General features: G+C 39.4%; 2 long non-coding RNA genes across 2 annotated transcripts; both read right to left on the bottom strand.

The window, feature by feature from the left end:
- Positions 1 to 26853: 26853 nt before the first annotated feature.
- On the bottom strand, positions 26854 to 39216 carry LOC309671615. The gene is made up of 3 exons (XR_014269166.1): positions 39151 to 39216; positions 36002 to 36117; positions 26854 to 27208 (listed from the first exon to the last, which is right to left on the bottom strand). It is a non-coding gene; the product is annotated as an uncharacterized lncRNA (long non-coding RNA).
- Positions 39217 to 39320: 104 nt separating this feature from the next.
- LOC309671614 lies at positions 39321 to 51023 on the bottom strand. The gene is made up of 3 exons (XR_014269165.1): positions 50999 to 51023; positions 46390 to 46448; positions 39321 to 39419 (listed from the first exon to the last, which is right to left on the bottom strand). It is a non-coding gene; the product is annotated as an uncharacterized lncRNA (long non-coding RNA).
- Positions 51024 to 55167: the final 4144 nt, after the last annotated feature.

Here is a 55167-nt window from a genome sequence, read left to right on the forward strand (position 1 = left end):
ACTTCTGTTGTACTGAATAAACATGGAGCTCACTGATATTTTATGAGTGATGAGAGTGTTCTAGTGGACCTCATTATTCACAAAATATCGATAAACCAAACATTTATTCAGTTCAGCAAACCAGAAGGAAAACTGAACTATGAATTTAAATGAGACGAAAATAAAAGGCTATAAAATAATGTGTAGAAACTGCACATAATCGAGAAGAATAATCTCAGCTTTATTCCTTTAAAGATGAGATTATTTAATGTTATATTGAACTTCCATTGATTTAAATATTACCCGAGTATGTAAAGTCACCCATGCTCCAGGTTCAGCCGAGGCTCTTCGCTCCCGCTTACATTCCTCATTTCCTGCCAACATATGTGATCGGTCATTTGCAATATCAGACTGTTTCACATGGTTTTCTAGATACATCGTGTATTTACCTGTTTGATTTCAGACATAAAATTGGTTTATCATCAACTCCCAAGTTTTCAGAGACACTGAAGTGTTTAGAAGCACAAGTCCTCTGCTGAACGTTATCAAATACCAGTTCCTCATATTTTTGTAGGTCCTTTCTGTTACCATCGCACATACTTATGTACAGCAAGAGGGCCCTTAAGAAAACAGATTTGTCTCAAAGGAATCGAAATAATCCTGTATCTCTTGTCTGACCAACCACTATGCAGTTCAAAATGTATGACATCATACGAACCTGCATACAGAAAGGCTGGAGAAGATCAACTTGAAAAAAAAGTTCGGATGGAAAGATAATTATTTACCCTCAGATGGCAAATTTCCTACTTACTATTGCAACACGTTTTGGTAAAGAGCTCAGGATGCCTACATACACTTTAAAAAAATTTTTGCGCGGAACATTGACACTTACCAATTTCTTCTTCCCCCCTCTTGATTTGTATTTTCAATACTTTAAAAGGGAAGAAGAACTGCAAGGCTTCGGGGTCGAGTCTGAGCGCTGAGTCTGGCGGAACTTTTGATCTGCCCTTCTCTCGGTGCTCCTGACCCGTTTGCCTGCCGATGGCGGGTAGTAATACTTTTGCTTCCCACAGTTGCTGGGTATGCCCACTTCGCCATCGCCGTCCAAGTCCTACCTGCTTTAGTAATAACGCTAATGAAGCTCTCCATCTTCGATGCTGTTACAGGGCTAAAAACCCAGTCTTCAAATGCCTTTCAGTCTGATGAGAAGTGGCTTGCTGCTGGTTTGAAAAAAGAAAAGGTCCTTTCACTAGCAAGTAGGAGAGGAATGGACCAATGTCTCTTTTGCAACCCACAGACTGAAGTTGCCTCAATTACATTTTGCTCTTGTTGTCTTTTACCAATATTGCAAAACCCTGTATCGTTTATGGTTTAGATATTTCCAAAATATTGATGTTTCTACCTACGTATAACAAATCGGGTGGTTTGGATTTTTTTAAAATTTTGCAATTTTAGTTTGACCTAGTCTAACTATAGCTTAGGAGAAGAAGACCTGGGATCTCTAATATCCTTAAGACTATTTTTTTCTGATTTTCTTTATACTTATGGTGGGGATTGAGTCTCTTCTGTGTGCTTAAGCTGTGTCTTCGTCTGTTCACACATAATTCAGTCTTATGGCTCTGGTCACATTGCTATAAAGCTATCCTTTAATGTATTAAGGATATGAATCATCATGTTTAAGAAAACCCAAAAGAAGAAGAAATCATTTAATAATAAAACAACAATATCAACAAAATAACATCAAATGACTTCGTAATGCTTCAGCAGCCCCATCTCTCCACTATCAATATAACAAGATAAAGGAAAATTGGAGTCATGAATTATTCTGTTTTTCAAATACGTCCTATGAAAAACCAACCCTGGAACCTGTTTATAAGTTAAAAAGAAAATAAATTAGATTGTAACACATTAATGTGTATTACATTTTTCAGTCAGATCAAGAGCAAGAAAGAGAGAACTGATTTTTATTTTTTTTTCTATATGTATCAAACATTCCTTATAGATTTTTCTCTAGATGCTTACCTGATAAATCCTTTCATGCACAGTTCTGCAGATGTAAGAATAACTACAGACCTGGAAAGTATGGGCCATATGGAAAAAATAAATACAATTTGGTTTTTAGCTTACATTTAGGTGAATGGGCGCACAAGAGATATAAAGTTTGCGGCCTCAGTTTAAATAAGAAAAATACAGGCATACGTGAAATGCGCTTCACAAGAGAGACCAGGAATACCAGCGAGCATCCTATACTGTTATGAGAAGAAAGTGAAAGAAAATATTGGGCCAGTACTTGAGAAAATTGTCAGCAAGCAATACCAATGAAAGCTGATTATTTAACCTTCAGTTCCCACTAAGAAAGGATCTAGTTAGCACAGCTGCTATTGATTATAAGAAGAAAGGTCTCGAGCCTGTAATTAGAAAGAAACGAGTTGCAGAAAATGTAAGTTGGGTGCTGTCAAACTCCCTGGGCCCCATCGGCTTCATCCGAGGGTGCTGGGAGCTTTTCAGGACCTGACTGGGTTATGCAATCTTGATGCAGTGCTTTGAGCAGGAGGTGGGACAGGAGACCTCCTGAGGTCCCCTCCCAGCCCAGGGTATCCTAGATCCTGGCCAGCGCCCGTGGTTTTATTGTGCCCCCTTTGGAGAACTGGAATGGTACGACTGAACAGAGCCTATAGAGTAGCTAAAAAGAAAGAAATGGCTAAAAGAAAGGGTCTAGAAGGTAAGATTGAATAAATCAAGGATGTTAGGTCTAGTAAAAAGGGCAGTCTCAGATGCTCTCTCACTTAAGACTTGCTGCTTCTAACAGTGCAGCCACACCAAAATTTGCAATCGACATGTTACTCAGAAAGACAATGGGAAAAAAACTCACCCTCTTCTTCATCTCCTGAAAGATATTTCATTAAAACAAAAAAGGAAAAAAAAAAAAAAAAACCACAAAGAACCCTCCCCCCAAAAAAAAACCCTAACCAAGCAAGCACATTTAATATGTCAGTGCAATACCTGAGAATGCTCTGCTGCTTTTTTCTACTCATTGTCACATTCTGTAAATTCTCCAAACTTTGACATGTCTCTTCGTTTCTTAACAATTTGTGTATTAATTTCTTATCTAAATGTTTATTCCATGTGTGTTCTAAAACAAGGATTTATTATATTGCTTGGAATAAAATGTACGCTCTCTTGATTATCCACAAAACTCCTTTTCATTTATTTCAGTGAGAGACAGTATACTATGTTAAAGGGCTCTTTGGGTCTTGAGGAGCAAGGGATGACGTTCTCGTAGAGGGAAGTCAAGTGATTCAAGGAGCAACGTTTGACGGCCATAAATACTCCTGAGCAGCCAGCTCCGCAGCCAGGCCATGAGGAAACTACCCAATGATGGATTTGGGGACCAGGCAGGGAAAGGAACAACAGATGGGCAGCAGCATCGGTGGGATCACTGGAGACCGTGACCTCCCTTTTTTTCACCGTCGGATGATCACGCGATCTTAAGGACGTTAAGACGGAGACGTTATTAAGCTAAAGGTCTGCAAGCATTTCTAGCTGTCCTGTGGCCAGTAAAAGAGTCTCCGTGGCTCTTCCCATTTCAGAGCGCGGTACGAAGGGGGCTGATGGAGTCGATCCAGTTCTACTCACAAGTTAAAACTAAAATATTGTGAGCCATCATTCAAATTAATTTGCCTTCATAAGATAATCCTCTTGAACACAAGATGGTTGAGTTTCTGCAGTCGCCACTGAAGCCGGGTGAAAATGATAATTCTCTGAGAAATGCTGTGTATTATCAGTTTGGTGTCGAATTGGGCTCTTTACTCAGCCTATAAAATTACACTGCTGGAAAGTAACCGTAAGTGTTTCTGATTGAAAGCTAGAATTAAAAAGTGACAGGAACATAGCTGCAAATGCGCTAGCATGACAAAGTTAAAGTGATGGTTGACATCTTGGGTTTACCAATACCTAAGAGAGTGACTTAAAAAAAAGGGGGGAGCTAAACCAGCTGAAATAAATGGGTTGACAAGAAGAATAGGTGCTCCTTCCATGAAGGAACAGAATGTGAAGGCTAGGTTTTGTCTTTTTTCTTTTTTTTCTTTTTTTTTTTTTCCATAAGTGTCTAGTGTATGTGTCATAAGTTATAGAAAATAGTGCAAGGGGATTTTATATTCCCCCATATGATGACGGTCTAGACCCTGGCAAGCTCTCAGTGGAAGGCAAAGATTAAGTTAAATTTTTGCAAGACTCTCAGGATTTGACCGAGACCCCTTAATATGCTCAGTTTGCTGTTAGAATTAATTGCTGGTAACCTTGAATCTCTTATGTACTGATTAGTCTTTTCTACTAGACTGTCAGCTTTACTGCAGCCTCAAAGTGGAAGCTTTACGCTCTATTTTCTGTTCCTTTTTCTTTAATATGGCCTTATATTAAATAATAGACTGCTGTTTGTGTAAATGTCTACCTCAACATTAAAAAAAAAAAAAAAATCTCTTAAAATGAGAAACCTTACCGTAGAAAAGGTTTTGCTGGTCAAAGAGGACACCTAGACTCTATGTGAATGGCATGTAAAGAGTGGGATTCAGTGTCTGACTCTTAGGAAATAAGAGAAACGAAGAGCTACTTACTTAGGGCCACTGTGGTGAAACATACTCGCCCTGCCGACTTACAGCATTACATATGTAAGTGCTCATGAATAAGTGATGTTCCTGTGTGCAAGGCTGGTGCTCCACTTTAATCTTCGGTTAGAGTTCTCGTCTTGTTCTGAGCCTCCACAGAGAGAGGCATTTAAATTCCAGAGACTGGAAAGCCACCCTAAGGTCGCTTAAAACAGCAGCTCTGCTCAAACATGCATACAGAGACTGGGTTTGTGGCTGTATGTATAGGCGTATTGCACAGATTGCGTATGTATACGTGTGTGATGGATGTATACACATACTTAAACCCCCACCCCTAAGTTGGTATGTATGAATTTCTGTACATAAGCCATAATCAATCCCACTAAAAAATAAATTTAGGTAATTCTGGAAGATGTCTGCTGAGGCTTTTCTGGTTCTGCCTGAGTACAAGCAGAATGCTGAGAGCTCATATGGATTATACGTACAAATGGCATCGAACACATTGTGTTATTTTTGCTTATAGTCGTATACAATTGATTTCATTCTGCAGATTGTGGGGGAAAATGGTGCATAATTGTATTCAGCTGTATAAAATGATTGTCATTTGACAATTCATTTGACAGTCTAGAGATCACTGCAGAATTATGTGGCAGTGGGTGTAAATTTAAATATTAAGATTTTTTTTAAAAGGCTTGCCCTGCTTCTCGATAATCGCGGGTACTGAATGCAAAACAATATATACAACTGAAATAGTATAGGGATATATGTTACATTGCTTAATGCTGAACCCACGCTAAGAAAGAAATCTGAGCATCAGTCATCTGGTACCAGGTTCACACTGCGTTTTGAAGAAACAGTGAATAGGCCATTGGATGTAACACTAGAGGAACTGTATGCAGAACAAGAAGTAAAAAAAAAATCACATCAAGACTCAAAGACAAAAGAGCGTTTGGATAAAAATATAAGATTATTGGAGGAGAAGATAAATGAGAATGGTTAGAGAAATAGGTATCTGTCATCGGTATTTCTTTGGCACATATTATGCAGAAAGTTTCAAACTAATACTGTTCTTAAAAAGACAGAGAGAAAACTTCAGGCACTGGCGTCTGTTTCTTCGTAGTTCCTCTAGTCTCCTGTTTAATTTACACACCTAGGGATTTTTTTGTTTGTTTGTTTTATTTGTTTATTTGTTTTATATGTGTTTGCATTGGGATGGATAGTGTTATATTTAGACCACTAAGAAGGAATGAAGATCATATAAAGGCCGCATTAAAAAAATGACCTATGAAAATGAGAAAGAAATACTCATCTTTTTCCAAGATATTATCACCCAGAACAATGATTAATGTAATTAAGCAATGGAAAAATTGGGCAGATGTCGGGAAGTCTTCCACAGTGTGAGAAAAACCAGTGTCTGAATAATTGCTTTTGACAGATGTGCTACAAGGACCGACTCATAGCATCGTATGATGGTTTAGGTTGGAAGGGACCTTAAAGATCATCTAGTTCCAACCCCTCTGCCATGGGCAGGGACACCTCCCGCTAGACCAGGTTGCTCAAAGCCCCATCCAGCCTGGCCTTCAACACCTCCAGGGATGGGGCATCCACAGCTCCTCTGGGCAACCTGTTCCACTGTCTCACCACCCTCAGAGTGAAAAAATTCTTCCTGATATCTAATTTAAATCTCCCCTCTTCAAGCTTGAAGCCATTTCCCCTCATTCTGTCAGTACATGCCCTTGTAAGATGTCCCTCCCCATCTTTCTTGTAGGCCCCCTCTAGGTACTGGAAGGCTGCCATAAGCTCTCCCCGGAGCCTTCTCTTTTCCAGGTTGAACAACCGCAACTCTCTCAGCCTGTCCTCACTGGAGAGGTGCTCCAGCCCTCGGATCATCCTCATGGCCCGCCTCTGGACTGACTTCCAACAGGTCCATTTCCTTCTTACGTTGGGGGCTCCAGAGCTGGATGCAGTTCTCCAGGGGGAGTCTCACTGGAGTGGAGTAGAGGGGGAGACTCACCTCCCTCAACCTGTTGGCCACGCTTCTTTTAATGCAGCCCAGGATACGTTTGGCCTTCCTGGGCCAGATCTTCAAAACTATTTGTCATCTTCTCTTGCAATTTTTTACCAAAAGAAGAAAAACGATAAGGCTGAAGTGGGAATTTTATATGTGGTTTTTTTGAGGTTATGAGGAAAGTTACCAAAGGCCTCAATTTAAAGATTTCAGAGCTGTGAACAAGAAATGAAATGTTACAAGATTTATGAGGGGTTGGAGTTCAGTGAATGTGTGTCTCAAGAAATGACTTGCATTTTAATGAAGTGTATTACACTTGAGAGGCAATAGCTTGGTTATCCTTTCTGAACAATGACTTTGACTGCGTGCCACTGTCAAAGAGAGCTCATTATACCAAAGAAGTTATAATTCAGTTCTATAGATGGATATGATGGCCTCCAATTCATGGTATGCTTCTAAAGGCAGTGGGACCAGCAGTGAGGGGCATCCAAAATGGTAATTACTTGTGGGAAATGGCTTCATGGTTTCAGCTTTCAATTCAAAGGGCTTTTTTCAAGAACTTTCAACTCGGACTGTAACCTAAACCTCAAGGCTACCCTACAACTTTGCACAGCGGCTAAAAAAAATTAAGTCTGTCGTATCATACAGATTGAGAGAAAGCTTTTAACACGTATTGCGTCTAAAGCAGCAGTCGGTAATTTATACTATCTTTGTAAATATTGTGGGTTTGTTTACATGTTTTTCCCGGCTTGTAGAATTTCTGACTGCTTTCTTCACTTGGTTGTTTCAGCAGTGAATGTTGCTTTGCTAAACTTTAGTCTTAAAATCAAGTTAATGCTTTTGTTCTGGTTTTGTTTGTTGTGTTTTTTTTTTTTTATTATTATTTTTAAAGGGAATTCCTCTAAAAAATATTTTTCCCTCCGTTGATGCTGTTGTCAGCCAGGAGACTGTGCTTGCTTGAATTTTTTTTTCTCTTTGTGCTCTGATTGATCACCAACTGTTTCTGCTTTCTGAGTAGACACCTACAGCTGCATCATATATAAAAATATGAAGAAGGGTAAGATCTTCCCATTGACACCTCTGTTTCATGTGCATATATGTTTCCAAAGAAGAACTGTCCTGCGAGCCTCAGGCTAGCAAACAAATTTATCACAGCCATATTCCCTGTAAAATAATACTGCAGCAAAAGAGTATGTTTAAGATTAAATGAAACACTGCTTGAAATTTTGATACATATTCATAGTTCTGAGGTTTTGTTTATTCATTCAGATTTATTCTTTTTATAGCAACATCCTGCCGGGACTTTTTTACCTCCTACATCAAGGAGTTAAATGAAAATCCTACAACCACAGAACAAAACCAGGCTTAGTTCATATGTTAATGAGTCAGGATAATTGCAGCTTTCCCTAGGTAATCTCAGTGTCAATTATTCATGAACCATTGACAGCAGACATGACATTTCCAACTGACAGCTTTCAGTCGTTTTGTTTACAAGTATGAAATGCTTAAGTATGAAACGTTAGATAGGAGTTAAGAATTGTGATTTTTTATTTTTTTCAGGAACGACAGAAAAATAGGAAAAGAAAAAAAAAATGGAGATACAGTGGATTTTCCTGTTACAGTACAGAAGAGGAGCCAACTTTCACAGCGTTGTTGGAATGAAGCTATTGCTCAAGTATTAGGATCCATTGAGCTCCAAAATCTGCGCTGAGCACAGGTAACAATATTCTGTCCCATCCTGGCACATAGATAGTGCTATGTCATTATAAGGGGAAGGAACCTTGCTTTGCTTCCCGTCCCCTCAGTGCTTGTTCCCACCGAAGGCTCTAGCGCATGTCACATATAACGCATGTCTGGAGAGCACCACCAGGCTCCCTGCTTCAGTTCTGTCCTTTGCTCCATACCCCTTTGTACTTCCAAAAAAAAAAAGCCTAACAACAATATCTTCTCGACTTTCCCTTTTGTGAAGCTGGACTCCCCTAAATTAAAAAGCTGCGTAGAAGTGAAATGCAAACTTTGCAACCTGCAATATATAGGTTCTCTCGCTAAAAGTTAAATATTACCCACTACAAGTTAAATCGCTGTGTATCTTTAACTGCCTTTGAAACAGTCTTATTTTATGACTGCTGTTCTTATATCTGTGAAGACATTAGAATATTTTCCAATACTAGCACCTTAATTGAAATTAATTGACAATAATACAATAGGGAACAAGTTTTTAAAGGCATTTAAGTGCCTAAAGATGCAGATAGGTACTTAGTGAGGTTTTTCAAAAGATTCTACGCACCTGACTCCCATTATGAAAAAGTTTCGGAGTCTCAGTCCATTAATAAGCTATTTTAGTTTTTCAGCCTTCATACTAATTTTGAGATAATGACTATTTAAGAAAATGCTCACCCAGGCTGAGCATTTACATTTTTTTTCTAACCAAGTTATTTTTCATTTAAATATGTCTATTTCTTAGCATAGCATTACAGAGATTTTTGAATTCTTTTTTTTTTTTTTTTTTTTTAAATCAAAGGACTGGCAAGGCATAGTGGAAGAACTGGGTTTTAATAACGATTAGGGTCCCTTAAGTAATTAAAAAGTGGTTGATTTTCAGGGTGCATCAAAACTCAGTATGTACAATACCTCCTTTCCAGAAATCCAGTCTCAAATAAAAGGCAGCGCCCAAGATATAGACCCAATACTCCATACTCTTTAAGCCCATCTCCCCATATTAACTCTAATCTTGCAGCTTGCACTCATTCACCCAGCTAATCCTTCATGGTTCACAGACTCTGCTGGTCCATATTAACACTGGTCCCTCTGGACTCTATCTGCTTCAAAAATTGCAAGATGTGTTACTCTTCTACTTCATTATTTAATTGACAATGTTCAATTGTCAGTTTGAAAAGAGATACATGGAATTTACCAAAAGCAATGCTATTTTAATATGGTTGATTAGTATAGTGAACTTGTCCATGTTCATACAATCTTGTATAGTATGTTCCTTTGTTGGTCCTTAAAAAATGTCTTATTTTTCACGTCTTTCTTTTTTTATAATTCAAAGTAGATAGATTTGGTGTTCTGTTTTATGGGGGAGTTCTTAGCATAATTACTTACATGAAAGCACCCTTTTTGTTTTTTACTAGACAGTAAGTTGCAGACAGCAACAGATTTTAAAAAATGTTTAAATTTATGTCTTTAAATTAAAATAATTCAGAGGGACTATACTGTAAAATACTCTAAAAACTTCTATCCCAAAACCCGAGACACACTTCTTTCTTTTAACCGTCTCTATTTTTATATGAACCCATTTATGAACCAAATACATAATGAAACCATATATGAAACAAATACAGGCTGGGCCAAGAATGGATTGGGAGCAGCCCTGAGGAGAGGGACTTGGAGATATTGGTTGATGAGAAACTCAACATGAGCCAGCAATGTGCTCTTGCAGCCCAGATGACCAACCGTATCCTGGGCTGCATCAAAAGAAGCATTGCCAGCAGGGCGAGGGAGGGGATTCTGCCCCTCTGCTCTCGTGAGACCTCACCTGGAAAATTGTGTCCAGCTCTGCAGCCCTCAAAATAAGAAGGACATGGACCTGTTGGAGCAGGTCCAGAGGAGGGCTACGAAGATGATCAGAGGGCTGGAGCACCTCTCCTGTGAGGACAGGCTGAGAGAGTTGGGGTTGTTCAACCTGGAGAAGAGAAGACATGGGGGAGAGCTTATAGCAGCCTTCCACTATCTGAAGGGGGCCTACAAGAAGGCTGGAGAGGGACTTTTTACAAGGGCACATAATGATAGGACGAGGGGGAATGGCTACAAACTGGAAGAGGGTAGATTTAGATTAAATGCCAGGAAGAAATTTTTCACTCTGAGGGTGGTGAGGCACTGGCACAGGTTTCCCAGAGGAGCTGTGGATGCCCCATCCCTGGAGGTGTTGAAGGCCAGGCTGGATGGGCCTTTGAGCAACCTGGTCTAGTGGGAGGTGTTCCTGCCTATGGCAGGGGTGTTGGGACTGTATGATCTTTAAGGTCCCTTCCAACCCAAACCATTCTATGATTCTATGATTTGTATTATTTAGCAAACATGGATGCACTGCAGGACTTACTCGTGTCCTGCAATGTGCACCCAAAAGTCCCTCTTGTGTCAATGGAACACGCAGCAGGAAAATCAAAACTGATCCATTGTACATACAGATTAAATACATATCCCTCAGCACCTTCTTACTTTTTTTACATGTATATGGAGGTGTTTGTAGTCTCAGCTTTCATGCTGATTTGCTTTTTGAAGGTAGAAGGGGAAAGAGGAGGGGGAGGGTCCTCATGTGGGTTTTGCAGGTTTTTAAATTGTGTCTCAAGCTGTTGTTGCACTGTTGTGCAACTTAAAATACCGTTGCCGGGTACATGAAAACGGCGATTTTATGAAATCTCAATTAAAATGCCAAGGGAAATAATGTTCCATCTTCGAAAACTCAAAATATATTAATGTTGATAAAACGAACTGTTTTCCTTGACTTCTGGTATTGATTGAGTGACTTCTAAACCACTTGATAGTCTAAAAGTATTTCAAATAAAAGGCAAACATGACCTTTTGCCATGATTATGTTCCCCAGACAGCTATTCCTGTTTGCATGCACAGACAAGCAGCTACTGTACTGACTTTTAAAGATGTTCCATAGATACTGCAAAAAATAGGTAAAAATTCCTATTCTAAAGTAGATAATAACATTAAAAGCATCCCAAAGGACAAGTGAGCAACAAAATTTTTACTTGGAAAAGTTTCATCTCTTAGCAAAACTAAGTAGTATGAAAAGTAGTCCAAAGGAAACGGTTTATTTTATTTCGTGTTCTGAGCAAACCATCTGTGTTTAATTCTGCCATATAACCATATAAATATCTCCCATCACCTTTCCAAAACTGGGACGAAAGTTGGCCTTTTTTCACAAGATCCCCCATTTTTTAAATAAACTGCACAGTGGAAATGCTCATAGCCAATAGCAAATGATGTAAACTGTTCAAGAAGCACTTGCCTAAGAGTTTTTCCAATTCCTCTTTAACTATTATGAAATACTAGTGCATAATAGGTAACTCCCTTTTGTTAGATTACTGTCCAGTCGCGCGTCTATGTTCTATTACTGATGACTATGATGTTGGGATGAACAAGGAGCTCCTGGACATGATCAAAAGTAAAAAGGAGGCCTATAGGGAACGAAACAGGGGCGGGTAGCCTGGGGTGAATACAGAGGAATCATTTGAGCAGCCAGGGATCAGGTTAGACAAGCTAAAGCCCATATAGAACTAAATTAGGCCAGGGACATTAAGACAAACAAAAAATCCTTCTTTAAGTATGCCAGTGAGAAAAGAAAGACTAGGGAAGATGTGGGCCCCCTCCGGAAGGAAACGCAAGAACTGGTTACCCGGGACAGAGACAGAGCTGTGGTACTCAATGACTTTTTTGCCTCAGTCTTCACTGGCAAGGACTGCAGCCGCACTGCCCATGACGCAGAATGCAAAGGAGAGGACTGGGAAAATGAAGAACCACCCATTGTAGGTGAAGATCAAGTGCGAGACCACCCAAGGAACCTGAAGGTGCACAAGACCATGGGACCTGATGAGATACATCCGCGGGTCCTGAGGGAACTGGCAGATGAAGTCACTAAGCCACTAGCCGTCATATTTGAGATGTCGTGGCAGTCTGGTGAGGTTCCTTCCAAGTGGAAAAGGGGAAACATAACCCCTATTTTCAAAAAGGGAAATAAGGAAGACCCAGAGAACTACAGGCCAGTCAGTCTCACCTCTGTGCCTGGCAAGATCATGGAGCAGATCCTCCTGGAAACTCTGCTGAGGCCCGTAGAAAACAAGGAGGTGATTGGTGACAGCCAGCATGGCTTCACCAAGGGCAAGTCATGCCTGACAAATTTGGTGGCCTTCTACGAAGGGGTTACAGCAGCAGTGGACAAGGGAAAAGCAACTGATGTCATCTACCTGGACTTGTGCAAAGCGAAGCATTTGACACCATCCCACACAATATCCTGGTCTCTGAATTGGAGAGACATGGATTCGACAAATGGACCACTCGGTGGATAAAGAATTGGCTGGACGGCCACACTCAAAGAGTTGTGGTCAACGGCTCGATGTCTAAGTGGAGACCAGTGACGAGTGGCGTTCCTCAGGGGTCGGTACTGGGACTGGAGCTGTTCAACATCTTTGTCGGCGACATGGACAGTGGGGTCGAGTGCACCCTCAGCAAGTTTGCTGATGATACCAAGCTGTGTGGCGAGGTAGCCATGCTGGAGGGGAGGGAAGCCATCCTGGACAGGCTGGAGAGGTGGGCCCATGCCAACCTCATGCAGTTCAACAAGGCCAAGTGCAAGGACCTACATCTGGGTTGGGGCAATCCCAAGCACAAATACAGGCTCGGCGGGAAATGGCTGGAGAGCAGCCTGAGGAGAAGGACCTGGGGGTGCTGATTGACAAGAAGTTCAACATGAGCCAGCAATGTGCTCTTGCAGCCCAGAAGGCCAAACCTATCCTTGGCTGCATCAGAAGTGTGGCCAGCAGGTCGAGGGAGGTGATTCTGCCCCTCTACTCCACTCTCGTGAGACCCCACCTGGAGTACCGCATCCAGCTCTGGAGTCCCCAACATAAGAAGGACATGGACCTGTTGGAAGTCAGTCCAGAGGAGGGCCACGAGGATGATCCGAGGGCTGGAGCACCTCTCCAGTGAGGACAGGCTGAGAGAGTTGGGGCTGTTCAGACACCTCATTGAGGCCTTCCAGTACCTAAAGGGGGCCTACAGGAAAGCTGGGGAAGGACTTTTTAGTAGGGCATGTAGTGACAGGACGAAGGGGAATGGCTTTAAACTAGAAGAGGGCACATTTATCCTAAACATTAGGATGGTATTTTCCACTGTGAGGGTGGTGAGACAGTGGAACACATTGCCCAGAGAGGTTGTTGAGGCCCCATCCCTGGAGGTGTTCAAGGCCAGGCTGGACGTGGCCTTGGGCAACCTGGTCTAGTGGGAGGTGTCCCTGCCTATGGCAGGGGGGTTGGAACTCGATGATCTTCGAGGTCCCTTCAAACCTAAACCATTCTATGATTCTATGACAACCTGTTGCTAAATTTCAGCACCACAGAAGAGTTCTAAAGCTGACTTTCTGTTTCAGTCTTTACCATTTATTTTAGAGTGTCATTAAGGAGATTGAGCTTTGCACAAGACCCTGTGCTCATCTCCATGGATAAAACACTTATGGTACACACACAGTCCTCCTCAAACTTGTCCATAGTTCAAACAAAGGTATTGAAATAGATATATGAGGCTTCTGAGATATTCTTTGCTAACACATTTTTCTCATGCTCTCCAAAAAAGAGGTCAGGTTATTGTTATTGACTGAGTAAATTATTGTACAGACTTTGTTGTTAAAGTGTCCAGAAGAAAGGTTGAAGTTTATCTCCCATCCTCTTAAATAAAAAGGAAAAAAAAGTAAACCTAATATTAATTTTGAAAAGGAAAAATGTGTTTTGCAAATCAAAATTATTAATTTGTCATTCTCTTGGAAAAAGCTCTAATCGATCAGAGTAAAATTTAAGCTAAACAAACCCGAGAAATCTACAAAAAGCTAAGCTAGAATAACGTTTCAAAATAACCATTTTGTATTATTTTTTATAACAACAGTAAATGACTGGCTTGATCTTAAAAGGTAGCTTTGTTTTTTAACATTAGCAAATATTGATGTTGTAGAAAATTGCAAATCAGTTTGAAAAACGTTGACACTGCTCGAGTGACATTTTCTGTTTACTAGTATGAGCTGAAAAATAGCTCTTCTGTTATGGAAGTCTGAAGTCAGTTTTAAACTGGTAGGTTTCATCTTTGCGTCTAAATATAATGGTGTTGAGCACTTTGCAAAATCAGAACACCTTTCATCGAGTCGGCTGTGAAAGGTTTTCTATGAGCTGTCGTTTGCAAATCAGTGCCTTTTGGGGCAGTCCTAGCCTAGTCATGCACTGGTGCGTAAAGCTGAAGAACGTTTTCAGGTGTTCTGTGCTTCTATGGAGATGAGTAGCAGATAAATTGCTTTTATACAGTGGTAACTGCTCAAGAACAAATTTTAAGGATCCCCCTAAGCAAAGCGATGAACATTACAAATGTTCTTTAACCCTCCCCCTTAAGGAACACACTTGAGAAGGAAGAGCAGAGGTGGGAAAGGGATATCCACACAGTCTGGGCACGGAGCATCAGCAGTAGCTGGGAGCTGTTTCTTGGCATTTACACCATCCTGAATATGTATGTGCAGACAGACCCAGAATCACTTTCCTCTCCATCCCTTTTAAGGAAACACACCCTCATTTCAAGTGGGTTTTCACTTTTTGTGTTAGAAGAATGAAACTGTGCTATCATTTGTGAATATCACCTTTAGCCTCTGCTTGTGTTGGCTCTGTATCAGATGCCAGATCTGACACTGAGGATACGTGTACCTACGTTAACTTTACACCACTAGTATCGGCACTTAATATTGTGATTGAGACCAAAGCAGAAATTCCTTATTAGATGAAGGGGACCACGGTTGGAAGGGTGGGATCAGGCTACGCAAACGACAGACAGTATGCTAGCAATGTTACCGGGTTTAACCACAGGTGAGGGATGATGCGCAGACTTGGCGTGGGCTTGGCAAGGCAGGCTGCAATCCATTATATATATATGTGTATGGTAAACGCATGCCAGAATCCAGCATCCTTCAAGTCTGGGTACGAGCCTGACTGCCAACGAGTCCATGCAGGAAAGCGCTTTTCTTTGGAAGAGGAGGCTGTAGGGACAGCCCCATCCATCTTATACATGGGTCAGGTAAAAGACCCCACCGAGGCTGTCAGTGCGCTTAGATTCATGAATCAATCAGATTTTTATCTGTCTTTTCTATTAAAGCTCCTATTTCAGCAAAACACTTAACCACTCTGAAGTGTCTTGTTCTAGTCCGTTCCTGTTGAGCAAATCATTTGTTCATGTTTAACGTATATTTTTGTGACACTTTACCTCCAGTAGGAAATAGGGCTACAGTGAAGATGTATTTATCTGCTTAGCCTTAGGGCTTATCTCTGAAGTGACAATGAAAGTAAGTGAGGAAGTGCAACACCTCAGTTATTCCATATCAATTCCCTACGTGAGCTTTAAAGTGGGCAATAACCCTTTCCGGGTGAGCGTTAGTGCTGCGTACCTGTTCCACCGCGCTGTCCGCTCACCCTGCGGGTCGCCGCTCGTGTTCTGCGGTAAAGAAATATCCTCCACCTTGTGTCTGCAGAGCACCGCTCATCATCACCTAAGGTTTTGAATCAATTCTACAAATACAGCATTTATACTGCAGCACGCAGCAATTACATATTTTATTGTATATTAATTATATGTTACGTTACGCTATTATAGATTAAAATTATGTCAGAATCATAAAAATTTAGAAGGAAACAGCAAGATAGCTTTTAAAATTCAAATTTGATTAGTGCAAATATATTCTTACCTATTATTTCCTTTTGCAATTTCAGGGGGTTGTAAGATGTTTGAAAAACAAGACCCAACAAAATTATACTACTTCTGCCCAATATATAGTTATAAATGACAGTGAACCAATGCCTAATTTTTCCAAACTAACCAATCTTTTTTAATGATTCATAAAATAGCAGCTCTCTACTAACTAATATATGGCTCGAAGTTGTTCAATGAATGTTGTGCGTGTGCTTACCCTCATGGATAGCTTGGAACCGGCTGCCGTTGTGCATCAGCTATTTGAAGCGACTTAGATGCGTTTGATTCCTTGGTTGGAAGTGGAAATGCAGAACGTGCTTTCTGTGAGTACCTGCGCCCGAAGGAATTTGATGTTTTCTGATTTTCTTTCTTTCACCGAATTCACCCATGTCCTGGTTTGAGTGACACAGGACTAATTTGTCTTCTAATACTTGGGAAGACTGCCCTTTTAGAAGACTCTCGTGTCTGAATTTATGAAAATATTTACTTTACAGCCAGCTATGGTGTGCGGGTTTCAAGGTCTCAGCGTTTTGGAGCCAGCCAGGCGCAGGGACGAGGAGGAGCGAGACCCGGGCACTTGACCCACGCTGGCCAACAGGATTGTTTCATGCCATCAACGGCACATTCACTTTAAATCAGAAAGTTTGCTGGGGAGTTCTCTCTCTCCCGTGATGGCAGCCATCCTGAGAACTCCCTGCCCCGGTGCCGGAGCCCCGAGCCCTTCCCTCCCCCCCCGAAGCCGCAGCGCTGGCAGTGCCCCACATTGGCTGTCACTGCTGGGAGCGCACTGATAGATATGGCTGAGTATAATCTTTGCATATTCTGTATGGGTATCGGGATCAATATTGGTTCTTTAGTGCTATTAGTTAATTATCTAATCTTTAGTGCTATTAGTTAATTATCTAATCTTACTCTATTAAACCCGTTTATACTTCAACTCCCGTGTTTCCTTGTTTTTCCCGATTCCCTTTCCTGGGTGGGGAGGGGTCATCGGGTGATCGAATGATCGTCTAAATGACAATAAATTGTTATGGGTCTCTCAAACCCTAACAACCCATGTGTTTATACCAGGCAAAAGAAAGCTCAAATCACCGCCCCGGTTGCTGTCACCCGTATGAAGGCAGCACTGCTGGGTCCAGAAATGGCAGCTCACAGTGTAAGCCTACCTGTTTCTGAGCTTTACTGTTCCACAGCTAGATTTCCAATAAGATTGAGATTTCTGCGAATACAATGTGCTGTTCAGAAGAACTATTAAAAAAAAAAAGCAAAAGCAAAATGTACTTTACTGATCCTGTTAAATCAATGACAAAACTCCCATTCATTTCAGGAATAAATTGTTAACCCACAGTGACCCCACAATAGCTCTAATTGTCTGCAAGCTGAAAGATTTTCTAATATGCTACTTTAAGCCTACCACATCAGGTCCTAATGTCCCACTATAAATAAAAAACACATTTTAAAGCCCATAATTATATGTTTATTCAGATTTCAGTAATAGGTCAAGGAAATTTATCTGCATTCTACAAAGCCTCTGCATTATGTGCACTGTAAAATGTCAGAAAATTTAAGGAGTTCTTACTTATTATGTCTTTTGGTTGCTTTTAGATACACATGATAAATATTTAAATAATATTTAAATACTATTACAGAAAACCAAACTCATTAAAAAAAAAGAAGTCAGCAAAATTGCAAAGGAAATTGGATTTCTCATAGCAACATCTACAAGAAAACTAGGCTTAAGCAATCGTTTGCATCTCAAATAAAAAGTGAATTTATGGATTGGCTTTAATTCTAGGCTTTTAAAATTCCTTATTCTTTCCATTTTTATTTCATTACATGATACCACAGAGTTGCAACACATCGCTTTTTTTTCCTTGCGTCTCACTTTGCCATTTCACTTCCCTTCCTTTATCCTGTTGACTTTCTTGCATATTATTATCACATCTCCTCCTTCTTTTGTTTTTCCTTTCCTTTTCCTCAGTGCTATTTTCGCTCTTTGTTTTAGCAGATAAATTATTTACACCTGCAAAGTAGTCCTTCCCTGGTAAATCTCACTCATGGTACAATGTTATAAACTCTTTCCAGTAATTTTCCGGGTTATGCTTGTTCTCATTTATGTATAGGCACCTTTGCAGCTCATCTTTATGATCACCTAAGTCTGCGCTGTATGTTGAGAAATGCAGGGAAATCAGTAAGCCTGATGACAACTCCGTATGTTAGTTCCCCTGTACTTTTGCTGTCAGGAGCTCACATTAAAGAACCATTATTTTTTAAAAGTGGTAATTACTGAGTGGTGAGTACAGAAAAACAAAACAGTTGTTGTGAATTGCTTAGTTAATTATACTTTGAAATGAAATTCTAAGCTTTTTGCACTATAAACATTTTATTTCTTTGCCAGTGAAAAGCAGATCATTTTAGAGGTAGTAGAGATTGCAGCTTTGCCTCTGTCCTGGGCGGCAGCGCGATGGCTATCGAAACGCAGGCCGGTGTCCAGCAGGGCATTCCCACCCACGCTTTCTGCTTCTGACACTTGCTGCTCCGTCCTTCTCTCTTCCCACGGCTGCACTGGTGGAGCTACGTGGGGAGATGGACCGCAGGCCTGATCTGCATCTGTGGGGAACAAGAATATATTTTCAGTCTCAGCATCTTACCAGTGGAGCTCAAGGTGAAGAAACCTGACTGGTGGTGCTGGCAAAGCATAGGAATGGGCACGTGTACCTGAGGACAGGGGAGAGGAACTGGCAAGACTCTAAGCGGATGCCCACCATTATGTCAGTTTAGGATGATCATAAAGCCTCAGCATGAGGAGCAATGACAGGTTAGGAAGCCATACAAAAGCAGTATGACAATGGTATGGTTTGTGTACACATAGAAAGTATCTTAACGCGTGCTTCGTACAGCCAGCAGTGTTCAGAAAGGGACAAAACTGAGCAGCTGGAGCAGGAGGTTCGTCGTGCAACTACCTGTGCATCCTCTCGCTGCGTGGCCACGAGGGAGTAAACCACCCTCACGCCAACAGTCACAGCACCTCGGCTGAGAGACGGTATTGCCTAAACCAGCTGTCATCTGCTGTAATTGACGTAGGAATTGTTCCCGCTTTATTTTGCTGTGTGGTTAAATGAATGAGTTGAAGCTAGTACTGAAGGGTAAGCACGCTGCTCCTTGCACCCCTTGGAAGTTTGGTATGGGATATCAACACTTTAATATCAAGGCGAGTCAATACCTTGTTTAGAAGTTCCTCAAACAAATGAAAAGTATTATTTCATCACACTAGTATTTTAAAAATATTTGTAAAGCTTTCACTCAAATGAATAATGGCTTTTCTTCATATGGCATTCAGTGGAGTACTTCCTTCTTTCGTTGTAAATCATCTGGAATAGATGACCTTATTTGACTTCCGTGGTTACGAAGCGGCTTTGCACTCCAGCAGTAGAATAGATTATATATTCCGCAGTTTCCTGGCTTTGGGAATGGAATCATTGTACCTCTGACTAGAACCATGCTCATGCTTTAGACTATGATCACCGAAGGAATCTACTAGAATGCTTTTCTCTGCGCTCCACATGCAAGTCCTTCTGCTCATCTCTGGGGACATCAGCCAAATTAAGGCAGAGTAATTTTCCAAATGAATACAATTCAGAAATGCTGAACTGCCAGCGGTGCTATAGTTCAAATCAAATTGATTGTTGATTCCTAAGATTTTACTCTACTGTTCCATAGAGCATAATGTTGGTTCATTCAACTGAAGCCTCGTAATGCAACAAACTTGAGTAGCTGGGGCACGTCTGAAATAGCCCTCGGTAAATGCAATAAACCCGCAACCTCTGTTTTGTCATCACTCACACTTCTCTGCCATTACTTGACAGGTGTTTTGATGAACAGGCACGATAGTTCATAAGACATTTGGCCATGCTAAAGCATCTGTCTTTTGTGTCTATGTGAATTGCAGTGCCCATAGAAAACCCGGCAATTCGCTTCGGGTTTTAATGCTTTACGGAGGTGCAAATGGCAGCGTAAGATAAAGCAAACGTGAACGAGCTGTGAAATTACAGAAACAGTTGGGTTCACATCTTGTGAAATGATTTTAAAATTCCCCTTGGCTCAGATACCAAATATGCTAAACAAATTTCGGGATTTCCTCATTAGATGGCTGCAAAAAAAAATAAAATATCTGTTAAGATGCTAACAATATAATGCTGTAATCATATTTGTTGAGCCTATGTGACAAATGAGCATAGTTCCAGAAAAGAGGATTGAAAAGTAGTGTGGGTTTTTTTTCATCTAAAACCTCGCCTTCTTTTCTAATAAATTTTAAATTAACCTGCAGTGAAATTGTATTTTCTCTCAGTTACCCGTCAGTACAAATTTGGAAAGGAAGCGGGGTCTGTCTATATGCGACTTGCATAATTGGGATAATTTTGATTTGTGAAGTGAATACTCAGCAAGATCAATTCTGCCAATTATGATGGCAAGCATATTATCCAAACTTGCAAATATTTACTATCTCTCAGTATTTCTGGCTGGATTATTCTATTCTAATAAGAAACTTATGCATAATAAAATGTTTTGTTTTCTGGCTTTGCTTTGCTCTATCAGGAACGGATTAGGTGGTAAGCTGAAGTAAATTAGCACTAGAGTTTTTTTACAGTGACTGACACCCGAACAGGTACAAGTCCAATATTTGATGCCTTTTATTGTCGCGTTGAGGCCTGTATGCATCGCCACAGTTTCATACACAACTGGACAAGAGTTTTAATTCTGCATTGCTGCTTTTACAAGGTGATCTAGCAGCTGAAAACATCAATGCTTTAAAGGCTTTCTTTGGTGATTAGAACTCTTTTACCTAAACTTCATCACAGTTTAAAGGAAGCTTAAGATCTAGCAAGAGCAAGACAACTCCGCGTCTTCAAAGGGTGGTTTTGCAAGCCTGCATACCAAACAGAAAACTTACCACTGCAACGGCTAACCTTGGAGGAACAAAGCTGTACCCGATTTACCTGTCAACTGGGTCAAGACAGCAGCTGGGAAGTTACAGTCCTCTCACAGTGCCAGAGAATTTTTGTTGCAAATTAAGCACAAGTCGCAGTTTCGTTCATATTAAAATAAATTGCTGCATTATTCAGCTTGGAAACATAAAGGTTCAATATGTGTGTATGTGTGTGTGTGTGTGTGTGTGTATTTTTTTAATATGTACGTATATTAACTCAGGATGAAAATGAGGAGGTTCTTACTCAAGAGGTACTGGTGGAGACGGAGAGGCACGAACATTAACTTCTAAAGGTTTCTTTTCCTCCATGTTCAAGATAAGCATTTGTTTCGGAGGCTATAGAGTTTTCTTCATAAGCTGAGTATTCCATTTGATACCCATATATTGCAGTTGCTTTATCAGAATAAACAGACCGCTTACATACTGTGCTAAATGAACCTGAGTTTTTCTGACCCTTTGTGAACAATCCAAGGCTATTGACCTCTTTTTCTTGTTCTTTCTCTCAAGAAAACTTTTACTTTCATTCTGTCTCTTTCTATTTCTTTGATTCTATGGTTCCATTGTTTTTTTCTGTCCGGTGCTACATCTGAGTTCTGGCTGGAGTATGAGGATAGAAGAGGACCTGCTCTCAGGCTAGCAGCAAATTAATATTTTTGTTATGTAAACTGGCACAGACAAGACTAAGAAGAGATACCAAAATCACAAATACTAGTCAAGGATCAGCTATAGACAGAAATTGATCTGAAATATTTTTCTGTATGTAGTTATGTAGAACAGTAAATGCAAAAGTGTTTATAGAATCTGTACAAAGTAATTTTTAAGCAAAATTCCAAGGCAAATTTATTGCTACGCTGTCGGTTCTTAAGCTTCAACGTGGGCTTTCATATAACGTTTCAACATGTCAAAGGCTGTTAAGATGCAAGTCAGCCTTTGGTCTCTGGCTCTCTAAGCACACTGAGCAGCGCTACCAGTCCACCCAGTACAGCGCTGGCAATGGCAAGTGGCCATGACTGGGGTCCTGTGTATGGTGCAATCACACAGGCACTAAAAGAGTCGGTGGGAATCACTGCTGGTGCCAAACTTGTTGTAAGCTATGTCCCCTACCTGCTTTCTCAACCGTCACACAAGTGGCCCTAATTCCACAGTCTAATGATTCATCTCGGTTTGTTTAGTCCTACTCTATGGAGAACGAACTGGGGGGAAAAAAGTTGCAATCAAAAAAAAAAAAAAACCCAAGGAAAAAGAATAAGCAAGCAAGAAGCAGACAGACAGGGCTGTTGGGGAAGAAAAAGGGCTTTGGTTCTGGGCAACTCGACGTGCTGGAGAAGGAATTTTTGCCTTCCACTTGCGAGGAAGACAGGCAGAAGAGCCATAACGTCAAGTGGTTGGAAGCAGCACCACTCCTTTCCCTTACGCCTCCCTCAGCCCAGCCCGTGACTGACAGGGGTGAGCGAAGTCCTCCCGAAAGAGCCCCCGTATGGATGCCGAGGGTCCCGCTCCCTCCCCGTGGCAGGAGGCCTCTGAACTGGTTTTTCACAGTGACTGACAACTCCTTTCAGCAGTACAACTGAATTCGTGTTCTGCAACATTTTTTTCCCTAAGGACATTCTTTCTTTTTGTTAATACTCTGTATGTATTTGATCTTCTCGCCTCCACGAGACAATCAAACACGGCTTGTCAGCAGTTTATTATCGAAAGAGAATCAGGAAGGGCAGAGAGGGGTCACGTGCACTAGGAAAATATCGGGTTTAGATCAAAAATTACGAGGTCTGACTCTTGGGCAGAGATAAGCTCAATATTTTAAAATCACGGCTTTCTGTAATCAAACCAAACATGAAGCTGACTTGATAATCATGCAAACCATTATTTTTCTTGAACCAGAAACAAATTGTCATGTTGATGCTTTTCTGACTGCTGCAAGAACTGAACCAAAACAGGTTTTTGGTTGCAAGCTAAACGCTACAAATAAAAATAGACAGTTCCCTAGCAGGGACCTATTTAGTATGAGCCTTATTTGCACTTGATAGGAGCTTCAAAGCAATGTCATGTCACAGCCTATTCCCCCCTCTCTCTCTCCTCCTTCCCGCTCGACTCGCAGGCACGTATAGCACAAACTTTCACTCCAACTACATGACATTGAGCTTCTTCACTCTGCGCTACACTGGCAGGGAGAGGTTCCGTGGAGACGTGGCGGAGTCTCCCTCCTTGGAGATGTTCGAAAGCCATCTGGACATGGTGACCGTGCTTCAGCGGGGAGAGGAGTGGACTAGGTGGTCTCCAGAGGTTCCTTCAGACCCGAACCAGTCTGTGATTCTGTCTCAAAGGGCTTATTGCTCATGGAGCAAAAGATTTGTCTGTACAGGAATATTGGCCTGCATAGAGATGTCTACATGGGGATTAAGGGTGAAAAAGTCAGAAACACAGGCTCTACCTTACAACGGCAGAATTGACAATGGCCTCTCACATATATTTCCATGTATGTAATAGAAAGGACTTACCTGTCATTGCAACGGGAGGTTTGATTTTAGAATGATTTAAAAATCTGATCTTGATATATAACTCTAATAAAATCAGCGGAGATATGCAGCTCTGACAGTAATATGTAAAAAATGGCTGACTGTCTCATTTTAAAATACTGATTCGTATTAGTTTTACTTCATCAGATTCACGGAGCTATTCTAGATTTATATCAGTGCAAGCAAGATTAGAAGCAAACTCTATACTTGCAACTTTTATATTTATTATTAAGAAAACTGTGATTCTCAGGCTGATCCATTACTGTTCCAAGCCTCCCAGTCTCATAATATACTTTTGCAGCGAATATATTTTTATGACTCTTAATGCATTTAATAGAAATCTGACCCCCTTACCTAGCCTTATACATTGTCTTCTCCCTGCAGAATGAACATGCCACCACCTGTAATTGGTGTAAGTCCAGACCCCAGTGGTCCACTACGCAAGATTCGGCGAGTTGCCTTTAACCATCGATGGACTTCAACTGCTTTCTCATACAGAGGCAAGGAGTCCTTCACTGGTCCCTGTGACCTAAAACTGCAGTCAGAGGTAGCCATAAGATAGAAGCAGTTAGTGCATTAATTCTTTCCCCACGCCCTATTCTTCTATGGATGAGCAAAAAATTTGGCTCTTGGCAACTGGAAAGCCTGCCAAGGTTCAGTGCTTCAAAGGCAAAAGAATTTTTCTTAATTATTTTGAGTGGTATAAGTAACATCTTCACTTCCATAAATTGTATAGGAGTAAATCTAGAAGCGTTAATTTTCCTGAGCTCTGCCTATGCCTAATTTGTAGCTGCAGTCCTCCTTCACTGTGGCAGTTAGTTCATTAGAGCTTCTCAAAAGTACAAGTGGTCTGCTCTTTCAATTAGGTTACCAAATGTTTAAACAAAAACTAGTGAAATGTTTGCTCTTTGTAGCTAAGATTAATTTTACCTGTAAGGAAATAACCAAATAATTCCTAAATAGTGAAGCTTCCTCCATGCAAATATTTCCTAGCTAATTTCTTCTTTTTACACAAAGGAGTAGAAAAGTAAACTTGCATCACATATGTAATCCTTAGACACTTGAATCGCCTTTGCATTTCTCTTCGTGGCAAAAATCAGACTGAGAGTAGCAAAATAGTATTTTAGAACTAAGTAAATCAGTTTAAAATAATGATTCATGTAATACTGAAGCCTATGCAATTTCTTTTTTTTCAAGGAATTGAAACAGATTGAAACAATTTTAAAAGAAATTGTTTATTATATTGATTTAGCATACCTACTCCTTCTGCCAAAATCTATTGTATGGGGAAAGGGGGGGGGGGGGGGGCGGAGAAAAAGGAGGACTTACAGAATTTGTTATATTATCATTTGAGAAATACTAACTAATATGAGGGCACGGGGATGGATTTTGGCATACGTGTTGACCCAATGCTACGGGTTCAGCACAGTCTAAGTAGCTCAAGAGAATCACTGTGGCTCTGGAGGGGAAAATGTTCCCTCCCTCTTTGTGTAAAGAGAAGTGGTAAAGCCCATCCATACAGATCACTTACAAGTGACTGACTTACAAGCAACGCACGTATATGAAACCCAACAAAGTAATACATTGTATTAAGAAAATTGCATTTGTTTTGCAATATAAATGAATACCAAATCAAACTGTTCGAGATGACTAAACATTAAAATCAACAAATAAAACATGCATAATTTGTATGAGAGAACGTTCAGATGAAAATGATAATCTACTAAACATAGATAATTCACTGAATTATTTCATTATTTGATTTGATTTGATATAATAAGAGCCCAGACTAGAGCCACAGATCCAAATTACTGATAACTAGCTTGAGTTGTTTCAGCTCACGCACGGACTGTCAATGTGTCTCTCAACTCATTTCACACTTGACCTCCTGGAGGGCAGCGGAGCTATATACAAATGTACACTATTCTTGCCGGTCCCTGACTTTGTTAAAAAGAAAAAAAAATGCATCAGAAAATCTATATTGAATTAATACCCGAACAGAAAACCTTATCTCTGAAAGTCTTAAAAAAAAGAAAGAAAGGAAATAAATTCATGAATCGAAAGCTCTGCCTACATAAAGAGTTATAGTGCCTCTTAAGAGTAGCACTCTGATGCATTAATAGTGGAGGCAGGAGCTCAGTTTAACTATCGCTGCAGCTTAAGGTACACAATTACATTCTTCAGCGTCGACATTTTCACCTTGATAAGCATAATAATGCCATGCAGATGCAGACTAAAACCCATAATTTCAGCACTCTGCTTCTACTCACGTTGATTATAATAAGGTACGGCACTGAAGCATGCACGATCCTACATTTAATTGTCAGCATAGCCCTTCATTTAAACAAGAAGTTAGTTAACAGTATGCCTTCTACGGCGAATGTGGGAGGCATCGCAAATAGCTGTGGCTAAACAGAGAAAGTAAAATGCGCCGCTAAAAACGTGTGCAAAAAGCTGCTGGTGGCTTAAATTCACCTTCAGTTTCTCTGTGGATGTCGATGCAAACTGGAAACAAAATATGACGTGTTTATATTTGCAAGGAAGGGCCTGCTTTTTTCTTTCCCTTTTTTTTTTTTTTTTTATTATTTTAAACTAGGAGAAGTTTCCCTGCAGTTAGCTTTACGTCAACAAAAAGCAGTAAGCCAGATGATGACAGTGAAGGACAGATTCTGGTATGCATAGCAAGGAGTGAAAAAAGACCTGAACATAATAAACATACGTAAGTTCGAAAAGTGAATATAGAATATTAAAACTTAGCGTAGGAAAATCACACAAGACAAGAATGTCGTACGTCGCTTTTTGTTTACTAAGTCACTTCTGGGAGGAAGAGAAAAACAACATATAGCAAACAGAAAACTTGATTTAAACTAGGACAGTAGTCATACTTATACATACATATATTTCATTCATACATATATGTACGTATATAAATCTATTGGTTGAGAAACATCTCACTGGTAAAACACAGATACAAAATACAATTAAAAAAATACAAAAATCCTTTCTGAAAGATATAATTTATTAGATCTTTTAACCTATGCTGTATTGTTGCTTGATTCTTGAAGTAGTAGCAGTTTGGGGGGGGAATGAACCCCAAACTTGAAACAGAATAGCATCGTTTACAGCACCACAGAATTATCTCTTATGTAGCCATAACGCCCTGGTAATGTATTCTGATCGCATGAAAAGGAGAGAAGCCTCTCAAAAATGCATCATTTTGAAAAGGCAGGTTCTTTGCCCTGGCTTATTAAATGCCCCGTTCTATTTTCTGGGCGTAACTGACAATCGAGACACTACTTGTTACATGCGCTTTGTCAGATGACATATCCAAAGAGTTGCAGAGGTTCCGGTGGCTCCTCGTTTTCTCCCTCCAAATCGAGGAGTTACCTCGCGATTGGCAGTGGAGAGAAAGACAGCATATGTCCGAGGCAGAGCCGGGAAGCTGGTGGGAGCTCTGGCAAGACGTCGGGTAGGTTCTGTGCCTGGCTCACTGTCAGACCACGCTTTCTGTTAACCAAAGATAATGGCAGCCCCAAACTCGGCTCGGCAGCATCTGGCTCTAGACGGACCGGTTTATTTTGTTGGAAATTTCATGCTGTTGCCGTTCTGTTCTCTGTCAGAAAGCAAAAAAAAAAAAAAAGAACAACTGTAGACTCTCTGGGATACGCAGGTAGTCTGACAAGATGCTTCTTCATCAGTGTGGCAGGAAAGCTATAAATTATTGCACTGGGTTATATATAATATAAGCTTATGCAAAAGTAACTACGCTAACTTTATTAGCCTATAAGCTTGTAGTAAATACAGACTTCAAAGCAACTACTGCAGCAGATTTCTGCACGCTTTTTGCCTATTTATTTCCAGCTCAGTCTCAGACCTAAGCGGGTACAATACTTCTGGGTCAGACCTCTGCCTCGGATTGTTGACGGATGCAATTCATAAACTCGCGATCAGTTGAGGTTTTGTTAAAATGGCTCTTTTTATCCTTTTGTATAAATGAAATAGGAACTCACCAGCTTCAGTTAAATTTTGTGGAAATAGGTAGAATTGGGAGGAAAGCCTTTGTAAGAGCTCATGGAATGCAGGAGTGGTGCTGAGGAGCGCTGTGCGGAATTCAGAGGCAGACGGACAGTAGACAGGGCAGCGCAGAGATGGATGTTTTTCTCCCACGTCCCTTCTGTTCCTTGTTCACATTTCGTCAGAGGAGCCCAGGCATTTCTCTTAGCCACGTCAGTTATTAGTGGCACCGAAACTGGAAGGGGTGACACAGGCCACCACGCTCTTTCTTCAGCTACAGCCCCTGCTCCTGTTTTAGGAAGGCTGTGCTGCTGGCCACAGGCAAAGAAACAAACTTAACCAGCTTTTATGGAGACGCTACACTATGTAGCACTAGATGGCCTACAGGAGAGCTGGGGAAGGACTTTATACTCGGGCATGTAGCGATAGGATGAGGGGGGACGGCTTTAAACTGGAAGAGGGCAGGTTCAGATTGAACATTAGGAAGAAGTTTTTCACTGTGAGGGTGGTGAGGCACCGGAACAAGTTGCCCAGAGAGGTTGTTGAGACCCCATCCCCGGAGATGTTCAAGGCCAGGCTGGACGTGGCCTTGGGCAACCTGGTCTAGTGGGAGGTGCCCCTGCCTATGGCAGGGGGGTTGGAACTCGATGATCTTCGAGGTCCTTTCCAATCCAAACCATTCTATGATTCTACGTTGTCAATAAAAGACATTTGCCATAGTAAGTGACTTGCAAGATCCTTCCTCTGATGAATGTGCTTCTCGGTGGGCCAGAGTGCAGAGGTGGCTGCAGCATAAAACAGCTGGATGGCAAATCTTCTCCTAATGGCGAATAATATGATGTTGGTGGTAGGGCTTGCAATTAATTTAAAAAGCGCACCATAAATTACATGCTCATAGTTCTGAAGTGAAGTGTAGTGCAATTCAAATGTTGGGGGCTGTAAACTTCTTGAGCTTTAATTAACCACTACATTCATTTAAAGACAGAAAACAAGAAAAGGGAAATAATATTTCTTTCATGGGAGAAGACAGTTGAATGTGTTTAGATGAATCTTTTAATATCTGTCAACAAATGATTACCAGATCTCAGAGGCAAAAATCATCTAATTGGCCCTTAGCATTTAGAAGCAGTTGAGTGATTGGGAGGATACTGTTACATAAATATTGTCACATATTATCTTATCTTAATAACTGAATTATATAGAATTTATATGACAAATTAAATTGAAGGCAACATGCATAACCATTTATTATTCAGAACGCGAGGTGAAATGAGACAACAACTAATCCCCACAACAAACAGCGCTTTTTGTACATTAATACTGATAAACTGAAGTAGTCAGGCTAAATTGTGCCTAGCCTTGACTATATAAGCCAACTGGCACCTCTGAGGTTGTCCTGATATACCACAGGAGAGAGCTTCTTCGGTGATTTCATTACTTCTACATTAATTTTGCAGCACGTTTTGTATTTCCATTATGCTCAGAATTATGCAAAGACGATGTTTACTGCTTCATGTGAAGTTACCTTTCAAAACTAATGATAAAATTGATGTCGGAGGGGGAACACATATGACAGCCTTCTCCTCAAAATCTTGCTAAGATTCCTTCGCAGGATACTGTAAAATCAATAGAACACCATTATCATAATGCAACCATTTTCTGTGCATTCTTCCTGTGGCCGGTCGGCTCACTTTCCCCTTAGGATTCTATCCTCCTCCTCCGCTTCACTGCTGCTGTGACCGCATTTTGCTGTGCTCTAACGTGGGCGAGATGGAACTGCCTTCTCCAAGTGCACCTCTTCCCCTGTTGGCTATCACAGAGCCCAAATAAGTTGTCTGGGTTAGATCATCTAATGCAGAGGTTAACTCCGAGGTCACACCAGCCTTACAAATCATTACATTAAAAAAGGTCACCTGACCGGTATCGTGTCGTAGTTTCTCACACCTGACAGAGTTTTTATTTGAGATCCTACATTAGGTAGTGAAATTCTACTTTCTTTCATGCCCTTCTTGGGTTTGCTTCCTTTCTTCCCCTTCTATGTACAGATGGATGTCTTCATCTATAAATATACAAGCCCCATACAGAAAAAATTATGTTCCTACAATGCTTGGCGGTGGGGGGAGGTGTTCTGGAAACACCACGATCACGAAACCGGTTCAACCTCTTGTTGTTTCAGGGTTTGCCCTCACAAGCCTGAACTGAGGTGCTTTTGGTTTTTTTTTTCAAATCTAGAATTAGTAGGTCAGATCCTGATGTTGTTTAGACATACAACTTATATGAGCTCAGTCTGAATTGCAGAGCCATATGTGGCATAGACTTATTAAATTTAGATGTGGTATTCCCAAATGGTTCCTTCATTGCTGTCTGTGTGCAGAAATTGGCCTAATTTTCTTCTCGCTGGTTCCGCAGTAACAGAAAAGTATCTTCATTGACACTGGCGTAATGCTAACGTAAATAAGATCAGTACTGGGCTAACTGCCTCTTTTATGGTGTGAAGAAAACCAGATTGCATTTCTACTTGATTTTTAGAGGGAAAAAAAAAAGGTCAGATTCAGAATCTACCATTTCTTCTTGTTGTCCAAAGATTAATTCCTTACGTTATTAATTGTAAAGGCAGTGTCTCTGGATAACAGTTGATATTTGAGCTCATATGGGTTCTTGGAAGAAAGGGACCCATTTAGAACTGAGTCTTAATAGTGAATTAGAAAATGGGAATCATAGATGTCATCCTTTGAACACGAAGCTATAAACTAATATTTAAGATCAAATATAATTTGATTTGGATTTGCTTATGTTATCATGATAATATTCTACTAAATTAGGATAATTAATAAAAATTATAGAAATATGTATGAATATATAAATAAGTTTGCTTGTTTCTAGGTCTTTTAGTTTTCCTCAGAGTATATAACTTGTTTTTAAATAGCTCATGTGTTTTCCACATGATTATTTTCCCATTCCTGCAAAAAAATTACTTAAATATATGATCCATTATGTTCTAATGTAAGTATAAATTCATACATATATAAATACACAGAACATACCGTACAATCTGAAATTCATATTTGTGGGGTAAAAAAATATCTACCACATGTTCAAAACAAAGTTAACATTCATAATGGAAAACAAAAAGGTTGTTTTCCCAAAAGTATCTGGTGAAAGGTAGAATTGCATACAAGCAGTAGTATCTGTTTACAAAATTTAGAAAACTTGACCTTATCATGTATTTTGGTTTCGGTAGAGAAAGTGAGAGAACATCCTGTTTTTAAAAAATTGTGAGATTACTGAGGGTCCCAGGGGCAAAGTTAAGGGATTGCTAATGAAATGCAATACGCTGCCTTCCTCTTCCTCTGGTTCAGGTCTGTATCCTGGTGTTTAGGACTGGGAACAAAGCAGCAGTATCAGTAATCAGTGGCACCAGTTACAAGTCACATTCTTGTATTATCTGTCCCTGGTCTTCCTTAATCCATTTAATTTGCAAGTAAGGCTGTCTGGAATGAAAGTAAGTCTGTTTTGAGGCTATGTGGTTAATGGCTATTTGCATACAATAACCTGACTTGAACTGCTGCCGGTGTAAGTCCTGGTCCGAGTATCAGGCTGGGGCTCGGGCTCTTTCCAACCAACATTTTTACGATTCTTCCTGAGTGTCTCATGAGCCCAGCTGATCGTGAGAGGAGGTGCCATGAAAGTAACAGAAATACCGTAACTGCTAATATGATAGGAACAGATACAGCTGCAAATTTCACTTTCCCCCTGCTGAAACAGTTTGTGTAGATGTCAGATACAGAGGTTCAAGGGGTCTGGATTTTCTACTATAGCTAACGCTAGAAAACACAGTCAAAATTGGGAAGTTAGAAATATGCTGCTGCTGCTGTTTGCAAAATAAATATTTTACTCAAAATGTATCTTAAAGGTGAAATCCCCCAACACAGAGTTCCTGAAAAATAATCAATAACATTTCCTTCTCAAAACGTTGTAAAACAAATCGCAAACATCAAAACATTCTACACTGAAGAAAAACAGGTCAACTGCAATAGTGTTGCAATGCATAAGAAATTCAGTGAGGTATCCCTTTCTTCATAGAGTCAGTACTGTCTTAATCCAAAAAAAAAAAAAAATATGTCTTGAAATGGATGTTCGTCATTGCCTCCCAAACCCCACCGGGCACTTGATATGCAGTTCGTAATTTTCTAGAGCAGAAGGGATAAAATCAAAACTGAAGTGAGTCACAAATCTTAATTGAATTTTTTTAATAGCGTAATTTTCGACAGCGATTATTTCATGCTTTCAAATTAATTTGAATATAGCTGAGTTTATGTTTCTACTTTAACCCTCTTTACATTCATTTTTCAGCACATTTGTGATGTTGGTACAAGTATACCAAAGAGATGTGAGCATGGGTTTGTTTGGGTTTTTTATTTTCCATATTAGCTGTTTAATTGTTTGATTTCTGCATCTATCAATAAATGTGCCAAAGCTGCTATTATGCTAATTCAGAACGCTGTTGTTTTTTTTTTCTCTGGGTTATTTTGATAAGGAGGAAAATGTTAACCAACTGTTGTAGGAGGAGGGAAAATAAAACAGAAAAGGCCCATATGAACATGAAATAATTTTTCTACTGCCTGAATTCTGAGTAGTGTTTAACTGAGTCACAGATGTTTGTATCTACTTTCAGATGAGTGTGTGATGCAGAGTATTGCTGAGAGAATGAACTCCCAGTACAAGCGCCTTGGGTCCACAGATAGTTGACAACACTCTTCCAATCTTTATGACAGCATCTTTAGTAGTAGTTTTATATACCCCCAGAAAGATATTTCTGGAGAAAATTCAATTTGATCTTCTTTAAAAATTTTCATATCAGCACATAATAGGGGCACAGAGAACAGTATTCATTTGACGAGAGAGAATTGCCCCGTGTGTTACTGCATTTCGGCTAGTCTGTTAAACCTGCCATAGGAGTACATGAAATAAAAAAAAAAAAAAAGCATATTTAAGGTAAGATTCAGCACATCATAAAATAGATACCTGAAATCAGTCAGATGATCCGCACCCTAAGAGAGTCTTCATTGACTATAAATTGAGGATGACAAGCTCAGCTGTAACGTCTGCCGTGCGGGCAGCTAAGCTTAGGTGAGATTAAGTCATCCTCACGACACAAATTTTGCCCGTAAGTCTTTGGATCGCTTTGCTTTGGATGATCGCTTTTGCTGAACGCGGAGACTTGAAGGCACGATTGCCCATAAAATGGGGGCATACGCAATTATGTATTATGCTAAAACACACCGCAATGAGTTGGGGCGAGCATGATACCAGGATATTTTAATACGCTCCTCCTAAGGCAGTAGCCACCTTCCCAGGAACGCACCAACCCTCAGCCTCGGTGAGCAGCCACCTCGCTCCCCTCCGCTTCTTCCCTTAGCATTCATATGTCTCGTTGCGTCTGTGCCTTTTTTCTCCCAACCTTTCTCCCCTTCTCCGGAGATTTTCAAGACCCGCCTGGATGCAGTCCTGAGTAACGTGCTCTAGGCAGTCCCGCTTTGGCAGGGGAGTTGGACTAGATGATCTCTAGAGGTCTCTTCCAACTCTGAAAATTCCATGATTCCGTGATTCCGTAACCTTTGATGATTTCATGTCTTCGTTTTAAACTGTGACAAACTATTATCAAATCACAAAATTGCCTCCGTGTTCTCTCTCTCCAATGTACTTTCATTAAAACTACAGCATGCAGAACTGACTTTGGGACAGAAGAAGGAAGAATCTGTAAAATGTCCTTTTTTCAGCGTTTCTTTTTTACCTTAAAAAATGCATTTTGTCTAATCAGCCGTTCTATATGCACTTCAGGATTCAGAGTTTTTCTCCTTCTCTTTTAACTTCTCCAAACATTGCTGCTGTCTCTGTCTTAGCAGATCTGCATAGGTGTGAAATAGTGACTGTTCAGTTATTACCCCCATAACATTAATTTTGGATATTCTAAACCTTGGCCTGTTGTAATACAGCTGAGCTCTTTGACCTAGTTTCCTGTTTATTGCAGCTTAATTATTACACTGCTCACTAACCAGACAGTTAACACGGTTTCAATTCATTTTTCAGGTATTAAGATTGCTTGCAACAGAATTAAGCTAAAATTAAATAGTAGTAACTCAATTTTTGCTTCCAGTCATTTGGGAGGGGTTTTTTTTTGATAATTCATTAAGAATTAAATTATGTTTATTTGTTCAAAACATCCCACTGGCCTTTAATATCTTGAAAGATATTAATAATTTAATATCTTACCCTCACCTCCAGAGAACGAGTCCTTATTTTATGTGAATTTCTCCTACTATTCTTTAAAACATGGAAGATACAGTCACTTTCTTCTGCCCATTTTTCTCTCAATTCCAATGAAGGAAGCTGAATTTTGGTTTTGGAGAAGGGACTTGTGCTAAATTACTATCAGAGAAATGCAATGTGCACATTAGTAAGTGACAAATCTTGGAAAAAGTTAGATAAATCAGATATTCAAGCTTTGCCTCGTTGGTTTTTCCTTTAACGAACCCAATTCTCAGTTATTTCAAATTTCCATGCCGAAGGCTTTTGGCCTCCGCTTCAGTTTATTAGTTATTCATGAAATTTGGATAAAGTTATATGTTCAGACTTTAAAACAGGTTAAGATCATGTGCTACAGTCCTTGTCATGCAGCTGTTGTTTGGTTTTGTGGTTGTTTTTTGGTTTTTTTTTTTCAAATGGCACAATTTGTCAGGTATTACTCAGAGATTGAGACAGACAGATGTTCAGGAACATGCCACGTGTGTATTCAGTCCTTTCTAATTTTTAGAATTACTTTATTTAACACATCGTCCGGTTATAGTCAGAGCTATGAAAACATTTTTATTTCCTTCCAGTAGTTGCTCTTGATTTCCTTTCTTCTGTTACATTTTTCTTCTCTTGACTTTATGTCCTCAGTGCCCTGCCTTGCCTTCCCCTCCATCTCCTTGTTCGCTTTTTCTTTCAATCAGTTACGTTTCTCCCACGGCGTTGTGGAAAGCACTCTTTGTTCTACACTGAGATTTGCTTTTTTGCCTTTCGACATAAACATTCGCTTTAACTCGCACATAGGCATTGTCATTTACTCTTCTTTTTTCACGCTAACGAATGCTGAGATGGTCACTGTCCATGTACGCAGACACTCAGACGCTGGCTGCCATCCTCACCTGTTCACTGGGAGAGCAAAATGTTTCCTTATTTTCCTGCTCGAGAACAGAAGAGGGTTGCTAAGTCAGTCCCTATCCTGGGACAAAGGTACCGACTACGGCTCCCTGTGCCCGAGCTGCTGTCGGATGCTCGGGGCAGAAACGCCAGTTTAGGACCAGTCTGACTTCTTGGTTCTCCTGGAGGTCACCACAAAGCCCATCCATCCCAGCCAAGGCAGCCAGGCCTGTTTAGCGTGACACGTGCTCTTACCGCCAGGTGTTCTCTCAAGAAACTGGTGGCACACGAGGTATGAATTTGTTTCTCCAGTTGTGTTGGAAGATCGATAAATTACAGTAGAGGTACTGGCAGTCTGGAATCAGTAACACCTTAAACTGGCATAGCTGTTTCTTCGGTAGTGTAATAAAACTTTGATTAGGAAGATTTCCAGTCATAAATTTACCACGGCCTATTCAAGCTAAAGGAATAAAACAGAGCTTTTTTAAAATACGTCCGTTCAAAGGTAGGCATATTTTATTTTGGTAAGAACTGAAAAAGAGCCGGCACCTTCCTCTTCTCTTTTTGCATTATTATGCCTATATTTAAATAACGGTTTGATTGAGTGATTGCCTATTACTCCTACCTCCAAGGTAACTACAAAAAGGTCCTTCAGAAAACAAAAGTTCTACTATGTCAGACACATGTAAAACATAACAAGATACATAGATGCGCCCACTTCCTAATGCAGCTTTTCGGACTATTGCCTAAAGGACAAATATTTACATGCACTACAAAGAAAAAGTTTATACACCGTTTGACTTAGCAAAGCCGAAATAATATATAGCATGACATGTATGTGATCAAAATTTGTTGTACAAGGCATAACTTGGCAGCAAAAGTAAAAACTCAGTAAAACCATCAGGCTATACGCAACTGCTTCTTTTCCTGTATATGGTCCCATGTTTTTTTCCAGGACCAACCACCACCGTCCCCTGCATCCTCCTCCATTTCCCTGCCGCCCTCCCTCCCTCCGCCTACCCCCACATCTCACTTTTCTCCTGACGTACGTATTAACGCCCGCAAGGAATTTGCACTTTAGATTTGTCAAGGAGCACTTACCAGCTCTCTCTGAGAAGGAGAAGCAGCGCTGTCCTTCACTGTCCTGCGGGACAGGAGAACGGCAGGTAGTTTAAGAGAACAAACCAAAGATATCAAGTCACAGTACCTGTTGTAATTGGAGGCAAGGCTGCCTAGCTAGTCCTTGGCTCGCTAAGCAGAAGGCGGTGGCCAGCTTGCTTGTCGCAGGTACACCGGGTTGCCGTACACCAGCTGGAACCATCCCTAAGAAAGTAAATAATTGCGTCCGTAAGGTTATTTGGGAACTTTAAACGCTAAGATTTCAGATCTCTCATGTGAGCACAGATGGAAACAATGCTGTCGCTGCAAAGGTTGCCATTAGAAACAGATTGAGCCCGATAATCAGACTGGACTACTAATGGCTACAAGCACACTTTGCCTAACCAGTACTGGCAGGATGCTTTCCTTACAGTGATAAATGTACAAGCTGTGACTTGCATTTCATTTTCACCCTTGGCAGGCTAAAATAGTCTGTTAATGAATGAAGACATCTTTAAGCATGCAGTTGTACGCCAACAGCAGTTGGTAATCCTCCATATCCATCTTCTTTCATTCCATTTACAATTCCACTTGCAATCAAGCAACGAATAAGCTACTGATGCTTGGCCAGCAATACCCACATGACCTTAGAAAGTGTTTGAAATCTGCAAAAAAGCAGAATATGCTTGTCACTAGTATTGCTTACATTTTCACTTCAGCGTGCAGACAAGCAGTGCATTTGAAAGTCATTCTGAAAATAAACTGCAGCAAACCCAATCAAAACTTTTATTATTAAACATGACATACAAAAAAAAGCCTTTCGGAAATGGCTATTAAGAGTAACATTCAGCATGAGATGTTTCTGACATAGCACATAACAGAGTACATAAAAAACAATAACATAATTTCAGTAAAAGCCAGAGATTTATTTTATCATGGTATTGCCACTAAAGAGGCTGAATTCCACAGAAAGCTGGAAACCTTTGGTTGTATAATTCTCGATATCAAAGATAAATCTGTTTTTCTTATTTTGTCTTAAGGAGAAAGCAAATCAGAGCAAATAAAGATATACTAAATTTCAGTACTCAGTCACCGTCTGCATAATATACTTTCTCTCTTCCTTAGGCACATATAATCACTGTGGGTAAAAATAAAAGTATTTCCCCATTCCTTCTTTTGCGTTGAAGGAACTGACCTGCTGTCAGTCATTGAAAAGTCAGCTGTTTTCTGAACAGACGAAATAATTTAGTAGTAATTACTGCTGCTTCTCATCTTACATCACAACTCAATTTCAACACCTTTCTTATCGTTTTATTATTTCTCCCCTTTTTATAATTAAATCAATTAAATAACGAAGAGTAAATAATTATTGTTTTTCTAGCTCTTTATGATCTCCTTTGAAACTTCTACAACCCTACCGTCACCAAAGAACCACCTTAAGTGATATTGCAAAGTTCACTTCACCTTGCATTTGCACTGCAGTACTTAGTTTAACTGAAACACTCGGAGCACCTAAAAACATTACGGAAAAGCTTACAGCACGTGAAGAGATCTCTTTCAACCCACATCAGATAACCAGCAATGAGAAAAACCTCCTCACCTCTTCAAACCTCCATGACAGAGAAGACTTAAGGCAAATCAACACCTGGTCCTTAAAAGTCAATACTGCAGGGATCGGGTACACTTGCAACGCAAATTTGTTGTTTGGAGGTAGATTTTAGTCTGCGTTATAAAACCACAATCTATGCTAAGAATTTTTAAAACATCTTTATCCTAACAGGCCACTTAGAGGTCATATAAGTCATGTACATTCTGCGAATTTGAAATTTCATATACAGTTTATCTGATGTTTATTGTGGTCTAATACCATTATTTATCACCTTCAAGATGAGCAATGTGTTAAGTGCGTATGATCAAGTGTTTACTTAAACTGTCAGATAAAATAATTAAGCCCACAGTGAAAGGAAGAAGTCTACCAAACTGTTCGCTAAATTACTCAATATATCTCTGACTAACTTTTATTGCACTTCTAATAAATAGCATTATTTTAACTGCAACATCTTCTAAGTATGAGCAAGTAACTAACTACTATATAATACCTTGAGCCAGAGAGATATATCCTGCAAGCCACTTGATGAAAATCAGCAAAAGCACGAATAACCAAGCTTAAAAATAAAAATTATGGATCAACCAGAACTCTGATTTACACAAACCCAAATTGAACTATTTTTAAAGGTTAGAGCCAGTTCAGAAAAGAGCTGTTAGGCCCTACGTCTGTCCTTTGTTCATGAGCTTCAGCAAATCTGAACAGATTTCTTATCTGCTAGATGTTTGTTTCTCCCCTCCGCAGTCTTATAACAAGGATAAGGTTTTGCCCAACTTCTTTCTCTTCCCAATTGTCTTTCAGATAACGATTACATGGAATCAGTAAAAAGACCACTAGCTTTATTTCCCCCTCCTTCTCGCTTGCCAGCAAAATGTGTAAATTTTCCAAAAACATACTTTAATATTTTCTGTAGATGGATAGAAACTGTTACAGATTAAGTTACCACTTCATCCACCACACAGCTAAGAGAAACAGCATCTTTATAACTTAACCTCCCTTGGACAAGATTTCCGATCAGTCCTCAAAATGGAAAATTTTGCCATAATTGGAAGTTTTGGCTTGATAAAGCAGTGGTTTTGTATCCAGCTGAAGAATAAGGTTCAGTGCCAAAGCGAGGAGCTCTCACAGCACTACTCAAAGCTATAGGCAATAACCTGAGCTGTTGATTTGTTCAGAATTGCTTTTTGTAAAAACGAATGAGACAGAAAAGAAGGATTTTTTTTTTCTTCTCGTTATCATTCAGATTCTTTCTAGTTTCCCTAAGCTAGGTGGGAGATTTAGTAAATCCATTGATTCATTACGCTGCTGAGAAGACACATTCTGCTGCATTCAACGACTCTTAAAGTTTTGATCCAGATTCGTGGGGATACTGAGGAGGTACTGATGGGGGAGAGACAGAGAAGGAGAGAGGGGGAAAGGAGAAGGGAGAGAGGGAGAACTCACTAGGATGTAAAAAAATAATTAATTTGAATCAATAGAAATAATAATAACAATGAAACTTTGGCAAATATATCAGTCGAAGTGGGTTCTAAGGAAAAGTATATACCTCTCAATTTTTTGGTGCATGGCTCTGACCGTGGCTGTATAAAAACATTTTTGTTCTACAAAAGAGAATGTTTGGATTTTTTTACTATATAGCTTCTGCAACTTACTGATAAAAAGCTGTCCATCAAAAGGGTCGATGACGCGGACGTATCTCACTGACGAGCTATTAACAACACAGATTGATTACACGATGAGTGTAGAAAGATACTGTATCTTTGTGCTGTAGAGTTTTATATGACTGAAAAAGTGAGGGGAGTTTGAAGACGACTTTTGCCTTAAACTACCTTGAAACGCGTCACTCAACCCAGGTTTTTCTTCATGGACTTGCAGTGGTGACCTCGGTTGTATCAGTTAATCTCTTTGAACATTTCTTCTTCTAACAAAAGGAAGAGAATAACAAAATCTATTTAACATAAATTTTAAGGACGTTTTTTAAGATTTAAACTTTTGGATGGATAAAACTGGTGTTAACAGCTACCTACGCGGTGTTAGGTATTAGGATAGACAAAATTTTCCTACAGTTCAAAGGGTTAAGGTCTGAGGTGAATTGCTCAAGGAGGCTGTGGAATTTCTTTCGGTCATGAGTGGTTTTGAAGAACAGATGAGACAAACATCTGTGCACCCACAGACAGGTATGGCTGATCCTACTTTTTGGCAGGAGAGTCGAGTAGATGGCTTCCCAAGCTCGATTCCATTTTTTTGGATGTTGCTTTTGTAGCCTTTCTTCTAGGAGTGTAGCATTAATACACGGCTTCAGGTATTTCTGACCTTTTGGGTAGAAAGTATGTTATGAAGGCAACAAATTTTTCTGTTAACATGAGCTTTTCCCCATGATTAGTAAGAGCACCTTCTATGTTGCCATGAAACCTCAACTAATCTATCAGTTAAGAATGAGCTTTTCACATTGAATTATTGTCTTGATTTTCCTTTCTCAAAATTTACGAGCACTTTTGATATATGCTGTACGTGCACACTCTAAAATCAAATTTGGCAGGGTTTATCAAGTAAATGTAAGAAGTGAACATACCAAAGTGAAATCAACCTCCTCCCTTCCATTTTCCTTTCTCCCTCACATATTTTTTACGACGTCTTTGTAGCAGAAACATAGTATAGATGCCCTTTAAAATGCAAATAACTTTGACAACAAAAGCTTTGTGTCATTGTTTAAATGAATTTGGAAAACAACAAAACCCACAAATTGTACAGGGTATTCACAAGGAAAAGTGGTTTTAGTGAGTGTCAGGGAATTCTCAGTTATCATAAAGAAAACATTCAGCATCAATTTACAAAAATATTTGTTTATTTACATCATTAACGACTACCATAATTTGGAGCTGCTGGAATGTTTTTTCAGATAAATCTTCCAGTCAGAGGTCTTATTGTAAATGGTATCTCAAAATGTATTTGCTGACTGAATGATAAAAGTATGTTTAGGAGGAACATAGTCACAATGGGAGAATTAACCTCAAACTGAGACAATTTTCATTTAACAAAAAAATTGTCATTATCTCCATTTTATCTTTCACTTGATACATGAACATGAAAAGAAGAAACCTGCCGAGTGTTCAAATATTTAACAAAGAAAAGCGATGGAACACCCAAGCTATCTATCAAGGTCTGATGATTTTCAGAAGTAGAAGGTAATAGCTAGGTTAGAAGAAAGTGGAAAGTTATTGAGAAACACTTTGTGATTTCTATTTTTCATGAATCTTGGATGGGTAAGCATTTCAGACACAGATCACATTTTTTAAATTGCATTAAAAGAAGATAGTATTGAAGCTAAACCTGATACCAAGCTTTGGTTTCTCACAGTGCTTCCGTCCAGTCAAGTATACGTTTTAAGAGAATTCACTCACTCCCTAAACTTCCCTTTATGACAATGTCTATCAGGACAGGACACTACTGAGAAAGGCAGGCATCTAGGGAACTCCCTTTGGTTCACCTGAGGACCATGATATCTGTCGGTGTTTGCCCCAGTAAGGGTTCACGCACGCTTAAAACTTAGACAAAAACAACAGCTTGCTGGTGCGTAGCTACCTAGTCAAGTCTACATCCTTGCTTTGCCTTGGAGGTTTCTTACACATCGCAGGAGAAGAATTAAATCTCTTAACGGTAGGATTACAGTAGGATTCACAAAAATTCAGTGCACATGCTTGAGGGAACAATCAGAAATTGTGATGGTGGAATACTGGGCCTCAAATGCGGATCCCATCAGAGGCAGACCCCTCTCCCTCGTTAGGATCCACAGGGCAACTGCCTATTGCAGCAAAAGCAAGGTGACTTAACTTCCCTGGACTATTTTTACGCACACACAGGCTGACCCATTTAGAACTAGGCAGCTTTCCAGTTAATTTAATTCCAAGCCTATGCCCTGAGCTTGAGTGTAAGAGACCTGGGCTCACTCTCTTCTCTACTTGAGAAGATCTGAATTCTTACCTTCCAGGAGAATATCCCATAAGATATTAATGAGGGAGGAAAATATTTTCCCCCTCCCATTTCAGCCTGAAAGCTGTTCCACTTTGCAATAACTAATTAAATATTCAGCACACCATAAAAAGACTAAACTTGAGAGCAATTCCTTAGCCAAGGGCTATGGGTACCCCCCTTAAGACAAAGAGCCACGAATCCAGTTCTTGCTCCACTGAAAACCTCGACATGGTAATCAGAGAAACAAGAACTAAAATATTTGGTCTCAAGAGAGTGAACTCCTCTACACAAAGCGAACAAAATAGGACACATCCTACTTCCCCAGCCAGTTACAGTAGTTATTTTAGAGACGTGCACGAAATGTTTTGCCGAATCTCTTCACGCAAAACTGAGAATTGACAGCGGCACTCCGGCAAGTCGGTGGAATAACCGTAGAGCAGTGCCACCGCTGGCTTTGTATCAAAGCCAGTCTACTCAACGTACTCTGAGATTGAATAACATATTGAGACATACAAGCGGGAAAAGCGATAATCCTCGCTGTGAAGGCTGAGGCGCTTCTGCCTAAGTGCAGCATATTTACCCATTCACCTAGAAAAATGGGCATGCAGTGTAAGGATGGCTATATTATTTAGGAAATGAATTATTTTACTATTTAAATAAATTACTTAGGGGGCTGCAGGTTCCGAACCTTAAGGGCTGTTGTTTGCTTAGAGCAAAGTAACAGAAAATGTTTCATTCTTTTATTCTACAGCATTAATAACTTTGTGATAACAATTAACGTAGAAATATGCCTATCCTTATAAGCCTGAAAGGATAAAGTGGTTTGTTAATTGGCTAACTATAGTAATGATTAATAATAAATAAAGGCAGTCATGTTTCTTTCCCACGGATAGCATATCTGTCCTTTTAGCAGTTTATAATGGACCTCTGGGTTAGTTGTTCTAATTAGTGGGTTGAGACACTTATTAAACATGTACCAAAGAAAACCAAATATGCTTTATATGGCATATACCATGAGAAACGTTTCCAACAGTAGAATACAGAAAACAGACTATTCTCTCAGTGGTACTTCAAAATCTAATTGTCTGGGAAAACCACAGAAATTTATAGCATTGTAGCCATTTGTACCCAGAAGCTATCCTCCCTTGCCCCTGTGGTTACCGTTATGCTTTGAAACTAAAAGAGCTCAACAATTCATGGATGACCAGGGAAGCTGTAGAGCACTACACGTATAGTACGCAACTTTCTTTGCTGTAAGTAAAAAGTCTGTGGCAAAATCTTAAACGATAGGAATATTTTTTTGACACCAAAGGAGCAACTGAGAGTTCCCCAGGTGCATGGGATCCATCCTACTCTAGAAATATCTTTTTGCTGGTATGTTTTGGCAACAAGAAACTGCCGGCATGGGCCATGCCTAACCTGCTTGTGTATTACAGACCGGTTTTGTAGATATATTTGCAATGTTAAGTTGTTAGAGTCTGATATTAGGATGAATATGATGCTACTCTTTGTATTGGAATAGTTGAACATGATGTCCAAGTTGATTGACATGTGTGTCACCTTGACTGCAGCCTCCCACAGTGAAATGAAGGAGCCTTAAAAGAGGGAGAGCGAGAGAAAAGAAGAGGAGGAAAGAAAAGAGAATCCCTTATTTAGGGGGTAGTTTTTGGATAAAATGCCAAAAAATGCAAAAGAGCCTGTGGCAAGAGGAAACCACACATAACTTCAAGGATGAGAGGTTAGTGTTTCTAGCGGTTGGATTCTTCTGAGCTCCCTTTAACTATTACTCATGATTTGGGGGATTTATCTGTATGGCAGAAAATACACTATTTAGTGGTTGTGTGGCTAGAGTTTAAGTGACTGACTACCCAACAACTGGATTTTGGGGGGAGCTGGGCAAAAAACTGTAAGAGCTTATCCAGGAGAAGAAGGGAATGACTAACTACTTCATCCGCTACTTTACAATTGTAGCAGAAGTGGTTTCAAAGTATTCTCATTCTCAGCTTTGGTAGATTATTCACTTTTGCCAAGTGGTTTTATAAGTGTGTTTTGCTTTTACCCCGGATTTTTTTTCTTTTATAAGGGTTGCTTGTGAGTGGGAAAGTATTGACTTCTCTTGAGTGCTCCACTGGAACAAGTTTCCCAGATACAGTTTAAATTTTGTATTCTTCTCTACAGAGTGAACAGAAAGGTATCAAAGAGGGGACCTTACGATTTCAACTTTGAGAGACTACAATTTTCAATCTTAATTAGTTTCTATAAACAAGGGTATATTAAATTCATGACCTTTGTTCTGTATATGTATAACTCTAAATTGTAAGTTCTAAATCTTCTTCTTTCTGATAGAAATTAATTTCAGTTTTCAACTGAAAATTAATTTTGCCACACTTATGTTTGATTAACTTCTCACTGCTAAGGCTGTAAGGTGACACATGACATTGTTTAATGTGGCTTGATCGTTTAAGACTTCTTTGTGAAGATGCTGAACACAACCCCAATTCAACAAAACATTTGACCATAGAAACAAAACCGCGTTTAAAGAAGGAAGGAAACTACTTATGTGCTTAGGCTTTTTGAAGGCTACTTAAAGCCAGAAAACATGGAAACACAGCCCTCTCCCCAACAAACAGCACTAATACCTGCTTGTTTTAATAGAAACCATACCTAAAAATATATTTTAAACTGAAAGAAATGCTCAGGAATTTCAGGAGTTAAGCTCTACTTATTTTTTTTTTTTTTATAAACTTTTTTTTCATATGTTGTCATGTTTTATTCTTTGCTTCTCCAGAAACATGTTACCTGGAAGTAGCAATGTTGAAGCCAACACTGGAGTGGTACAAGATCAAAATATAGATCTTGCAGAGATTTGCCAAGGATGGAAGCCTTCTATTTTATAAAACAGCATTCTGACTTTTCTTTAAAGGATATATATCGACTTGTTTAAATGAACAGGTTTTAAATATGAAAGTGTTGTTTCACTCCTCTCTCCCCCCATATTTCTCACAGGGCTGACTAATGAGTTATGAGTGATTTAGAGTTTACTTGATAAAAAATCAGCCTTAAAAGAGAAAGAATAAGTTGTTCCTAAATAAGAACTGTAGCTAATTAAATATACATAATTTCATTCTTTCATTTTCTTTGGCAAAGCTTCGCAAGACTTAATATTACTTTAATCAGTATATTCAAAATGAAGCAATAAAAATTGAAATTAGGTTTGAAAAATGGAAATTAAGCAAACACTTGCAAAGAATTCTGTTCTTTTGTCAGAACGCCAAAGCAGAATTATGAGTCAACTTTATGAAATTTATTAGAGAATTAGTACATTTACATGAAAGAGAAAATATGAAATTTTGCTGTTTTAATTATATGCCCAATTTGGTGCTATTACAGTAGTTTTTCTTGATTAAAATGTTTAATGGGAACACTACATAGAAATATCTGGCATATTGACAGTTTGAAGAGTTGAATGAGCCAGCTATTGAGGCCACTAAAGAGCACTCTCATCTTAATCCTGAACACTTTGTTCTTTCTAATGGAAATACATGTGAAACAGCTGCCTGTAAAAAAATACCATTGAAGGTAATTTTATCATTTACTGAATCACACGACAAACTCTTATATATAGTAAGGATTCATTTCGGATGGTCACTCAACAATGCAAGGATCTGTGAGAAAACCATTTAATTTGGGGGGGCTTTTTCTTCTACGATTTTTTAATCTATGGATAGCAACGTGGTTGGTTTTTTTTCATTCATTTCAGCATATTTGTCTTTGATCTTAGCACCCTACATTTTCACAACAGAGCAAAATTAACAATTTCACATGGCAAAATTGTCGTTGAAATGCTCACGGTTTGCTTAATTATAAAACTGAATAGTGTGAATGTTTTTAAACTTCTAAATCTTCTGAAAAGTGAATGCCAAATGTCCCCGTTAGGCTTTCATGCAAGTAAAACTTTTCTTTAGCTTCTCAGAAAAAATTATCTTTTCTCTAAATCCATGACATTTTTGACTGTTAAGCAGAAGCCTGCACGCCGTTCAGGAATTGACCTCCCTAGTTTAAGTGCACCTAAGGAGCCTTTGGCGGCGTTCTCTAAGGGTATTAATTTTAGATGCGGCTCCTACCCGAGCGATGTTCCGTGCCTGATGCCAAAACACCGCAACTGGAAGCAATGTTTTCCTTATTAAACATGGTACACTGCAGGCAAGCTAACAAGAAACCTTGGCCCTATTTCAGGTGTTAGAAGATCTAAAAAAAAGGCGATGGGACTACAACGGAGCATTTTGAGTTCTGTTGGGTAAAGGCTCGTTGAGCAGTCACTCACTTTGCTGCTACTACCCCAACGCAGGGAAGTGAGGAGAGAAACATTCACATTGGGACAAATTGGACTAGTAAGGAACCGGAGTACATAAGAGGAGATGATAAAAGGCCTCAGTTTACTTTGATGGAAGAGTTACAACTTATTACAAAGATTTTTTTTTTCCCCTTCCTTCCCCTCCTCCCCCTTCAAAAGCAAAGCTAAACCAGCCTGTACATCCTGCAGGCTTCAGCTGCTACGGAGATCTGTAAAATTCATGCACAACTGGCGTGTGATTACATCTAATCTCATTAAGAAGTGGATAGACAAGGGTACTGACTTCACCTTAAATCCAGAAACCCAAAACCTAGCAGAGATGCAGCCGAGCAGCACTTCGCACCCATTCTTCATATATTTAAATCACAGATAAACAGCACTTGCCGAGCATTCCTGCATTCAGTTCCCCCACTGAATAGCGAAGGTTCCTATCTGGGTGCCAACTGTGGGATAATAATGAAGACTGTAAAGGAAAGGAAAGTGTTCAGAGACAGAGAACTACAGGACACTCCTTGCTGGGGCACGAACCATAATGTTTTGTCAGAGTTAAAGTTTGCACACTTACTTAGAGGACCAACTCCAAAGCAGAAGTCTTCTCCTGACAAATGTCCTCTCTGTGACTCCCTGTTAAGTTACAAGAAAAGTTACCAGACTCATCAGGCAAAGTAGACTTGGAGGGTGTATGCGTGTTGTATTCTCTGTCATTTCTTTCTTTCCCGGTTCATTAATTCTGCATATATAAACCCAAACTGATTTTTGTCTATCACACTGACATACAGAGGACCATCTAATAATCTATTCTGTTTTGCTCTTCTGAAGTCTATACCATTATCAGTTTTCTCCACATTATCCTTGGTGCAGATAATTTTCTAAGCAGCAGTTTTTATCTCTTCTCTTCCCAGATCCACTTCAGTCCTTTCTCTTTATCTGTATGGGCATTTTCAACATTTTCCAGCAAACTATCCACTCCAAAATCATAATATGCTGCTCCTGCTCTTCCACAGATGTTAAGGACGACTGGACTAAGCGATGACTCCTGCAGCTCTCTGCTAGTACAATACTTTTTGATCATTACCCTTTACTTGTCATTGCCTAATGGCAGAGTTCTCATCCAAGATAATTTTTGAATTATGTTTTCACTTAAGAAATGCTGCACCGAGTGGCTTATGAAAGATGGTGTGCGTTGCGTGCCGCCCGCGTTCTTTGCCAACTAATGCTTAATTCTCTTTGAAATGAGAAGTGCCCGCCACACTCAGGCACCGCGTACCCGCAGGCGTACTCATCCCACCTGCACTCCGACCCAGATGGAGTTTTGCTGCGCTGGGATCAGGGAGCTGGCGCCGGTCACTGACGCTGTAATGTGGAGCAGCAGTGAAGTAGAACAGAGTTGATGCAAAAAAAAGGGAGAGGGAGAGGGGAGAGAAGAGGAGAGAAGAGGAGAGAAGAGGAGAGAAGAGGAGAGAAGAAAGGGAAAAAGGGAAAAAGGGGAAAAGGGGAAAGGGGAAAAGGGGAAAAGGGGAAAAGGGGAAAAGGGGAAAAGGGGAAAAGGGGAAAAGGGGAAAAGGGGAAAAGGGGAAAAGGGGAAAAGGGGAAAAGGGGAAAAGGGGAAAAGGGAAAGGGGAAAAGGGGAAAAGGGGAAAAGGGAAAAGGGGAAAAGGGGAAAAGGGAAAAAGGGAAAAAGAAGGAAAAAGGGAAAAAGAAGGAAAAAAGGAAAAAGAAGGAAAAAAGGAAAAAGAAGGAAAAAAGGAAAAAGAAGGAAAAAAGGAAAAAGAAGGAAAAAAGGAAAAAGAAGGAAAAAAGAAAGAAAAAGGAAAGAAGGAAAAAAGGAAAAAGAAGGAAAAAAGGAAAAAGAAGGAAAAAAGGAAAAAGAAGGAAAAAAGGAAAAAGAAGGAAAAAAGGAAAAAGAAGGAAAAAAGGAAAAAGAAGGAAAAAAGGAAAAAGAAGGAAAAAAGGAAAAAGAAGGAAAAAAGGAAAAAGAAGGAAAAAAGGAAAAAGAAGGAAAAAAGGAAAAAGAAGGAAAAAAGGAAAAAGAAGGAAAAAGGAAAAAGAAGGAAAAAAGGAAAAAGAAGGAAAAAAGGAAAAAGAAGGAAAAAAGGAAAAAGAAGGAAAAAAGGAAAAAGGGAAAAAGAAGGAAAAAAGGAAAAAAGAAAAACCCCGTCTGTTCAGATACTTCAGGCCTACTCCAGTGCTTTGACCCAAATAACCTGATCTGCAAATAGCAAATAACTTCTCCCGTGTTCTAAATCAAAGGGGAAAAAATAAGCTATTTGGGTCAGAGCATGCAAAAAAAAAAAAAGGCCTACCCAAATGACTAGTCTCTCCCAGACACTGGGGTGTGCATATCTTGTGGATCTTTTTAATTTGCAATTTTCCCATGGCTCCAGACAGATGTGTCAAACAGAGCTGAACATTAAAAAACATTACCTAAAGCCACAGTGATTTTTAATATCTTCTGTTAATATATTTATTTTAAATACAACATTCTGTAAAACTAGCGCGGTCTTCCTAAAGGGTCTAGAGCATGTGGATGAAGGATTAAAAATAAAGCCCGCAGCTTTATCTTGTGATTTCCACCCCATAGATTACTTTGGTGTTCACTTAGTATAATGACATTGTCTCTTTCCAAAGTGATCAGAAACATCCTGACTTCTCTCCAAATCCAGCCTTTGTTCACTCTGGTGCATTACTCATCACCCCCAAAGGATTTTTTGAGGCTGTGCACGAGGGATGGTATTCAGAACAAAGAGCTTACAAGCATATTGCTTCGGTAGAATACAATCGTTTATAAATTTCCTATTCATTAAGTTCTACGCTCCCAAGAAACTTTAATACTAAATTTACACTCAGTTCCGAGGACTCAGCTGGATCTGTATCATAGCTTATAATGGCACAGTGAGGAGATATCCCATTACTATAAAGAATGAATCAAAGGTGCAAAACTTCCTCGGAAACAACCAAAACTGAAAGCAGTCACTAATTACGTTTCCTTTGTATTTTTGGCCAACTTGGGAGCCATTTGCAGGAGAAAATTAATAGGTCTGGTTATATCCAATGATGGAAATCATCTTTGAAAAGTTCCCGTTTTATACTAATTCTGCTTTGTACACTTCATTTGGGACTATTCTAAAGGTTGTATAATTTCAGCATGTGCAAATGTAATATAGCAAAAGAAATACATACTTTAAAACATTTTTTTGAATCTTATTTGCTTCCGTATTATAATTCAGGGTGTTTGCAGAGATAAATGACAGCAAGAAGGATCCTTGCACATCCCAGAAACTGCTTTTATACAGTCTCCTATTCTGTTCAGGAGGAGAGATGGGGCTGGATGTGAGTCATGTGGAGGACTGAAGAGAGCTTGAAAATTTATCTGTAAGTAAGCAGCTTTTTGGGGGAGAGGCAGGTGTTAGAGAGACGTGTAGGGAATTCACCGAGGTTGGGAAATACAAGAAAGTCACTTCACAAAGATTGTGATTTTCCCACTGAATTGACTTGGGACAAACATGATAGCCATCCAAGTCCTCTCCATTAAATCCACTTGGGGAGGGGGCTCCTGCCCCCATCACAGACCTACCAAAAATGTGCTTTCTCTCACCTGTGATTAAATAGGACTTACAGTGATCTCCCTGAACCAAGATGTGATTTATTAAAAGACCAGCTGACTGAAGAAGTCAGTCTAGATACCGGCGCAATATACGCCCGCAAAAGCTGTTAGAAAAAGATAGTTCAAACAGCCTGGTCTGTCGTGACGTGACCGTCTTCATAGATGCCTATGAAGAACCCAAGCTTCGCAGGAGCAGGACCCCAGTCCCTTCTCTCCAGACCCGTCTCCTGCGGAATAAAAAATGCCTTCGAGCCCCTTTATGTATTCATTGGATGCATGAAGAAATGCAGGACCAGCGATGCTTCCCGGAGTGCCATTTTGCAGTACCCGCCGCATATAATACTGTGGCAGTAATGATTTCTACCGACAGTATCCTTTTGTTCCTCTGCATTGCTCGAACCAGAAGGAAAAGCAGCGTGTCACAGGTTTTAAATAAGAGAATTCTACATACTAATGCACTGTTTTCTTAAACATAAAAGACTAAGGCTATTTACAGCAAGTCCTTAAGCAAAATTGAAAATAACAGCATGCGCAACATCGCACCTGGCTGCTTAAATTGGATGAGAAAATTACGTCGCCTGCATACATACATTTCTCTAGTTATTTTAATCATCATAACGTTATTAACTGTTTGGGGTACACGTTGCAAGATAAATGGAGGAAATTTTTTATATCTCATTGTGACTTTCAATAAATACCTCTTAGCATCTAAAAGTATTATTTCCTTCCCAACTATTATCTGAATGTCAGTTCACCGACATATGATCCGAAGGCGCCAGAGGTGTTTCAATCACTGAAATAATTCAAAGCCTGATGATGGTTAACGCTTAGATACTGTTGCCCACCTATATGCTTGAAAACGTCTTTGGAAATCCCTCAATAATGTCTGTAATAATGTGTGTGTAAAAATAGAAACAGATTTCAAAAGACAATGATATAGAACGGCAAGATCTGATATCTGCAGACCTAAGAGTAGCATTTCCATTAATTACGAGGCAAAATCAGGACTAATCAGAATTCACTTTACATTCCTGGACTGAAGAAGAAAAAAAAAATAATCAATAATTAATCATCTATTTTATTGTTTAATACTAGGAACATAACTTTCTATCCTGATACTTTTTTTACAGAATGTAAATAACTTAGAACAATCTGATTTAGATTTTATTTTGCATCTATAACACTATTTTCTCAGCAATGTGTATTTTTAAGTATTTTTGCATGTGAGCATACATGCAGAAATGGATCTGGCAATGACTATTGAAGTTAAAATTGCGTAACATTTCACATATACGAAAGTGCTTTCAGATACCCATAAATTACTGAAAGTTCCACTTTTGGAGATTAAGCATTTTATGGAAAAAGCACCCTTTAATTAATATTTAATTTTAAATGTGACTTAAGCATGTTTTCAAATGTTTTCCTAACAGGAGCTTTAAACCCATGCTTTCAAACACCTCCATAATGAATGCAGTCCCTTATATTTATTTCATCGCCGAGTTTCAGTGGTCTGTGGAAATACTTAACCATCTATTCCTCTCGTGACATTTGGTGCCCTCCAGCAACTTACCATTTGTGACCCAGTTCCTCCAGACTGTAAAACGGACAGCATTAGGAAGTATAAATTTTTCCATAGCATCGTCATCGCTATTCAGCGGATCTCAGCTCCCGGCTTCATTGTACTAAGCAAAGACAAGAAAAGACAGCTTCTTTCACAAAGGAACAAGACAGAGGACAGAAAGAGCGCGTTATCATCTCAATTTTCTTACAAAATAATTTCAATGGAATTTATGAACATCTATTACATGCCCATCTTCCTCGGGAGGTACCAAAAATACCTTGGAAGTACGCTGAGAGCAGGAAAATGTGCCTTTTGTTTTCCTAAAAGCAAGCGAGTTGCGCTTGGAAAGCCTTCAGGTGCTTCTGAAAGATCTGCCCCTAAGCAGCTGCACCATGCAAGACACGCACCGCCTGGTTAGAAACTAAATCCAAGTATCCCAAGTTTTGCTTCATTGCTGTTCCGACAACACCATGCCCCGCCAGTTCTTTTCCTCACAGCTAAATATATACGAGTTTGCACTATAAAAAGCCCGTGAAGTGCAGAAAACAGCGCAGCGACCCTCAGGAATACAATTCAGCGTCCGCACGTTAGCAGCTGGCAGAAGACAATCACTTGGAAAACGTTGCGTTTCAGGTGCAAACAACAGACAGACACCAAAATAAAACCCAGAAAAGGTCAAATGCGATAATTTTGCAATGAAAAGAGCCGTGTGTTTATTCACCCTCCTCTCACGGGCAAATGGCACAACTGGTTTTGCCCAAACTTGCCATTCAAATTCAGTCCCAGGTAGAGAACAAGCAGTGGATTTTCGGTCTGAATGGTGAAGGTTTCCGAGGCTAAAGAGCAACTATGGGAAGCTGTCATGCAACCCGAACAACGGCAGGCCATGACCAGAACACTGCTACCGTAATAAAGATTTATTTAAATGCATCTCCAAGGAGAAGGGTAAAAATATGCAGGAAAAACTCTTCTGGGTTTTATGGGCAAGAGCTCCTCTGAGGCACCACCGAAGTGCTGTTTCGATTGAAATGTATAGGTTTCCTCGTTCTTCTCCGGACTTCCAGGGTGTGTTGTGTGTGGGGGGAACACTATGAACATATACATATCAGGAGTGGCTCATAACTGAAAAAAAAAGTTTAAATACTACAGATAGTTTTAAACGTACAATAATTCCCATATTTCCCCTAAAATAAACCAATACAGTGACTAGATGGAAAAAAAAAAAAAGGGGTAATTTTTTTTTTTTTTTTCTACTGTAATATGGAAGTCGTGCAAACACGGCAGTGGTTCACAGGCTTGTTCTTCTGGTTTTCATTCAAACTGCTTTTAACCTTTGATTATTGGTAAGGACCATCGCTTCTGCCACATACTTGTTTTTGCGTGTTAGGATGTCAACAGTACGCAATATTAATCGCTTGCAAGAGTAGCCAACTGCAAAGAAATTGAGTTTTCTGCCTTTCTTTGAGTTTTCTGCCTTTCTTTTCTGCACGAGAATGAGCCAGCTCAGACGGACAAGTCACTTCACTTAACAGCGGAGAGCAGAAGGGAGTTTTGTAGAGAGAGAACTGTGTGGACTCAGTAAGTCTCACCCTGAAAACATATACAAAAAACCTGCATGCAGAAGTGTGTGTTTGTATATATATATATAAATAAATATATATACATATTTTGCTTGTTTTCCTATGTGTGTGTGTGTATATATATATATACAGGAAAACAAATATGTGTGTGTATACACATAGGAAAACATATATACATAAGAAAACAAGCAAAATAGTCAAAGTAATTCTCAATGCCTTTTTACTAGAATTAAATGCCTAGCAAATATTTTTAGGAACATTCTGGGGTATATATATATAACACGTTATCCCTAAAAATTTACAATGATCTTTTTCGCATTTAAACGTGTGATCTAAGAAGTGTATTCATTTATTAATCTTGAAAATAATGAATATTCTCAAGACATTTTCCAGATTCACATTATTTCATATCATTTAGTATTTCACCCAAATAAAAACCAGTGAGATTGCAATATTTAGTTTCCATGCATAGCAACTTTTCCCAGGGTAGGATTTTTTTTCCGAGATGCCGATAGTAATATTCTCTCATCCAGTGTTTGCTGAAATTAATTAACAATATATAGAATGGAAAATTACAGAAGTTAGATGAAAGCCATTCATTAACTGTGCAAAGCTGTAAATTTAGGGAAAGATAAATGATTACCAAAACAGAATAACAATTAAAGTAAGCATTAAACACACTTCTACTGTATTTGTTCGTGTTGTAATTGCTATATTTACAGCCATTATTAATTAGAGTTCTCATTGAGCTAAAGAAATCCCTAAATCTGTCACCTCTGTTGGTATGGTTGAGAAGAAAAGACTGCAGAGGAATATTCCCCTTGGTGGTTTTTATAGAGAAATTTTCATGATGAGTTATCCAAGTTCCACCTATAGGTTTGGGTTGGACTACAAAACAAATTTTAATTCCTTCTCAAAATGTGATTGATTCTGTTACCTTTCTCTTTTTTTTTTTTTTTTAAGAAGTTGGAATAAGCTTAGCAGATGACTGAATTAAAAATAATTTTATAGGAATATTATTAGATAAAAAATGAGACATTAGACTTGCTCAAAGTATTCCAGCTACATTTTCATAAAAATAAATACCTGTCAGTAGATAGATTGTCTGAGGAAAAAAAAAAAAAAAAAAAAAAAAATCACATCTCATGAAATCATTTATGCAGACTAAACTCGTAATTTTTTGCCGTTCTGGTTTTCTGCCATGATGCCTTATGAGTGCTGCAAATCTGGTACCTCATTTTTCTGATCTGTCATCTTGGCTGGACTCCCAGTTTGTTGGCATATGCCCTCATGCACAAGGACAGCTATTCTCCATCAAGCAGGTGAGTTTCCATTATGAAATTTCCTGCAATCAGCAGTTGGATTTGTAATATACTAAGATCCAAACATAATTTTCTGTATAAATATAAAGCCCCCCTTTCTCCCCCATTCTGCCTTGTCAGGGTCATACGTTAATATCTTCCATCCAGATATTTTTGCCCTTTCTATCCTTTGCGTTAACGCACCATAATCACCGGGAGAGGTAACCTCTGTCTCTGACGCATCTGGACAATTTGCAGGAACAGGTTTTCTGGAATTTGGGAATGTGAATGAATTTAACGTAACAAAAGAAACCCAAGCGACTTGATTGCAATAGTTCTGCCTGAGTCCAAATTTAACACGCAGACGACAAGTGAAAATCTGTTACTGAGAAATTTTCTAGGAATATTATGAAACACAGCTGAGAATGTACCAAACAATGGTAGTACATACAGTCACTATTTACTTCATGTTACTACATCTATTTCTGGAAGCTGTTCACTCTGGTATTTCTGAAATGTGAAGTGTCTTTGAGATGTACTACTGTTCCGAGATATGAAGGACCTGAATCATCCCCTCTCAGTAATTTTGGAGTAAATCAGAAATAACAGCAGCAAAATAAATGTGAGTAGACCAATGCGTGATAAAGAATCAATCCCAACGTTTTACACAGAGATACCTACATGGGCACACACCCAAACGTAAATAAAGGCTAAAATATTTAGAAGTTACTTTGAGAAATATTTGCACTGATATTTAATCACCTGACAGTAAATTATACATATAAATGGTCTATGTATTTATTACGTACATTGCTTTACATGTTTACAAACATACCTCATTGCTGTGATTTGTGCTGCTTGCCTCCTAATCTGAAGGCATTCTGTTAGAATTTGTGGAAGTATTGCGTATCTCTCCGAGACGCGTGCTTTATTCCACAGTATTTTTTAAGTATACAGTTCCTGGAGACCAACTCAAAATGCATAATTAAAAAGTTGCAGATTAACCACACACTTCCTTCCATTTAATTGATGCTTATGAATATTATTCTTTAATGACCAGAGATAACATGACGTGAATTAAATATGAACTATGGGAACAGCAACTAATTTACATACCGTACAACACATATTGTATAGCTACCATTCTATACTGGGGAAGTTATTATGCACGTGACTGACCTATTTCATCTCATATTTATGTAAATGGTATTTTACTTTGATGTGTAGGACTGTGCGGATTCACCAGGCTCTATCTTTATATTCTTGCGCATTCACTGGGTAAATTTGCTTTAGACAT

Source organism: Vanellus vanellus (genome assembly GCF_965231255.1).
Source record: "Vanellus vanellus genome assembly, chromosome: 4".
Classification (NCBI taxonomy): Eukaryota; Metazoa; Chordata; class Aves; order Charadriiformes; family Charadriidae; genus Vanellus; species Vanellus vanellus.